At 32.1% G+C, this 72,089-nt stretch overlaps 2 protein-coding genes, 1 long non-coding RNA gene, 1 other non-coding gene and 1 pseudogene across 7 annotated transcripts; 3 read left to right on the forward strand and 2 right to left on the reverse strand.

The window, feature by feature from the left end:
* The window catches only part of LOC110659237 (thylakoid lumenal 16.5 kDa protein, chloroplastic-like), a 2,575-nt pseudogene extending 2,166 nt beyond the window's left edge, over window positions 1–409 (reverse strand).
* Window positions 410–7,667: 7,258 nt separating this feature from the next.
* Window positions 7,668–19,044, forward strand: LOC110669460 (uncharacterized). 3 transcript variants are annotated; one of them, XR_009145745.1, is made up of 6 exons: window positions 7,668–8,026; window positions 8,222–8,322; window positions 8,790–8,835; window positions 8,996–9,276; window positions 18,082–18,145; window positions 18,799–19,044. It is a non-coding gene; the product is annotated as an uncharacterized LOC110669460 (long non-coding RNA). The 3 variants fall into 3 exon arrangements; XR_002497707.2 differs by lacking the exon at window positions 18,082–18,145 and having other exon boundaries at window positions 7,669–8,026; window positions 8,725–8,835; window positions 18,799–19,041; XR_002497694.2 differs by lacking the exon at window positions 18,082–18,145 and having other exon boundaries at window positions 7,669–8,026; window positions 18,799–19,038.
* An 11,654-nt stretch (window positions 19,045–30,698) lies between these two features.
* LOC110669468 (glucan endo-1,3-beta-glucosidase 14) lies at window positions 30,699–35,874 on the forward strand. Of its 2 annotated transcripts, none has more exons than XM_021831153.2 (3): window positions 30,699–31,182; window positions 32,141–33,180; window positions 35,541–35,874. In XM_021831153.2, the coding sequence occupies exons 1-3, from the start codon at window positions 30,966–30,968 to the stop codon at window positions 35,625–35,627; spliced, it is 1,344 nt and encodes a 447-aa protein (XP_021686845.2). In that variant the 5' UTR covers window positions 30,699–30,965; the 3' UTR covers window positions 35,628–35,874. The 2 variants fall into 2 exon arrangements, with proteins under 2 accessions (XP_021686845.2, XP_057995430.1); XM_058139447.1 differs by lacking the exon at window positions 35,541–35,874 and adding an exon at window positions 33,646–34,821 and having other exon boundaries at window positions 30,707–31,182.
* Window positions 35,875–39,493: 3,619 nt separating this feature from the next.
* On the forward strand, window positions 39,494–40,584 carry LOC110669629 (umecyanin). The gene is made up of 2 exons (XM_021831355.2): window positions 39,494–39,768; window positions 40,094–40,584. The coding sequence occupies exons 1-2, from the start codon at window positions 39,594–39,596 to the stop codon at window positions 40,444–40,446; spliced, it is 528 nt and encodes a 175-aa protein (XP_021687047.2). The 5' UTR covers window positions 39,494–39,593; the 3' UTR covers window positions 40,447–40,584.
* Window positions 40,585–46,577: 5,993 nt separating this feature from the next.
* LOC131175776 (small nucleolar RNA R71) lies at window positions 46,578–46,684 on the reverse strand. Its single transcript, XR_009145966.1, has one exon. It is a non-coding gene; the product is annotated as a small nucleolar RNA R71 (small nucleolar RNA).
* Between the last annotated feature and the right edge of the window lie 25,405 nt (window positions 46,685–72,089).

Raw genomic sequence — 72,089 nt, forward strand, 5'->3', positions numbered from 1 at the left:
TCATCATCGTCAGCTTCCAAAATAGCTGCATTGGGACTGGAATTGCTCCTGCTAGCCAATGAGAAGACAAAGCTGGTGATGAATGAAATAGAGAGGCTTCGTTTGGTTAAAATTGGAGAAGGTGGCGATGGTGACTCACTAGAAGCTCTGCAAATAGACAACTGTCTCTTGGCATTGTTCTTTTGTGGACAAAATAGTACAGGTGTTTTTAGTGAAGATAGAGAAGATGATGAGGAGGAGAGAAAGGAGTTTGCAGTTGGGAGAAATGCTGTTGCCATTTCCTGATTTTTCTTTGTTTTTCTGGTATTTTTTGATGGGAAAATCAGAGGCATTAATATTATAGTTTGCATGTCTTTTAAGAGGATAAGGTTGCTGGATTCTGTAATCTGATCCAGTCATATTTGAAATGCCCAAGGGTATTCTAGTGATCTAATCTTTTTATTCCTTAGACAAGTCTAACTCTATATAACCATTTTTCAAATGTAAAACGTTTAATTTAGCCTTCCTATTTATTTAGAAAGTTTAATTTTACTTATTTTTAATTTTTTATTTAAATTAATTTAAAAGTTTTCATTAAGTTTAATTTAATTTAAAAATTAAAATTTATGAATTAAATTTCTTGATTTAAATCTAAAAATTAAGAAGCTTAATTTTTTTTTTTATTGATTTTTGAATTAAATTGAACTTAAATTAAAATTTATGGGTGAAATTGGACAAAAATTAAAAATTGACTAGATTAAATTTTCCCATAAATATTGAGTGTAATTGAGCTTTTAAGTCAATTTTTTAAAAATCTAATAAATTATAAGCATGTCAATTGTTTCCGAATTTGGCTTGACCACTTTGTATTTGATCAATTTTTTTTTTAATTTATTCCGATCTCAATATTATGTGATATAGGAATGGAGAATTTTTTTTTTAATAAATAAACTTAAATTTTATAACAATAAATTAAAATAAAAAAAATAAAAGAAAATCCACTAAGAAACCTATCTTATCCCGCTTTCTAATGAATAAATTCTCGACCTGACTCCTATCTCTTATAGGAGTGAGATGGAGAGAGTGATCCTGCCAATTGCCTATTTTGAGTGCTACATTTTCACTATTGCATGATAAGGTGCATTGAAGAGATGAGAAGTGTAAAGGATTTGCGAGTTGCTAGATGCCATGAACAGTTTCCTCAAAAAGGAGAACCTCATTAATAACTTTTTATGTACATTTAACAAAAGAGGAATGTAAAGATAGATTCCCTTGTAGGTGGAAGTTTGCAGTTGGTAAGGCAAAAGGCTGAAAAAAAAAAAGAGGGTCCACTATTGCAACTTTGCTATATCATCACAGTTACCTTAATAACCAAGCACAATTAAAAACACCAAGCCAGCTCTAAAGATACCCCTTTTAAGTCAGACGCATCAAACATGCATACACTAGTATAAGAGTTTCTATTTCAAGGTTTGAAATGCTCATCTCTTGCACCGCAAGGTAGTGTTATATATATATATAGAGAGAGAGAGAGGTGTATAAATAGACTAATCACATATCTAGTAAGAAATATTTTTTTACGTGCAGACACATCTAAAAGCATTCTCACTGCATTTATATTGAGACCTATTTTTAAGATACTTCCGTAATTTAGATTAATTAAATATAGATATGTCATCATACTAAAAGGTCAATGACGAGTTTCGAAGCTGAAATATCTCAGACTGAATGAATCTCTCTTACTGCCTAAAGCACGGCTTAAAGGTTAGGACTTGTTGTCACACTCATTGTCTTCTTCTCTTTTTAGAGCTTCAGCTACTCAAATCACTCTTCCATGCACTTTGCCCGTTTTCTTCATCTAATTTAACTAGTTAGTGCAAAGAGTTAAATCCAAGTAATTAAATTAAATCAGACAGTTTAATTTAGACTAACAATTTGATTTGAAAAATGGGATCCAAAAGCAATATAATAAGGCATTAATTCTTTTTGTTATCAATATATCTTCTCTTTTAGGGTCACTTTAAATCAGAATATCAACATTATAGCACCAAAATTAGTGCATATTCTTTTCAAATTGGCTATATCTATTGGCAGCCCCAATATCTCTGTCACATTTGTCTTCTCACACCTTTTGTGCCAAAGCTTATTTCACATTTATTTGTACATAATCTGTGATTTTTTAGTTATAAAATAAAAATAACTTCAGGCAGAGTATGTTTAACATGGTTTGAGAAATCAAACCATGAAAGTGGTGAAGAAAAAAATTTTTTTTTTGAAAAAAAGAGCTGAATTTTGGACTTTTGTAGCCTTGTTTGCTTCCCATTATTTTTCTGCTTAGCATACCATGGCTTGTCTCCAGCTTTCTTTTTTCTATTAAATAAAAATTAAAAAATTGTAACATGTACAGTATTGCATATTAGATTCAAGGTAATGATTTCTTTGTAACAATTATAAAATTATTAACTTTGTGATGAGCACTTGATGGTAGGATAAGATTGGACCAGTTGGAAAATGAAGTGAAAGAATATATAAAAAATTTACATAAAATTATAATAAGATTTCATAAAGTATTTGTACCTTTAAAATTTTGGTTAATTTTACCAATATTAAAAGATTAAATAAAATTTTCAAAATGCAATATGATTGTTTTTTTTCAATAGTCCAATTTTGTCTTGTGTATAATTTTTTTAAGGTAAAGTATAATTTAATATTATATAGTTATACGCTTTTTTAATTTTTAAAATTATGTTATGATAATTAAATATTTTCTCATTATCACTGTTAATAAAAATAAAAAAAATTAATAATGTCATTTAATTTTTGTTTGAGTTATTTTTTAATATTAAAATATTTCACATGTTAAATAATGAGTCCTGCAAATAATTAACAAAATAAAAAAGGCTTAAAAAAAAAAAACTCCTCGGTCTTGAAACGACAACAAACAAGGCAACATATCAGAGAAGGTGAAACAAATTTAAATTTTTTTATATAATTAAAATATAAAAAAAAAACATAATTATAAGATATTAATTTACCGTCTTACTCTTAATAACTGGACCTCAAGTTATCTGAGAATAATAAAATAAGTGAGGGTCGGTTGTTGGTAGATAACTATTCTAATGCTCAAGTCAGTAAAAAAAATTCATTAAAAAAATGAAGAAATATAATAAATTTTGCCTAGAGTTTATTAACATACCTTATCCTATAGTGCTTGATTTCAACCGTGATCTCCAACATGAATGATGATCAATTCGATCTATACAGATATTAATTTTGGGTGTTTGAACTTGAAAGAGAGACTCTGCCGGTTAGAGATTATCTTTGAGCTCAAATTTGAGGAGTATTTGGACTTGAGCTTGGTTGATTCGAATTCTGCGAGTTCAATTTTTTTTTTGACTCCGCTATATCACCTTCTTTAAAGAGGATTTATTTTATAATATTTTTATATTATAAAATAAACATTTCATTATTAAATTGTATTTGATAAATTTATCTAATTGAAATGGGTTTTTTATGTTCGGAAACTCACGCGTCTTCCCTTCCCCTCAATCTCAAAAGAACATATTTCATCATGTTTCTAAAGGAAACATAAAGCGATGCAGTGATATATCTGTTAAAAATTTAGTATTAATTAATTATAAATTAAAGCAATAAACACAAATTTAAGAGATAAATAATTATAAGTATTAAAATTATAATGATTAAATTGATAAAAAAAATAAAATGTAATAAATTAAACTGTTGCCCTGTAATAGTGATGAATTTTAATAAAATTGTTATTTTATTGAAAAAACATACTTTTTTTGAAAAAAATAGGGAAGTTAAGTTGCAGTTTTATCATATTTTTAAAATTAACTTATAAAATACTTAAAAATAAAAATATAAAAAATAATAAAAACATTTAATAAATATCAAGAAAATAAAACAAAAATCATTTTAAACAAATGAAGAAATTTATTAAATAATGACATACGACCTAATACTAGCAAATACATACTTTATAAAAAGAGAGTCACATTTAGTGACTTTCAAAAGTGGGCAACATAGAAGCCAAATCGACTTCCTTTTAACTAGGAAGACAAATAGAGCTCTATGCAAGGATTGCAAAGGTCATTCCAGGAGAGGCTTTAACAAGTCAACATCGGTTGGTAGTCTTGGATGTCAAGTTTAGGAACAATTCAAGTAAGATCAGAAGAAATAGTGTGGCTTGAACAAAGTGGTAGGAATTCAAAGGAGTAAAGCAAGTGAAGTTTAAAAATGAGCTTCTCGAGTCTGAAGTATGGAAGCTGGATATGGAGGCCAATGATATATGGATACAGATGGCATCAAAGATTAGAGAAGTAGCTAGAAAAGTACTTGGAGAGTCTAAAGGACATGGACCACCCTCAAAAGAGAGATGGTAGTGGAATGAGGAAGTACAAAAGGCAGTGAAGAGAAAAAGGGAATGGTATAAGAAATTACCTAAATGTGATAATAATAAGACATATGAACAGTACAAGATAGCAAAGAAAGAGGCAAAAAAGGCAGTTAGTCAAGCAAGAGCACAGGCCTTTGAAAAGTTATATGAGAAACTTGGAACTAAAGAAAGGGAAAAAGATATTTATAGATTAGCAAGGAGGAAAGAAAGGAAATGTTAAGATCTCAATTAAGTTAGGTGCATTAAGGATAAAGAAGAAAAAGTGTTGATGAAATATGAGGACATTAAAGAAAGATGGAGAAATTATTTTAATGATCTCTTTAATAATAGTCAAAATGGCAATAGCGTGAATATAGATTATAGAACAATAGAAAAGAATGTGAATTATACTAGAAGGATTAGATCTTTAGAAGTAAAGGAAGCACTTAAAAGAATGAAAGTTGGTAAAGTCTGTGAACCTGATGAAATACCAATTGAAGTGTAGAAGTGTTTGGAAGATATGGGAGTGGCATGGTTAACTAAATTATTTAATAAGATTCTAAACTCAAAGAAAATGCCTGATGAATAGAGGAAGAGTATTTTAGTACCTATTTTTAAAAATAAGGGAGATATACAGAGTTGCTCAAACTATAGGAGAATTAAACTCATAAGCCATACTCTGAAGTTGTGGGAGAGAGTTGTGGAGCATTGACTACGTCATGATACTTCTATCTCTCTCAATCAATTTGGTTTCATGCCCGGTCGTTCAACTATGGAAGCGATCTTTCTCATTAGAAGCTTGATAGAGAAATATAGAGATGTGAAGAAAGATCTACACATGGTTTTTATTGATTTAGAGAAGGCTTATGATAGTGTTCCAAGAGATGTCTTATGGTATGTGTTAGAACAAAAGAGAGTATCTATTAGGTACATACAAGCGTTGAAAGATATGTATGAAGGAGCAATTACTATTGTGCACACAGTGGGAGGGGACACAAGAGATTTTCCGATTTCAATTGGACTACACCAAGGATCAGCCATAAGCCCTTACCTTTTTACATTAGTTTTAGATGAATTGATGAAATATATACAAGAGAGTATTCCTTGGTGCATGATGTTTGCAGATGATATTGTTCTAATAGATGAGACACGAGAAGGAGTCAATAGAAAGCTAGAACTTTGGAGAAGTACTCTAGAGTCAAAGGGTTTTAAGTTAAGTAGAATGAAGACAGAATACATGCATTGTAAGTTCAGTGAAGGCCAAACTGGTGATAGGGAAGGAGTTAGTTTGAATGGAGTGGTACTGTCCCAAAATAATCACTTGAAATATCTAGGCTCAGTCCTTCAAGTAGATGGGGGATGTGAGGAGGATGTTAGTCATAGGATTAAAGCCGGATGGTTGAAGTGGAGACGTGCCATGGGCGTTTTATGTGATTGTAAGATCCCCAATAAGTTGAAAGGAAAATTTTACCATATAGCAATACGACCGGCTATGTTATGTGGTAGTGAGTGTTGGGCACTGAAAGAGTCGTATGCGTCTAAGATAAGAGTTGCAGAGATGAGAATGTTAAGGTGGATGAGTGGCCATACTAGACTATATAAAGTCCGTAATGAGAGTATTAAAGAAAAGGTAGGAGTGGTGCCAATTGAAGATAAGTTGAGAGAAGGGAGATTGAGGTGGTTTGGTCATGTGAAGCGTAGACATACGGAGGCTCCAATTAGACAAGTAGAGCACATTAGGTTAGAGGATAGAAAGAAAAAAAGGGATAGACCTAAATTGACTTTGAGGAGAGTAGTACAACATGACCTAGAAGCATTACACATTTCTGAGGATTTAACCCAAAATCATTTAGAGTGGAGAAAGTGAATCCATATAGCTGACCCTAAATTTTTGGGATAAAAGCTTAGTTGAGTTGAGTTGAGTAAGAAATTTATTAAATGCCACTATAAGAAATTAAAAAAATTGTTACGAATATTACCTACCAAAAAAATTTCGTTGGCAAACATTGATGCTTTTTCAACGAACAAGGGATGTCAAAAAAATAAAAATTGACTTTCATTTTTACCAATTAAAATGCCGATTGAGTACCGACTAAATATTTACCGACGACATCATTTTGTAGGTAAAAGTTGATTCAAATACTGACAGCAAATTTAGTGACAAATTATAAAATATACCGACGATATAATTGGTTGGTAATTACCGACAAAAACTAATTTAGTTGATAAAATTAAAGAGTACAAAAAAATAAAAGTTTAAAATGCAAATCAATTTCATCTACCAGATATGGTCAGTAGTTACCAGCCAACATGCATTTGGTCGGTAAAATAAAAGGACAAATAAAGATTTAAAATGCTAAATTATATTACCTACCAACCACTATGGTCGGTAATTACCAACCCCATTTTATTAGTCAGTAAAAGTAAAGAGAAAAAAAATTTTAAATTTAAAATGCTAAAAACATTTTACCTATCAAATGATATGGTTGGTAATTACCAACCAAAATTTTGTTGGTCGATAAAATTAAAGAGAAAATAAAAATTTGAAATGATAAACAAATTTTAGCTACCAACTAATTTAGTCGGTAATTACCGATAATATTCATTTGGTCGGTACAAGTAAATGGAAAATAAAAAAAATAAAAATTTAAAATGTTAAAAATTGTACCTATCAATGTTTGTGGTCGCTACTTACCAACCAACATTTATTTGGTCGGTAAAATTGAAGAGCAAATAAAGATTTAAAATGCTAAACAATTTTAGCTACTAAACCTTGTGGTTGGTTCTTACTGACAACATCCATTTGGTTGGTAAAAAGTAAAGAAAAAAAAAATAATAACTTAAAATGCTAAAATATTTTACCCACCAACTAAGGTGGTCGGTAAACCAACATTTATTTGATCGGTAAATTGAAGAGAATATAAAATTAAAAATGAGAGATAATTTTACCTACAAAACTATACGGTTGGTAATTACTGATTATAACCATTTAGTCGGTAAAAGTAAGGCAAAAATAAAAAATAAAATTTAAATGCTAAAATATTTTGCCTACCAATTATTGTGGTTGGTAATTAGCAACCAACATGTATTTGGTCGATAAAATTAAAAAGAAAAGAAAAATATAAAATGCTAAAAATTTTAATTATTCTCTATATTATATGCAACTCAACATTTAATTATAAATTTATTATGTTTTAATATTTTATTATTAATATTAATGAAAATAATTTATGTAAAAAATATTAATACAAATATTAATTAATTAAATAAAATTATCAATTTTTAAAAAGAAAATTCTAGCGCCAATTTTTTTAAGTGATTCCCTCTTTTTATTTTTCCCTCTTAGCCAAAACCATTCCTTTAGCTGTGCATCATTAAGTCCTCCATCTCCTGCTTACTATCGCACCTTCGCACCTCCATCTCCTCCCTTGCATCACCATCAAATCCTCTTTATCACCAAGCCATACCCATACACAGAAGACCCATCTCTTAATCAAACTCCCTCTTTCACAGAAACCAGTGGCAGATCTCCATTTTCTTCCACACACACACCTTTTTTAATCTGAAATTACATATGATAGATAGGTTATAAACTGGTATTGAGTGTTACTTCGTGCTTATCCAGGCCAGATTGTTTCAATTTTCAAGTTGGTAAGTTTTTTCTTAGACTTTGAAATTTTTTAGGATTTCATTTTATTTTTATGTTTAAGCATTTTAGGAATTTTTGAATGAAAACCTAAAATCTATATAAAAAATGAATTTTCTCAACTTGCATTTTTTTTTGGTGAAAATTTTCTCAACTCGCATTTTCTCAACTCGTTCATTCATCATTTGCTGTATTTGCAGATTCCTCGCTTGAAGCCTGCTGAATACAAGAAGTCTAGGTTACCTTGGAATAGAACTATGAACCATGCATATGTGTTGTTGGGAAGTGTTGTCTGGGAGAGGTTTATTCCAATCTATAAATTTTCAGTTTCATTTGTTTGTTTGCTTTTTTTCTTTTCAAAGTGAACTGTATTATTCATTTTGTTGTTGGATGCTTTTAGTTTGTGTATAATTGACTTCAAGTCCTTTTGTATTCTTATGTTTTTTTTACCAACAGTATGCTTTTTTGATGGAAGAGCAAAGATTGTGAATAAGGTTTTTAATCTTTAAAGAGTTTATACAAATCACTATTTTTATACTTTGGCAAGTAAAATTTTGACTTTAAAATATGATTTGTATGTATGGTCTACATTATTGTGAGGTCTGTTTTAAACCATTTGTCTTTTTTATTTTCTTCCCCATTTATATAAAAATGGACTTAATGTAGTACGAGGGATTTTATGTTTCTTCTTTTTGTTTGTTAGGAGCAATGAAAGCCATATTGTGAAAATAAATTTGTAAATGAAGTTTATGGAATATAATTTGCTAGATCAAGAAGATGCTCAAAGGAATAAGCTTATGATCCTCTTGCATGGGTAAGCAATCAAAGTCTCTTTTTCTGTGATAAAAGAATGAGTAAATTTGGGTGAGTTTTTTGAGCAAACAGTTTTAAGGTAATGCATATTCTAATTGCACAGACAATTATAACACAAAATGCGAAGGGCAAGTACAACTAATATTTTTTTTTTCACCCAGAAAATTCAACCAATAGCAGATGCTACCATTCACCTCGCTTATTTTTACAAAAGTGATTATAGAGGAATATAGTTGCCTAGACAAAAGCCGAACACTTCACTAAGTAGAAGATTTAAGAGACATTTTCCTAACAAAGTGAAGAAGTCCCACAAGCTTGTCATGAGCAAGTAGCAACTCTTTCACTATGGGCAGCTATTTCAAAGTGTTACTCAAACACTTCACAAGCAGCAGTGAATTGATTGAATTATCATAGCAACAACCAAAGTTGTCTTCAACCCTAGGTAGCTATAAATCTTCTTTCACTTTCATATGTTTTTCCCTTTGTGTTACTAAATCTTGATAGACTTGGTTGCATCGAATTACCTTTATTGTTATGTTGTGTACATTGATAACAGTTTCCTTTGATTTTGAGATAGATTGTCTATTTGAGTAGTTTAAAATCTCATATTTTCTTTTAATTCAACACTTGCTTGCAATGATGTTTTTTGGTATTACCCTTTATTTTATTTTGGTTTTTATTTTTTTTTAATTCATTTAGCTCTAATTATAACTTGAATTCAAAACCTTACATTTTTAAAAAAAACTCCAATACAATTGAGATAAATCTCATTAATTTCTCTTATTTTAAGTTATTAAAATATTTTATTATTAAGAATACCAACCCATCTAATATTCCATTCCGTCATGAGTTCACCACGCCCCATCAAGCATCAAACACCCTTTTTCTTTTAACTTTTCAAACACTTTATAATTTATATAATCATTCAATTATTTTATTTTATTTTTATATATATTTAATTATTTAAGTAAATTATTTAACTAATTAATTATTACATTTATTAATTACTAATATATATATATATATATATATATATATATATATATATATATATATATATATATATATATATATATATATATATATATCACATGGAATAAGCATTTAACAAATTTTTCTGAAAATATTGAAATAATTTTATAGAACATGGACACCTTTAGAAGTTGGATGTATGCTAGGAAGCTGGTAGATGAACTACTTAACCCAGAGTTTGTTCATGGTTTGGATGCATTTATCAAATTTGCCTGTAAAAAGCCGAAATTTATGGATGGAAGTAAAATCAGATGTCTGTGTACAAAGTAAATAAATGGAAAGTACTTATTTGTGGATGATGTCAAATTGCATCTTATGAGGTTTGGGTTTAGATCGAATTATCTAGAATGGCTTGCACATGGTGAATTCTCAATTTCTTCAACATTTATTGTTGGAATGACAGTTCCAAGTGCTGAACATAGACAGGGTGACAATAATCCACACCATAATATGGTCTTTGATGCTGCCTGTCCCCAATTTCAAAATATGGCTTGGGATCTTCCTTATCCAAATATTGAATTTGAGAATATGGAAGAACTGCCTAATCTAGAAGCATAAAAATTTTATGCCATGCTAACTGTAGTTGAAGAGGAATTATGACGTGGTTATGAAAGGCATTCACAATTGTCAGCCGTAGCTCAGATGTTGAATATTAAGTCAGAGCATCATTTGTCTGAGAAATGCTACTACACAATTGTGAGTTTCATTAGGGAAGTATTACTAAACGATAATAAGTTTATTGATAGTTTCTACACGACGAAGAAGCTTGTACATGGGTTGGGTTTACCTATTGAGAAATTGACTGTTGCAAGTTTGGTTGCATGATTTATTGGAGGGAAAATAGTAATTTAATAGAATGCAAATTTTGTGGGCCGTCAAGATACAAGCCTTAGAGAGGGTCAAATAAGGCAATTGTAGCATGCAAGAGGATGTATTGCTTTCCTTTGACACCCAGGCTTCAAAGACTTTATGCTTCTGAGGCAATAGCTGCACACATGCAGTGGCATGATGAGCATAACGTGGAAGACTATGTTATGTGCCATCCATTTGATTTTGAGGCATGGAAACATTTTAATCGTACCCATCCAATATTTGCAGCTGAAAGTCGAAATGTGAGGCTAGATTTCAACCATTTGGATAGTCAGGACAGTAATACTCATGTTGGCCGATAATAATTATGCCATATAACTTGCCTCCTAGTATATGGATGAAGGAGCCTTATTTATTTTTGTCAGTAATAATACCTGGACCACAAAATCTCAAGCAACAGATATATGCCTATTTGCAGCCACTAATTGATAAACTAACTTAGTTGTGGGAAGTGGGAGTGCCGATATATGATGTATCTAAGAAGCAAAATTTCCAAATGAAAGCTGCCCTGGTGTGGATAATTAGTGATTTCCTTGCTTATTCAATGTTGTCTAGGTGGAGCACCTCTGGGAGATTAGCTTGTCCCTTTTGTATGGATCATTTAAATGCATTTTCACTAAGACACTGAGGGAAAATTAGTTGGTTTGATAATCACTGTAAGTTTCTTCCATAAAACCATCCATTTGGATGGAACAGGGTAAATTTCCTTAAAGGAAAGTATGCACATCCGAGTCTCCTCCAATGCTAAGTAGCGAAGACACTTTTTTACAAATAGAGGATTTAGGGTTAAGGAGAGTAATAGATAGTGATGGTGAAGCAGTAAATGCTATCATAGCTAGAAACATTGATTGGCGGAAAAAGAGTATCTTTTGGGATTTACCATATTGGTCTTCAAACCTTATTCGACATAACTTAGATGTTATGCACAGTAAGAAAAATGTCTTTGAGAATATATTCAACACAGTGATGAATATAGAAGGTAACATGTAACGGTCGGGCTCCAACCACTAGAGAAATTGTCTGCTTTAGCTATAAGCCTCACAGTTTTGTCCCATAAGTGGAATGGAGAACTTTCCAGGAGGTCAACCATCCTAGGATTTCTCTCAAGCGAGCATGCTTAACCTTGGAGTTCTTCTAACTCTCCAGGCTATTCCACCAAAAGGTGCCTTTAGTGATTAGTTCTCCCATTTTATATATCATTACTTTCTACCCCAATTTTGATGTGGGAAGTGTTTCCCATTTTTCAGGGAGCTTTTTGCCGCGTCCAATGGAATCATTAGGGCACTGCCTTAGGGCCTCGTGGACCACTAGCTTTCGCTACAAGTGTCCTCACTTGTCGCACCATACTGAGAGAACTTTCGGTTTTGATATCAATTGTAATGGTCAGGCTCCAACCACTAAAGGAATTGTTCACTTTGGCCGTAAGCCTCACGGTTTTATCCCATAAGTAGAGTAGAGAACTTTTCAGGAGGTCACCCATCTTAGGATTTCTCTTAAGCGAGCACGCTTAACTCTGGAGTTCTTCCAACTCTCCAGGCCATTCCACCAAAAGGTGTCTCTAGTGATTAGTTCCTCCATTTTATATATCATTACTTTTCACTCCCATTCTGATGTAGGACGTGTTTCCCATTTTTTACGGAGCTTTTTATTGCGTCTAATGGAATCACTGGGGCACTGCCTTAGGGCCTTGTGGCCCACCAGCTTTCGCCACAAGTGTCCTCACTTGTTACACCGGACTGAGGGAGCTTTCAACTCTGATACCAATTGTAATGGTCAGGCTCCAACCACTAGAGGAATTGTCCACTTTTGCTGTAAGCCTCACGGTTTTGTCTAATAAGTGGAGTAGAGAACTTCCTAGGAGGTCACTCATCCTAGGATTTCTCTCAAGCAAGCACGCTTAACCCTAGAGTTCTTCCAACTCCCTAAGCCATTCCACCAAAAGGTGCCTCTAGTGATTAGTTCCCCAATTTTATATATCATTACTTTTCACTCCCATTCCGATGTGGGACGTTTTTCCCATCTTTCATGGAGCTTTTCGCCGCGTCCAACAGAATCACTGGGGCACTGCCTTAGGGACCAATTGTAATGGTCAGGCTCCAACCACTAGAGGAATTATTCGCTTTAACCGTAAGCCTCACGGTTTTGTCCCATAAGTGGAGTGGAGAACTTCCTAGGAGGTCACCCATCCTAGGATTTCTCTCAAGCGAGCACGCCTAACCCTAGAGTTCTTCCAACTCTCCAGGCTATTCCACCAGAAGGCACCTCTAGTGATTAGTTTCCCCATTTTATATATCATTACTTTCCACTCTCATTCTGATGTGGGACATGTTTTCCATCTTTCAGGGAGCTTTTCATCGCATCCAACGGAATCACTGGGGCACTGCCTTAAGGCCTTGTGATTGTAACGATCAGGCTTCAACCACTAGAGGAATTATCCGCTTTGGCCGTAAGCCTCACGGTTTTGTCCCATAAGTGGAGTAGAGAACTTCTCAGGAGGCCACCCATCCTAAGATTTCTCTCAAGCGAGCACGCTTAACTTTGGAGTTCTTCCAACTCTCCAGGCCATTCCACCAAAAGGCGCCTCTAATGATTAGTTCTCCCATTTTATATATCATTACTTTCTACTCCCATTCCAATGTGGGATGTGTTTCCCATCTTTCAAGGAGCTTTTCACAGCGTCCAATGGAAATCACTAGGGCATTACCTTAGGGCCTTGTGGCCCACCAGCTTCCGTCATAAGTGTCCTCACTTATTGCACCGTACTAAGGGAGCTTTCGGCTTTGATGCCAATTGTAATGGTCAGCTCCAACTACTAGAGGAATTGTCCACCTTGGCCATCAGCCTCACGGTTTTGTCCCATAGGTGGAATGGAAAACTTCTCAGGAGGTCACCCATCCTAGAATTTCTCTCAAGCGAGCACGCTTAACCCTAGAGTTCTTCCAACTCTCCAAGCCATTCCACCAAAAGGAGCCTCTAGTGATTAGTTCTCCCATTTTATATATCATTACTTTTTTAACCCAAGACCATCTCCGTGCTTTACCGATGTGGGATTTGCCTAAGGGATCTTTATTATAACGGTTAGGCTCCAACCACTAGAGGAATTGTCCGCTTTGACAATCAGCCTCACGGTTTTATCTCATAGGTAGAATGGAGAACTTCCCAGGAGGTCATCCATCCTAGGATTTCTCTTAAGCGAGCACGCTTAACCCTGGAGTTCTTCCAACTCTCCAAGCCGTTCTACTAAAAGGAGCCTCTAGTGATTAGTTCCCCCAATTTATATATCGTTACTTTTTGAACCCAAGACCATCTCTGTGCTTTGCCGATGTGGGATTTGCCTAAGAGACCTTTCTCCCCCCCCTTTCGAGACTCATCGTTCTTGCTGAGATTTACCCCACCATCACCCAAAAGGACACGCGAGTGGCTCTAACACCAATTGTAACAATCGGGCGCCAGCTACTAGAGGAATTGTCCGTTTTGGCCACAAGCCTCACGTTGTTGTCCCATAGGTGGAATGGAGAACTTCCTAGGAGGTCACCCATCCTAGGATTTCTCTCAAGCGAGTACGCTTAACCTTGGAGTTCTTCTAACTCTCCAGGCCATTCCACCAAAAGGTGCCTCTGGTGATTAGTTCTCCCATTTTATATATCATTACTTTTTGAACCCAAGACCATCTCCATGCTTTTCCGATGTGGGATTTGCCTAAGGGACCTTCCCACAAGGCCCTAAGGTAGTGCCTTAGTGATTTTGTTGGACGAGGTGAAAAGCTCCCTGAAAGATGGAAAACACGTCCCACATTGGAATGGGAGTAGAAAGTAATAATATATAAAATAAGGGAATTAATTACTAAAGACGCCTTTTAGTGGAATGGCCTAGAGAGTTAGAAAAACTCCAGGATTAAGCATGCTCGCTTGAGAGAAATCCTAGGATGGGTGACCTCCTGGGAAGTTCTCCAGTCCACCTATGGGAACCGTGAGGCTTACGACTAAAGTGGATAATTCCTTTAGTGTTTGGAGCCTGACCGTTACAATAGGCATCAGAGCCGAAAGCTCCCTCAGTACGGTGCGACAAGTGAGGACACTTGTGGCGGAAGCTAGTGGGCCATAAGGCACTAAGGCAGTGCCCCAGTGATTCCGTTAAACGCAGCGAAAAGCTCCCTGAAAGATGGGAAACACATCTCACATCATAATGAGAGTGAAAAGTAATGATATATAAAATGGAAAAACTAATCACTAGAGGCGCCTTTTGGTAGAATGGCCTAAAGATTTGGAAGAACTCCAGGGTTAAAACATGCTCACTTGAGCGAAATCCTAGGATAGGTGACCTCCTAAGAAGTTCTCTATTCCACCAATGGGATAAAAACGTGAGGCTTATGGCTAAAGCGGATAATTCCTCTAGTGGTTGGAGCCCAATCGTTACATAACATGAAGGATAATGCAAAAGCTAGGGAAGATATGACACATTTATGTCATAGAAGGGAACTAGAGAGAGATGTGCAAACAGGTAAATATCCCAAGGCTTGTTATTCTCTTGATAAGCAACATAAACTTGTTTTATGTGAGTGGGTGAAAAGCCATAAGTTTCCAGACAGGTGTGTGTCCAACATGGGAAGGTGTGTTGACATGCAGAGGTACAAACTTTTCGACATAAAGAGCCATGATTGCCATGTATTTATACAGAGGTTATTACTCATTGCATTTCATGAGCTCCTTCCAAATAGAGTTTGGCAAGCGTTGACCGAGTTGAGCTTATTTTTCAAACATCTTCTTCTACAAATATTAAGGTTCAAGATATGGAGTGTATGTAAGCTGAAATTCCTATTATCATTTGCAAGTTAAAGCACATATTTCCTCTTGTCTTCTTTAACTCGATGGAACATCTTCCCATCCATTTGCCATATGAAGCAAAAATTACAGGTCCGATACAATACTGATGGATGTATCCTTTTGAGAGGTAATAGATACTCTTTTTTTCTTTCAATGTTGTGAAATGCATCATAAACATTTGTAAGCCTGGTGAATATTGTGTTTTGAATTTCTAGATTTCTACACCATCAAAAGTGAAATGTAAAGAACAAGGCTAATGTGGAAGGCTCAATATGTAATGCATGCTTAGTCGAAGAAGCATCTAATTTTTGTGCGCATTATTTTGAACCTCATGCAATAATGCGGGATCGACAAGTTGTAACACCCATATGTTCACTAGTTCTATACATTTTACTGTTTCGATGACCAGTGTCGGTTTGAACAGTTAAGAGGGTTAGAACCATAATTAATTTATCTAGAAAAGTCATAAACAAAAATTAATAGCTATTATATGAAGGTTAAATGCAAATGAAGAAAACAAGGTATAATGGGTTAAATGAGCCACGGCCACAGTGATGAGTGCTCGAACTGGGAAGTGACTGCGAGCTCAGTCACTGCCCTATTTTCGAGTGGGACCCTAGGGCACCCCAGACTTAAGAATTATTGCGAAACTAATGCTAATGTAAAAACCTAAGAAAAGAATCAAAAACCAATTTGAAAAATTGAACCAGGGTTCCGGAAGCAATTAAATGTTACTGGAAAAACGGATGAGACCAGTAAAGGGCAATTTGGTCAATTCACCCTTAGAGGTAACTTTTGGGCTAATTGTCCATTAAAAACTAGAAAATTAAAATTATGAAAGGTAGATTTAAAGTGAAGAGGTGAGGGAAAGAAAAGGAAAAAGAAAAGAAAGAAATCAAAAATTAAAAGCTTTATGACATCACCCATTATGTAAGCATGACCTAATTAATATTATAATTTTAAATTATAACAAATTATGGGGATAATTATCATTAAAATGAGACAAAATTAAAAGAAAAAAAATTCACTTATCTTCCCCAAAATTTCAGTCAGCCACTCTCTCATCTCTCTCTCTCTTATTTTTTCTTCTTTCACTATGAAAGCTTATTTCAAGCTTTCACAACCCTAAAAATTTCCATCAATTTCATAACCCCTTTAAGAAAAACTTATTCTTGAGTCTTGATTGGAAGATTGAAAGTGAAAAAGAAAGGGAAACTTGAAGGAATTGAGAGGATAGAAAAGCTTCACTTAAGGTTAGTGGAAAAATTTTTCTATTTCTTTCTTTAAATGTGTAATTGGACATTTAAATTGAGTAGAAATTGTTGAAAATGAAACAAAATGGTAAGTTAGGGAACTCCATGAAATTTGGTAGCCATGAGTGTTGGGGGGGAAATGATGTGTTCTACTTCAATAAATCATGCATGCAAGTCAATTTGAGTGGGTAGGTTTTAGTGGTATACTTTAATTTCATGAAGTATGCTAATTGGTGAATTAGGGTTCTTGACCATAGGAAATTTGAGGGTTTGGTGAATTGATGCAAATTGACCTAATTGAGGCTTAGATTGGTCAATTGGTGTGATTTGGAGTGTGATTGAATGATTGAAATTGGAATTGAGTTGTGAATGGTAATGTCTAATTCTAGACAGCCTGACTATGGTCCACTCAAATAGCCATAATTAAAATTCTATTCCTCCAATTGGTGTGAGGCTAATTGGATATGAAAATTAAGACCCAAAGTTACAATTTTCATGTAGAAACCTTTTCCTAAAACTGACCATAAGTTAGTGTAAAATTTGGTTAAATCCGAATTTGGTACCCTACCCCTGTACATAATTAATTATATGAATAGTGTTTAAATAGTCATAACTTGGTGTAGAAATGTTCAAATGACTTAATTTTTATATCAATAGAAATATTAGACATAGTAGAACAACTTTCATAAAGAACACCAACTCAAATTCTGGCCATAACCTAATCAAATTGCCAACCAAAGTTGCCTCACTAAATCTGCTAGAACCTAAAATTTGCCCAGAATTCTGGAATTGACTAATCCGGCCAGCCTAGAAAAAGTAGCATAACTTGAGCTACAAAACTACAAATGAAGTGATTCAAAAAGAAAATTAAAGTTAAGACATTAAGGAACAACTTTGATGGAGGAAAGTTGGTCAACTTTCCACTGTAGAAGGTCCAATGGAATAGTAAAACCAAGTGACCCAAAATTGAAATTTTAGAATTTCACTTAGGGAGTTTGGAATTTCAATTGGCAATCAATGCCAACATAATTGTAACCCAAAATGTGGTATGTGGATGCAATTAAAATTAGTATAACTATTTAGTATGAAAAAGTCAACATTATGACTAATTGATCAAATGAATAGTAACCATAAATATACCACATACAAAGAATTCAACCCTTAGAGAAAACTTATAAAGAAAATTTAGCGTGCATAAATTTAATTGTTGAATCAATTATGAGAAATGAGTTGAATGATTATTAAAATGCTTTAAATTATGTATTTCAGTAGAAAAAGATACTGGAAAAGATAGGGAACAAGTGAGTCAAGGCAAAGAGGCGACTCATTAGAGGTTTGTGCACAATAATTTTTGATTTCTCATTTTTTACTTAAAAATTTTTTTGAACCTGTATTATGAGCAATTTATGTTTATTATAGCTTTGAGGAATGTAGTGTTGCCTATTTGGTAAATGAAAATTTGGAATAAAAATTTCTTAGCGCTTTGCATGAAATGTTTGAATACTATGATTTTGAATTTGGTTTTGGCTTCACACTTGGCATGACAGTATTACTATATTCCTCCTCCATTTATGGGGTTGAGATTGGTTATATTCCTCCCTCTCCGCCTTGCCAGTTTGAGGTTGAGATTGGATGAGTACTCATATAGCTAGCTAGCCACCTCCCTCATTGATTTCGATTAGTGGGGTTGAGATTGCTTTGTTGTGGTGTACAACATGGCATTGATTGGAAATTTTGTGTCATGACCTAAGATGTGTATTGATTGACAACACTGCCTAAGATGTGTATTGATTAGCAACACTATGATTTATAATTTATTTTGATAAAATAGTATTGTAAAAGATTGACATTTATTTCATAAAATGTGATTGTGAAAGGATTTAAAAATATACTTATCGATATATGCTTTTTATGTTCAGCTATTTTAAAATTTTATTGTGTACCACAGAGTGTTTACTCAGCGATGGCGTTTTATTGCTATCGCAGATAGGGAAAAAGACAAAGCAGTAGAGTGAGCTGCTACAGTGATAGGGGAGCACCGTTTGAGGATTTTTGTACATGTATATTTTTTATACCCTTTGTAATTTAGTTTGATGTAAATATTTTTGTTCATATGTATCTTTTATACTAGTTGAGCAGTTGTACAGTATAATTTATAATGATATTATTTTAGTTTTCTTTTCTGTAAAATTTAGACTTTTGTGTTTATATTGGATACATTAAATAAAATTGATGTTTATTTTAAAATGTGTTGAATTAAGGATTAATGAGTATTGAAAATGTATCGAGTTGTATTGATTGAAATGAATTTGTGTTGAGTTGAGACTTGTTGGAGTTGGGGTTGAGAAAAATACATTGGAAGTGCTTTCTTTTGAGGTTTTGAAGAACTATTTTCTCAAATTATAGTCGGCACTCTGCCAAAATTTTTATAAAATTTGCAGTAAAATCAAAATTACTGAAATATTATTTATGACATAAACTCTAACTAAAGGCTTTTTAATAATGCTTAGCATCACTTTACAAATTTAAAATGAAATGAATTTGTTTAAAATCCCCTGTAGTATATTTAATGAGTTATTGGTAGGTGAAGTTCGATAATTCATTAGGTATACTATGGAATCATGTTATGCCTTATAGAGGGGTAAGGTGTGACACAAGTGCCCCGTAATGATGATGGTGGGGATGATGCTGAAACCGAAGGAAATTTATCAACATTCAAGTATCCCGATCAACTATATGGGAAAGCAAAAATGATATAGTTGGGCGATGATGAATATAAGGTCGCCCAAATATATGTTTTACTAAATTACCCTAAAATTGACACGTACATCAAGTAAGTGTTTTGAATGCCCAAAATTTAAATTAAATCTCCTGAAATCATTGTGAATTTTCCTTTTCCTTTGATAATCACCAAATTTAATTATATGTGTAGTTTGCTCGTAACCAAATTGTGACAAACATCGCATAATATTAGTGATGAGGAAGTTGATAAAAGTACTAGAATAAAGATTTGCAGAGTGGTTCAAATCTTATGTGAGTATAAATTTATATAACTCATATCATTTTCTATGTTCAAATAATGTAATATGTAATAATAAGGATTTCAATTCTCTTTAACTTATCAGGCAAGGAGTTCAAACATTAGTAATAAATTCATTAAGGATCTAGCAGAGGGACCATTGAGAAGCGTGAAATCATATCCTATGTATTTCATAAATGGTTATAGATTTCACACAATCTGTCATGGTGCTAATCGATTCACGATGAAGAGCAGAATTTGCATTAGGGGCTCAACATATGGTGACAAATCTAATGACTAGTATGGTATCTTGAAAGTGGTAGTTCAACTAGAGTACCTTGCATTACCAATAAAAAGAGTTGTGCTTTTTAAGTGTGAATGGTTTAATCTAACTCCGAATATTGGTATTAAGGTTCACAAACATTATAACTTAGTGGACATCAATCATAGAAGAAGATTAAATAAATATGAACCATTCATACTTGCTTTGCAAGCAGAACAAGTGGTGTACATCCCTTATCCTAGCTTGAGAAGAGACAAGGCCAACTGGTATGCAACGTGTAAAGTGAAGCCTAGATCTATCGTCATCATGCCTCAGACAAATGTAACAAAGAAAACGTTTGACCAAGCATTCCAAGATGAGGCAGTAGAAGTGTTACAAATTGATGCAGAAGTACAAAATGAACAAATTGGTCCCTTAGACGATCCAACCGGTGAATCACTAGAGCTTGCGTTTATTGAAGAAGAGGAACCCCCGGATGAGGAAGTTCTAAGTTCATCAGCAAAAAGTGAAGAAGAAGATGAAGACGAGCTTCATGTATATGATGATGATAGTGATAATGATAGTGAATAAATTGTATTGCAATATATAGTAACTCTGTATTTTATATTTGTCATACTATTTGGCAATGCACTTTTATTTAGTAATTTTGATTTTGTACTATTCTTATTTATATTATTATTTTCTTATTTATAAACTGTGAGATTATAAAAAAGGAGATATGTTTGATATGTGTGCAGGCTAGGATGACAATGTTTTATTGCAGGTTGTGTTGTTAAAATTTTAGGAATGTCTAATTTTCAAAGGTGACTCTACCCATTTTTTTTTTTTGTACAAATGGGATAGTTTTTACTTACAAATTAACATTTCTTATCGTGTTTCTGCATTTTATAGATATGGTTAGGCACATACGTGTAGGTGGTTCGCATGGCGTTAATATGGGAACACCATCTACACATGAAGAAGGTGTGCCTTCAATGCCTCAGTCACAGCCATCTCTCCAATCAAACACGACTATGGTCATCTAAGTAGGTGCACCTACTGCTGGCCAAGAGCCTGCACCTATGACTGGCTAAGAGCTTGCACCTATGACTAGCCAAGAGTTGACCAAGAGTCTACAGGTGCTAGCTCACAAGGTTCTCGCCCTTCCTCAGTGGAGATTGATTTTGCAGGGCGACAACGCCTTACACTTCGTGATGGAAAGTGAGTTAAACAGTTAAATTTTAATTAGCTTATAAATGAAATGTAATACATGTATATTGTTAACTAATTATATTTTCATTCATTTATGTAGGTTATCTGTTTGATCCGCAGCCGCTTAAGTGATTTTACTAATTGCTTTAAGCAGTGAATAGACCCTGCAGGTGTTAACTGGAAGAGTGTCCTGCAAGTAACAAAAGATTTTTATTGGGAGGAATTTAAGGTAAAATCTATTTAAGTTTTATTATGTTTTACTATAGTATTTTGAAATAAAGTAATCACTACAAATATGTATGACTTTAAATGCAGAAAAAGTACCATTGGGAGGATTATGAGGAAGTAGGGATAAAGGTTATCTAGCAATCTAAGGCTGCAGAACGCTATAAGTACATGCTTGCAGATTTCAAGAGTAACAGAAAAAGGCCCTAGTATGTCAGTGAAGAAACCTGGAGTTAATTTGAGTAGCACTGGAATGACCCCGAGGTTATTCGGCGCTTTGAGCAAAATTCATGAAATCGCTATGGTGCTGTAAATGCTCTTGGGCCATCAACCCACACAGGTGGATACATATCATATCGGGAATGGTCAGATAAATTGGTGACTTTTTTCATAAATAGTTAAGGTATTTAATTTCATATATGATTATTGATGGAATTGTCATGGTATAATAATCACACATGAATGTTTATGGAAATGTGATAGAATTGCCATGAAAATTATTGTAGATTGTTATGTGAATAAATTGTGAGATTTTAATTACTTTTTGGTAGGGGGGAAATGTAAAAAATATAGGAAAAGCTCTGTCCAATTTATTTTTTATATCTGTATAAATTTCAATAATTTATTATAAATATATAATAAAATGTTTGTGATAACTGTTTATCATTTCTTTAGGGAAAAGAATTGGGTCGAAAGCCAAGTCCCTCTGAATTGTTCCTTCACACTCACACTCGAAAGCATGACAAAACCACTTTTGTGGATGAAAAATCTAGGCAAATACATTTATGGTACAATTTTATTAATTTCACAACAAGTTTTTTCTTTTTTGTATTATATCATGAATTAATTATAATTGATTTTCATTTTTCATATTGCATACAGGAAGCAATAGTCACTAGGAGGAAGGAGCTCACACAAACCGCACCCGACAACATCGATGAGTTCCAACTTTATTTGGATGTTGTTGAGGGGGGTGAGAATAAAAGGAAGGTATATGGCCTTGGATTTGAATCATCTGCCTATTACCCTTTAGTCAGAGCATCCTTTAGTTGGACATCTTCATTTTGTGATCCTCAAAATGCTGCTTTACAATAACAAGTACAAGAATTGCAGAAGCAGCTTAAGGATGAGAGGGATTCGAGACAAGTCATTACAAATCGTATGTAACAATTGGAGTTGGAAATGGAACTCATGAGAAACTCTATGACGGAGGAGGTGATGAGATTAGTCCAAGGCCTGCCAACGCCAATGCCTCCACCTCCACCTTCCTAAGATTGATGGTTTTGTATTATATCTTTGACTTATTTGAGTACTTTAGTATATCTTATTTTACTGATATGGATTTTATATTTAATTTGTAATACACAGTAAAAAAATTTAATATTATTGGATTATTATTATTATTATTATTATTATTATTATTATTGATGGTTAATTTTTTATTTTGAATCAAATATTAATTATTTCAAATTAAAAAAAATGCCGACCAAATTTTCTGGTTGGTATTATCTTGTCATATAATTATATAAAAAATAATTCTACAAAAATGAATGCTACCATTTAAGTGGTTGCTAATTTTTTTTTAAATTATAAAACAACACCAACCAAAAAATTTCATTGGTACTATTTTTACGCCATATATTTATATAAAAAAAAATTATTCTACAAAATTTTTAGCTACCAATTTTGTGGTAGGTAATATTTTCTTTAAATTATAAAAAAAATATCAACCAAAGTCTTTGGTCGATATTATTTTATGCCATATAATTATAGAAACAAAATTATTCTACAAAATTTTACCTACCATTCACATGGTCAATATTATTTCTTAAAATTATATAAAAAGTAGCAACTAAAGTGTTTAGTCAGTATTATTTTTTCCGTTATACAATTATTAAAAAAATAATTCCACAAAACTTTTACTACCATTAATGTGGTCGGTACCATTTTTTAAAATTATATACAAAATACCAACCAAAGTTTTTGGTTTGTATTTTTTTTAATCTTATACAATTATTAAAAAATAATTCTATAAAAAAGTCTTAGTTACTATCTATGTGGTCGGTAATCTTTTTAAATTATATAAAAATAATACTGACCAACTATTTTTGTCAGTAAGTTTTTTCTAAATTAAAAAATGCACCAAATTTTACCGATTAACTATTGGGGGTCGGTAAAGTTTCGTTGGCAATTGAAAGCTAATCTGGTCGTTCTTGCCACCTAGACTACAAAAATACCCACCAAAAGGTCCACTAATTACAACCAATAATGTGATCGGTAAATTTACCAACCAAAATAATTTGGTCGGTAATTTTTACCTACAGGTCAAACTCTAGACAACCTAAATGTGGTCGGTATTTCGTCGGTAATCTTAATTACCGACCAAATAATACTCAAAATGGTTGGTATTTGTGGTCAATATTTTTTTCATTTTTTGTAGTGTGCTTGAGATGTACTAAAAATCAGTATTTTGGGGTAAATTTTAATAGTTGTTTCTAAACTTTATAGATTGTAATAGAATTGTCTCTAAACTTAAAAATGTAATATAAAGCCTCTTAAATTGTACAAAATAAAATTCTTTTGACTCTCAATAGTCAGTTTATACAATTTAGAGTGGCAGTTACACAGACAATTCTCTTTTCTCTATATAATAGAAGCAAAACTAGTTATAATTTTTTTCATAGATTAATTATAAAAGAATCTCAGCCATACAAGATAGCGAGTGCTAGATTATAGTAACTAATTAGAAGGACTTTACCTTCGAAAAAAAAGCAATTGTCCACGTTATTGCCTCTATAGATTGTCCACATCAGCATATTATAAATTGGCTATTGAGAGTTAGAATGATTTACTATGTAAAATTTCAAAGTCTAAAGTTTTATATTATATTTTTAAGTTCAAAACATATTTATTATAGCCCTTAAAGTTCAGAAACAAATTTTGAGATTTATTCCTCTTTTTACGGTAAACTACAATTTAATTTTTAAGGTTTGGTTAAACTTACAACTTAGTCTCTATAAATTTAAAACCAAACGATTTAGTCATTAATATTTTAATAAACCTATAAGTTAATTTTTACTGTTAGAATCATAGTTAAGTTGCTATTAATTCTAGAAAAAATGACAAATACTTTTAATTATATTTTCAATTGGAAAATACTTTAGTCACTGAATTATTTTATTACCAATTTATTCCCTTAATTTGACAAATATAGGCCCCATGAAATTAAAAAAATTAAATTTAAATTATATATATATATATATATATGAATGATTGAAATAAGAATAAAATAAATAGAATTTTAAAAAATTTTAAGGGCTTATCTGTAAATAATTAAAATATTAAAGAATCAATTTGTAAAATATATGGATATTTTGTAATTAAACAAAAATTTTAAGGACCTTACGTAATTAATCTATATCTTTAGTCATTATAATTTAAATTTCAAAATTTTAATTTAATGAAATTAAATTTTAAAAATATAAGGACTAAATTATTAATAAAACAAAAGCACGTGAACTGAATTGTTTTCGGCTTAAAATAGAGTTAAAAATATTTTAATAATTTTTTCATTAATTTAATTACAATTAACAGATTGCAATTGCAGACCAACCTATAGAATTATTAAAATGTAAAAGATTAAATTGTTTTTTTTTTTAAACTATTGGCACTAAATTATAGATTTAACTATAACTTTAGAATTAATTGTAAATTACTTTTTTATTTATTGAAATATCATTCATTTCACTAGGAAGAAGGGCCGTACACGGTTTCTGTAGGGTTCAAAACGAACCAAAGAATTAAACTAGAATTGAAAAAAAAAAGGTTGCTACATATACCAAATCGAATTTATTTTACTATTTTGATTTGGTTATGATTTTTTATTAGAAATCGAAGTAGACCGAAACTAAACCAAACCAAAATCAAACTTAAAAATCGATTTTATACATGTATTTTTTTAATAATTTTTAGATATATTATATAGTTTTAATAAAATTATTTATATTACTTACAATTGAGATTGTTTTATGTATATAACTTATATATATATATATATATATATATATGTGTGTGTGTGTGTGTGTGTGTGTGTGTACGCAAATATTAATTGTTACTAATTTTAATTATAAGTTCATTAAATCACTTGATAATTGTTAATTATATGATTAAATCACCTTTTAATCATGCATTATACTTTCTAGTTAAAAATTATATAATTGAAAAATATATATAATAATGTACAATATATTTATTAAGATATATTGTAACACCCTCCCTGTAGCAACTTCGTACATTATACTGTTTCGGTGACCAGTGTCGATTCCGACAGTTAGAACGTCCGGAAAAATATTTAAACTAAAGTGAGGAACCATAATTAACTCAGATATTAATAAGAAAAATTTAGGAAAAATTTTAGAAATAAAATACAACCAAGTTAGATGAGCCGGTGCCCTAGCGATGGGTAATTCAGTGGAAAGTTGCGGTTCTCGCAACTACGAGCCATAGACCTGAGGAAAAATTTATAAAATAATTTTTGGGACTCCAGAGAATAGTCATTGAGGTTTCTATGGCATTAGAATGCCAAGAAAATACTTAAAAAAAATTTTCAATCGGTACAGACAATTTTAGTCTATTAAGCCAAACGGAGGGCATTTTGGTCATTTCGCCTTCAGAGGTGATTTTTGGCTGACTTGTCTAGTTAAGTAAATAATTATTACAGCACAAAATATGAATAAATATTGCTAAAAATTAAATTGAAAATGGGTAAAAAAGAAAAGAAAAAGAAAAGGATAAAAAAAAACTCAAATTTTGACATCATAATGATGTCATTAAAACTCCCATCCAATTAAAACTTGACAAACCCTTTTTTAAGACATGAAAGAGAATGAATGAAAGTAAAAATAAACCCATCTTCTTCCTTGCTAAAGACAGGCCGAACCAGCTCTATGGACCCTTCACCATAGTTCAAGCTTCAAAGCTTGAAACCCTTGCTCATCTCACCCCAAAACCCTAAACACCCTTCACAAATGTTAACCCCCACATCAAGAGCAAGGTTTTAATTATCATAAAGTGAAGAAATTCCAATGTTTATACAAGCCAATAAAGAAACCAAAGAGGTTAGTGCATGTCAATTACTTAATCTTGTTTATTTTTTAAAATTTAGTTTAAATATGAACAAATAATTAAGAATTTGAGATAAATCATGTGTGAAATTGAGAATGGAATTTTGGCCAGCTTTATGGAAGTGGTAGTTGATGGTTTTGATGGATTTAAAATGGCTTAGAAATGGTGTTGATGTGTAGACATAAATTTGAAATGGATTAGTATGCCTAATTGACATGTGTTGTGTAAACCTTGAATTGGAGCTAGGGTTTGGACACAAAAACTTGGATCTTGTTTATGTGTTAGTGAATGAAAGTTTAAATGGTCTATTAGTGACCATTTGGCTGTGTATGATGAAGAATTGAAGTGAGTTGAGGCTTGGCATTTAGGTATGGGTGAGCTGCCTTGGCTGACCTTCAGGACTGAGCATGAGTCCAGCAGGTTTAGGCAGTTATAAATGGAGTTTTAGAGGTTCAATTGGTGCAAGGCCAATTGGACATGAAACTAGACACATAATGGCACCACTTTGGTGAAGAAACCCTGCCCAGAGAACCAAACCAAATTAGCCTAAAAATTGCCCTAATCTGGGTGACTTGCATTCTGCCTTGGCAAAATGACCAAATGAATAGTATTTATTCATTTGTTTATAACTCAATATAGAAAGGTCCAATTGACCTGAAATTTTATCAGCACAAAGCTGAGATATAGACCTACAACTTTTATGAAGAATAAATCCAAATTCTGACCATAACCTAGTCAAAATTGCCAACCAAACTTAGGTTACCAAATCTGGCAGAACCAGTTTTGCCCAGAATTTTGGATTCTGTCCAATCCAGCCAGTTATAGTGTTTAGGCCATAACTTGAGCTACAAAACTCCAAATGGAGTGATCCAAAAGAGGAAATATAACTAGACAAAATAAGGAACAACTTTCATGAAGACAACTTTGCCGAATTCCTACTGTATAAATGACCAATGAAACAGTAAACATAAGGCTTGAAATCTAAAAATTATAAATAATTAACACTAAGCTTAGAAATGGTATTGGCAACCAATACTAACAACTTTAGAATGAAAAATGTGGTATGTTGAGAGTATTAGAACCAATGGACTTATTGTCTATGCAAAAGTCAATATTTTATTCGACTAAGAAAATAAATAGTAACACCTAAACCTAAATTTCAAGAATTATAAAGTTTAAAAGTATAACATGCCCTAGTACACATAGCAAGGTTGGTTTGGATAGGTTGGCATGCCAATATGGTTCAGTTAACAGTACTGCACATGGCATTATGCCATTCTGTGATTTTATAGCTTTTAGCCATTCTGACATTGTGATGATATTTGGCCTTGTGTCTAATATTTATTACAGTTTATTAATTGTTCTGTTGCACACCGGGAGATACATATGTGATCGATGGTGTGACGGCCCAAGGTACTTGATACCCAGTGTCAGTTTACCTATTTATTCAGTCCAGTCCTCCAGTATAGGTTACTTGGGCAATTAAAAATGGAAGTGGATAAATTTAATGAAATTATGAATACAACAAGTACAAAATAAATAAGATTACTAATAATGATAGAATAATGTTCTGCATAAGACATCAGAACATGCACTGCATATTTATTTTTTATTATTATTTTTTATTTTATTATTGGCACCACTAAGCATTATTGCTTAGCGCGTTACTTTTTGCCATGCGTAGGTCCCGGAGAGACCGACCGAGAGCCCAGTAGACCACAGACTAGGTAAGATCTTCTGCAGCTCTGCATAGTGTCCATGTCACCTCACCGACATCAGTGCATTGATAGGACACTAGGTTTCATTTTGGGTATTTTGTAATTAACTTTTATTTTATCATATGAAATTAAGACTCATGTAATGTATTTTGTTATCAATGTAAATAGTAAAAATTATGTTTATGAATGAAAAAGTGAATATTTATTTATGACTTGTACATGAATATCCTATTTAATGAATGAATGAGAAATGGGAGTATATTTGAGAAATATTGAGATTTTATTGATGAAATGGAGTTTGGGAGTGATTGAAAATTTTGAAAGTGTTTTTCACAGGTTTCGAAGAACTGTTTTATTCATTTTTAGTCGGCATTCTGTCGGATTTTCTATAAAATTTGCGAAACTTCAAATAAATTATAATTTCAATAATATTCACAAATTGTACTTCATAACTATGAAAAAAATAAATTAGGAAGAATAAAAATGATTGAATTAAAATAGGGTGTTCCGGTACACTGCGTGGCATATCTTGCTCGGCTACATGTAGACGGGTAAGGGGTGTCACATATATCTTATGGAGTGACTTAATTTATGAATATATTATTTCACGAGATTGAATTATGACCTACTCAAAATATCAACGGTAAAATTCGAATAAAATATTTTATGAGGTTTATAGTGATAATGGAGAAATTTCACTGAAATAATATTTAGGAGTGAATATTAATAATTGATTAAGTTTATAATTATATTAGCTAATTTATTTTTAATTTAAAAAAGTTTTAATTATAATTTGTAAATTTTTATAAACAACATTTATATATTTAAATTAAATTTATTTTTAATATTTATTATTGCGAATCAAAATTTAAACTAGTAAAACATTTATATTGTCCAACAAAGTTTTAAATTTAAAGAGATGAAATTATAATAAATAATTTCTCTAAAACCTAAAACTACATAGTTTTGTTACTTTTAGCTTAGGGTACATTAATCCTAACCCATATTTACTGTTATTTTATAATTTAGATGAAAATATTACATAATTTATTATAAATATTTGGTGTTATCATATAAAAATAGAATTGTTAATTTAATTTTAGTATTTCTTTTGAATTTCATATTTATGTTATTTTACTAATATTTTATCTTGATATTAGTATTATTATTTTAATATTAACAATATTATTTTTATTAGTATTTTGGTGTTAGAAATATATAATTATTTTTTCCCTTTTAAAAGGAATACAATTTTGAGTATAGGTATCGAATCAGAATCAAAATCAGAATTTAAAGTAAAATCAAATTGGAATCGAAAGTACTTAGAATCAAACTAAAACAAAAATCGAATTCAGTATCCATATATATATTAGAGTTAAAGCATAAAAATAGCCTCATCAAATTAAGTCAGTTAGCTTATTTATATTCTTAAAAACTTGCCATTTGTTATATTTTATAATCCATATAGCTTAATAATTTGATAAATAATATTCATTTGATATAAATATTGATTACATTAAGATTTAATTTATCCTCTTTAATTTTAAAATTTAAATCTTCATTTTCCCTTTTTTTATCCATTTTACTTTTTTTAAAGTTGTAATATTTTTGTTTTTATTTTTCTCTTTTTTTTTTTTAAATCTTTGATCGATATGCATAAATTAATTTAAAAATATAATATAAATTACTTATTAAAATTTAAAATTTAAAATTAAATAGTATTTATATCAATTACTATTAAATAATTTATTTATTAATATTAAAAATAAATTTATTTCTCATTTTTCTATAATATTGAGTATATAATTTATTAAAATCTCTTACTTTTTTATCTGTTTATGTCGATAATTTAATTATTTTTTATTTTTTAAAATTTATATAATTATTTTTTAATTATTTATTATGTTTTATTTTTTAAATCCATTATATTTATTTTTATAATAATAAACTAATTTTCAAATTTTTTCGTTGTGTATAATTACGGATTATATTTTAAAAAATAAATTTAATTTTTATAAGATATAATTATTCAAAATTTTAATAAAAAATTTAATTATATTTAATATAATCAATTAGGAATTTTTTCATTAATAAAAATTTATAATATTATTTTTAAATATAAATTTTATAAAAATAAATTAAATTATATATTAAAATAAAAATAAATAAATCACAAAATATAAAGATAAAATGATTAGTTTAATATGTATTTTAATTTAAAAAATAAAATAACCGAAATTTTATTTTATTTTATTTTTTTAACTGCAATTTTATTCTGATTTTGACTTTTGTATAAACAACTAAACCAAAATGAACCGCACACCCAAACAACTAATTTTATGCGAATAAAACCTCAAGAAACCAAAATTCCCAAAACCCCCTCTCCACTCCTCCTAACGCAGACCGCACTCTCAAAGTCCCACAGAATACGTCCGCCAAAAAGAGCTTCCTCTGCTCTCCTGTCCGCTCTTCTGCATATACCCTGAATTTTTTGACACAGATTTGTGTCCAAACTTAAGATTCTTATACAGACCGAAATATAGATAGAGCAATTGATGGGTAGAAGTAGAGTTGGAACTTATGAATGTAGGAAATGAAAAGTGGATATTTTTTAGGTTCTTTTTCAATGCGTTATGGCATGCCAGCAGTTGAAGAAGAAGAAGAAGCAGCATCATTACAGTTGCTGTTTAGGAAGTTTTTATTCACATCTAGATCTTTGCCTAAAAGATTTGATGATTCTTTCTTTACCAAGGCAATGAAAAGTATGCATCGGTTCTTGTTTATCTTCTTGCTCTTCTTTGCTCCAATTGGTACTTTCTCTCTCCTCTTAGCTTTACTTTTTTCTGCTTCTTGGAATCTTGGTTTTTGAATTGATTTGTAGTGGTTATGTTGTATGCTTCTTGTTTCTATCTTACTGCGGTTGATCCCTTTGTTTGCTGGATTAAAGGGTATTTGGATTAGTATTAATTTCTTCTAATTTTTTTGAGTGATTAGTTTCTTGCCATTGCAATCGGGCTTGTGTTTTTGTTGGGATGCTCTGAATTTTCAATATTTTAAAAGTCGGTTGACTGTAGTCAACTACAAGACTAGATAATATTTGTTTTCTTTTTTTCACCCTTTATGATTGCTCAAATTGTTTTGAGACTGTTAGTCTTGTTATTGTGTATGAAAATAAATTAATAAATACAAAAAAAAATGCGTGGGATTTTCTTGCTTTCGTTAGAGATTGTAATGCCTCAATTCTTTGGCGGATCAAACAGTTGGTTTCTAAGTAAATAGCTTAAAAGAATTTTACTAACCGTTACTCCATGTCTATGGATGATTAAACTGTTGCAGAATTTTGCTTTGTGTATTATGGTTTCGATGGATCTTTAGTTTCTGATCTTTTCCCATATTTAGAATTGCAGTGTATTATTCTTTAACTCATGTTTTTATTGATCTTCTTGCAACTCATCAATTTTGTATGTGAAAATTGATGCAGAAAGAAGAGGAATATGTTAGCTTGTTTAAAGCCCATGGAGTGCTTTTTAAGAATTGTTATGAATATTCTGAAATTCTGGCAAAAAAGCTACATTTTTTCCTCTCAAACACTCAAGGACAGTTATATTTAGTGAAGTTACTGAGTATGACTTACATTATATGGGATTGGCAAGAGAATATTATCGCAGTTGTATTTTTTTTTTGCCTGCTTGGCGTGGCTATAAAAAAATGACAACTTGTTTAATTAAATTATCCTTTTCTCTTTCTTTTTTTTTTATATTCCTGCAGAACCTATAACAGTTCAAGCATTCACTGGAACATATGGAATAAATTATGGAAGAATTGCTGATAACATCCCTTCACCTGATGAAGTTGTTACACTTCTTAGGGCAGCAAAGATAAGGAATGTTCGGATTTATGATGCTGATCATAGTGTTCTCAAAGCATTTAGTGGGAGTGGGCTTGAACTTGTGGTCGGGCTTCCAAATGACTATGTGAAAGAAATGAGCGCTAATGCAAGCCATGCCATGGCTTGGGTTAAAGAAAATGTGCAGGCATTTCTCCCGAAAACAAGTATTCAAGGTATTGCTGTAGGGAATGAAGTTCTAGGAGGAAATGATTATGAACTCTGGGGAGCTCTTTTGGGTGCGACTAAAAATGTTTACAATGCCTTGAAGAAGCTTCATTTAGCTGATGTAGTTCAGATTACTACTGCACATTCGCAAGCTGTATTTGCGAATTCCTATCCTCCCTCTTCGTGTGTATTTAGAGACAATGTTTCTCAATTCATGAAGCCACTTTTGGAGTTCTTCTCTCAGATTGGCTCCCCATTCTGCTTGAATGCTTATCCATTCCTGGCCTATATGAGTGATCCGGAGAATATTGATATTAATTATGCTCTTTTTCAGAAAACTCAGGGTATTTATGATCCAAAAACTGATCTGCACTATGATAACATGCTTGATGCTCAGATTGATGCAGCCTATGCTGCATTAGAAGATGCTGGATTTAAAAAGATGGAAGTCATAATTACTGAGACAGGCTGGGCTTCACATGGAGATGATAATGAAGCTGCAGCAACAGCTGATAATGCAAGAATGTATAATTATAACCTGCGCAAAAGGCTTGCAAAAAAGAAAGGTACTCCTCTCAGGCCAAAAATTGTCGTAAAGGCATATATTTTTGCGATATTTAATGAGGATTTGAAACCTGGGCCAACTTCTGAGAGGAATTATGGACTGTTCAAGCCTGATGGAAGCATTTCATATGATATTGGGTTTGATGGACTTAAATCTTCATCTGCAGATTCATCGCTTTTGTCTATGAAGGTACGAGACTTGGACCACCAATGATATGTCATTTTTAATGGTTACTGGTTGGAAATAGGATTAAGAAAAAAAAAAATTAAGGTTAAAAAAATTCAATAATTAAGGTTATCATATATGTCTTCATTTTTATAATGTCTATGCCAGGTTGTAGCTAGGTATTCCGTTTTGTTTGCTTTTAGTTCCTACTACATAATTTTTGTTGGGTTTTAACATAAGGTGTGAAAACACAGGGTATATGAAGGTAAATTCAAATGTGTTTCCTTGAGCATAGAGGCAGAGCATACCTAGAAACAAGGAAAGAATGTCTTAAATGCCTATATGAATAAATGTGAAAGGATGGGCAGGAATCAATTTTTATGTTTAGGTAGAGAGTTTGATATGAACCTGCCTAACTTCACCTTAAAAGCTAGCTCACAAGGGAAGGTTTACAAATCCATATATATAACACCAAAGACCTTCCTGCAGAACCGATGTGGGACGCATCACTCCCGACCTCTTTAGACTGAACGTCCTTGTGAAGCAACCGGGGTCATTACTCCTTCACGCCGACATCTCCTGAAGAGCGTCTGGGAACCTTTGTACATCAGGGAACCTTTGTAACCTTTGTACATTAGGGAACCTTTGTACATGGCCCACTGACTCATACAGAGTGAGGCTCTAATATCAAATGATATGAATCTGCTTAATTTTATTTTAAAAGCTAGCTTACAAGGGGAGATTTGCAAACCCATATATATAACACCCAAGACCTCCCTGCAGAACCGATGGGGGATGCATTAGAGTTGGCTGTGTGCATTTGAAAATTGAAACATACAAAAGTAAGTGTGTGTGTGTGTGTAATAGAAAAGCTCTGTAAAGAAACCTGCAACAATTCTTGCTTAAAATCCCTTTTCTTCTCACTTTTCAACAGAAAAATCCATGTCTGAATCAATCCAACTAACAACACTTGACCTCGTCTTGCCTGACTTCATAAGTGACTTGCTGTAAAAGGGATTATAATAGGAGAAAGCTAGAACGTTTGAGCATTGATTGATGCAGTCTTGTTTTGAGTTGACCATTGCTACATGTAAAATGATCTTCAACCTTACCAGTTAAAATCTGGATCAGTCTCTAAAATTCTGAGCTGCTACTCGCCACTGAACTTTTCATCTTACCACTAGTAGGGTGGTCCTTGGCCTAAAAAAAAATGAGGACAGGTGTTAATTCGTAGATTAGATTGCAAATAAGAATGATGAGCATATCTCTACCTTTTTCTCTAATTTTCAGAGCCCAACTTGTTCTGCATCTTTAGTATATTATTGTTTGTCATTTTGAAGGTCAAACTATAAATCAAGCCCTGCAGCTGATCTTATTCTTTAATGTGAACAAAATTGTTACATTTTGCTCTGCATACACTGCCTTTTTCTCTTTTTTCTTCGAACCTAATTCTCAGAATTACACAGTAACTAAATTACCCAAGCACTGGTTTGAGTTTATTTGAGCATCTTTAGTATCAGTTTATCTGATACATCATCAGCCAAAATGTAATATATTTACTAAATGCACCAAAAAAGTGATCTATGGTGTGATGATCTCTATATGGAAAATAAATTATTAATTTAAAATAGGCATTTTCATTGTTGAATATTATTTGGATAATAATAATAATAATAATAATAATAATAATAATAATAATAAATGTTACATACTTGAATAAAGATATTAGTATTAAAGCTGATTGATGAAGATAAAAGTTTAGTTGTTTTTCACTCTGGGATAATAATCCTATGGTATTGTTGTATTGAGGATGATACAATTGATAGTTTAATAATGTAAGATATTTGAGAGTTTTTGCAAATATTTTTTCATAAAGGTGATATATACATGGTTTTACTCTATCATTCTTACTCAAGTTAACGACTTTCTTTCATATTAGTGTCCCAACTTTAGTGGATTCTGGTCATTGTTCTAGAGATTGAAATCTGTGTGTTTGTGTATAATTTCCTTAATTCTTAAATCCATAATGAAAATCAGTATGGATTGGTTATGACATCCATTATTTATAATGATTTTTGTTATTTCCTGTCCATCTTACATGTATGAAGATGCTATTAACAAATGTTTTATGCTTATTAACAATCTTATTTGAGTTTGAATCTGAAGTGGTTATGAATATGATGGTTGTTAGTTGTTAGTTCATGATTAGCATTTCTCTAAATTCTATATATTTTAAGGGAGTATATGAGGGAAGGAAACTGAGAAAGGCATAGAAAAACAAAATATATGTATATTTTCCCTATAACCTGATATATCTGATTCTGAAGTGCAAAATACTTGCAAGGCTTTTTATGTTTTTTCCATTTGTTATGTGCATGTTTCAGGCTGTGCGAGATCAAGGTTTGTCCAGTTCTTATTTTTTGACACTGACAATCTCTGCTGTGGCAACACTTCTATTTTTAACACAATGACGTTGCACGGTCATCATTATATGTTAAGTGAAACCTGCATTCAGAATGGGAAGCCAGAAGTTCCTGGTTCGATACCATTCATGCCACTCCTTAGAAGTTGATGTATACAACATTTATGATTGTATTTGCATAAAATATCTCCCAGAAATAGCTGATTATTATCTATATCAGCAAGTGTAAATTTGGTTTTTACCAGAGAACATGAAGCTTCTTTTCAGGGTTTATAGATCTTTACAACTTTTTTTAAGGCATTTTTTTTTTAAATTATTACTGTGTTGTGTCAGCAGGTCACACCTTAAGCCTTCTTGGGATCTCTCAATCCTGGCTAGGCAACATTTGAACAGGCTTATTGCTTATTTCTTGATGATATAGAGAACCAAATACAGAGAAAACCTGGTGGAGGCTTGTTTACGTTCTTGCTGCTATTGACCACATCAGATTGATGAGATTTATATGCTTAAATATTTGGACTTCATGCATTACGCTTCTAAGAAAGCGTACTTGATGTTATTTTATATATATATATGGTGACAGCATTTTCTTCAATCATGTCATCCATGAAGTAGTCTTCATTTAAATTGGGTTTTATTAAGTAAAGAAAGGGATGTTATAAAAAAAAAATGCACATATGCAATTGACTAAATGGGTTGGTTTGATTCAATTTGGATAAATTGAAAAATTTTAAAAATTGTAAAATTGAGTAAATTAAAATTTTTAGTAGATCAAAACGTACAAAACAAAGAAAATTAAATTCAATGGAATCAGTTTGATTTCATTTGATACTGTTTGATTTATCAATTTAAATCTTATTCTGAGAACTTACTTTGAATTCACTTCAAATTTAAAAAAAAAAAATTGGTATTTTTTAAATTTTTTAAATTTTATTTTTATTATAAAAATTATCATTCAAATTTTAAATTTTTTAACTTTTAATACAATTATTATTTCAATAACGAAAATGCCACGTCACGCCACAGTAGGATATAATTAGCAAGAGTTAAAAAGTACATAATTTAGTTGGTAGTTTTTTTTTAAAGTATGAGATAAAAAATTTATAAGGTTTTTTTTTTTGACAATTTCCCCTATTCATTTTAAAATTCAAAGTTAATTAACAATTTGATTTTTATTAATTTGATTGACTTAAAAATGCTTTAACATGAAAATATAATAAAATAGTAGTGAAAGAAATGAAAATGAAAATCGATATACGTAAAATGACATGCAAGGAAGTAATATCAAAAAATTTATAATATTTGAATATTGATACGAACTTGGTTTCGAACATAAAATAGTAAAAAAATGATTTATATAGCCAACTCTAACTACTTTTGGATGTTTAAAGATGTTTGTCTTGATTTATAAATTAGCTAAACCGACTTAAAAACTCTAAAAATAGACTGACATATTTATTTATAATAATTTATAGATTTATAAGTTGAACTTATAAGTTAAAAGGAAAAATCAGTTGAAAAAAAAGTAAGCTGAGGACCCAACTTTTGATTATGGTGCTTATAAGATAATTTAATCAAATATTTTATTATATTATCTTTATTTAATTTTTAAATTTTCATTATTTAATATCTTTTTTATTATTTTTATAATAAATATATTTATAAACTATTTTTTTACTAAACACATCAACTATTTATTAATCACTTATAAGTATTTTAATAAAAAATATAATTATTTAAAATTTTAAATGCTTATAAGTTCAAATTAACTTAGTGCTTATAAGTTGATTTTTATAAATTAAGTTAAACACCCTTTTAATTGTTATTGTTATTATATATATTTTAATTGTATATAATTTTTATAGCTAATATTTAAGAAAATTTTATTTTTTATTCTTTAGATTTATTTTTTATTCTTTAGATTTTGCAAGGGATGACAAAATACTAATGAAATTATCTATTTTGAATCTAATTGGTATTTTAAATATTTAAATACTAATCAAAATCTGATTATATTATCTAAATAATATTCAAATCTATTTAAATTTATATATTTTAAATAATTATCTCCATAAAATATATTTATAAGTAATAATTTATATTTTAAAATTTAATAATTTTAAAAAAAATTGTCCAAATGATCTTGTATTTTCAATTTTTTTATAATTATATCCTATATTAATTAAATTATCAATTGAACTTTATATTTTTTTAACTTTTATCAATTATACTCTATAATTGAATTGACATGACATCTAACATATTAGCGTCTCCATTAAATGAAATAATAATTTTGTTAACAGTATAATAAAATTAATAAGAGTTAAAAATTTTATAATTTAATTAATAATTTTTATAGTAAGTAGAACTATAAAAATTATAAAAGTATAATTTTTCTTTTTTACAATTATCCCTTTCAATTTTAATTTGAGACCTATTTTGTTCAATTCTATTTCTTTTTAAAAATAAAAACATCGAATCAAATTATTACAAAAATTAAAATTTCAAATTAAATTAATTTGATCGATTTTTATTAGTATAATTAAAATCTATCAATTATTACCATGATGAATTAATATAACAGCCTTTGCAAAAGGAAAATGAAATTGCATAGTAAACCGACCACAGAATTTTTTTTTTTTTTTAAACCAGCATGAATTTTGGTGAGCATGATGTCATCCACCATTATTTATGTTTGGTGTTCATGCACCATTTCTCAACTAAATCTGTAGAAAAAACTAGGAGGCTTCTGCTTTACATGTCATAGTTCATGAGGCATTTCTTATTAACTTTGATTATTAATTATTGTTTTAATAGAGATTTTAAGGTGAATTAAGACTTTAAGCTTCGCAGTACAATATTATATTGGCCGGTTTGATTCAGTAGTTATAGTTATTGACAATCAATAATTATATGTGATGAAATTAAATAAAATATATTTTATTTAATTTTTTATGGAGTATTTTATTTAATTTTAAATATATATATATACAAGTACATTTTAAAGAGTTGTTAGGTTATTATAACTTTTTATAGTTATGACATTATTTGTATATATGAATTTAAATAACTATAAAATAGCTAAAGTAGGTGCAACATTAATCTATGTAAATCCTTATCACTTTCCCTCAAGTTGTATGGATTGATGAGGAAAGATCATCTTGTCCTTTAAGAAGCGAAATTTTGTCTTTGTGAGCACTATTAGAAGTGGATAAATTTCATCGATTATTTTTTAATTTAGATAATTATATGAGTGTCGTTTAACTTTAATTTATATTATAAAAATTTTAAATTTTAATTTTAATATTATTAAATTAAAGTCATTTTCAGAATTATAAAATTTTAAATGTTTCAACGCTTGCCCAGCTTCCATTGCCTGCCTCCAAATCTTTGATTAAGCTGCCTGTGTGTAGAACAAGCTGGTTCAAGTTCACCACAATAGCATGGAATCGCTTTGGTTTCAGTGAAATAATATGAGAACGTTCAGTCATGGTTAATTTAAAATTATAACTTATTAAATATTTAAATTTATAAAAATTATAATAATTAAATACAAATTAATCGTGACAAAATTTATGTGCAGTGAATAAAATAAATCATTCACTGCTAAATAAGAACTTCACAAACAAATTTTCCAATGAGGCATGGTTTTTCACAGACGAGGCATGCTGATACATGCTGATGCCATTCAACAACTGCCTCGGAGTATAAAATTACTGGTCAAACAAACAAATTGAATCTCTCCACATGGCCCAATTCCATTGATCAAAGAAATTAAATCTTAATTAACAAAAGAAAAAAAATTCGAAGCCTCGATCATGTTCTACTTCTTTATATATATATTTTTATTTTCATGGTAGGTCTCGAGCAAAAATCAACTATAAAAAAAAAAAAATTTCCTCACAGCCTCTATATATTCAATGGAATCAAAGAGCCCATAGAACGTCTCTCACAGCACACACAGAAAAATCAGAAAGTGGGGCGGCCTGACCATTGGGAACACAGGTGGGTACTGATGGCCAAAAGAATGAACATGGTAATTCTGCTTGCTGCTTTTGCAATGGCACTGCGTGGTGCGGAGGCAGCATTGTACGTGGTAGGAGATGCTCTCGGCTGGCAAAACCCTCCCAATTCCTCTTTCTACTCCTCTTGGGCCTCCTCTCACAATTTCGCTGTTGGTGACACTCTCCGTAAGTGTTGTTTTTTTTTTTTTGTTTTTTTTTTTTTAAATAGATCTAATCTTACTATTGAAAATTAATACCATACGCATTTAAATCGTAATCATAAATTAATAATAGCAATTTGAGAATCGCCGTATTTATCTCTCTTGCTATAGTATAAAATAACGTTTTAATTATGTTTTCATGGCCAATAAGTATTGTTGTCTTAAATTTAATATATGGTAGTGAGGCAACTCCAGTGCCACAAATCAAACTGATTAATACATTAAATTATACTCTTCTTAATGCACCATGATGAGTCCTTAACGCGGTATTGGTTTGGAGCTGCATGCAGTATTCAACTTCACCACCGGAGTACATGCCGTCGCCACCGTTTCACAGGATGCTTATAATAATTGTAACACTGGCAATACTCTGAGTGTTGCAAACACTGGTCCAGCAAATATTACTCTCAATGCCTCGGGTATGCACTATTATTTTTGTACCTTTCCTGGACACTGCTCTATAGGCCAAAAATTAGCTGTTAATGTTGGTCTCTCCCCCTCCTTTACCCCCTCACCGCCTGGCACCACTGCCAGTCCACCACCACCACCACCACCACCTCGCAGCTCATCAGCATCAAGTAATATTGTTTCTAATGTTGCTTTGATGTGGATGTCCATAGTCATGGGTTTCATGTACATCTAGGAGTTTTTATATATATTTAGTTCTGTGTATGATAGTGGCTTGTACTTCTTCTGTGGACAATTATTCACTTCATGGGTAATTGATTGGCTGATACTTTGTAATTTGTATTTGAATAAAACTGTCTGATTTCTAGATTAATTTCTATTTTATCCTAAATTTTGCTATTGTTGCAGTTAAAGCCTTCAGGTGATATTAATTATTTTGCTCCAAATTATCTAAAGTTTAGTTTTTTTTTTTTTTTTTTTAAATCATCGGCTGTGACAATACAATTTATTATTTTATGCATTTTTTCATAATATTAAAAAAAATATAGTCTAAATATTTTCATAGTATTTTAAATTAAAAAAAAATCATTATAAGCCAAATAATTTTCCTTTCTTTTTCAACATTATAATTAAACAACTGAAAATAAATTATTTTGTCAAAAATAATTTATTTTCTACAAAACAAACAAAACCTTATTATCATTTTTTTTTTTAAAGATAAACACTCAATTGCTAATTAGAATAATTAATCTAATAATATGCTTGAGCTTTCATAGCTTATGAGCAATAATAATATCGATTGATCAATGCTTGTTTCTATATATACCACCAAGTTTAAAAATGGTGCCTTTATATATAGCCTATAAGAGACATTCTGATAACAATGTTCTAAAAACTCAATGATGTGAAAAAAAAAAAAGTCTATGCTGCAATTTTATTTATAAATTAAGAGGGAAACCTACCTAATCATATATTTCATCACATATCAATATCAAAGCTTTAAATTAATTCTAACATCTTTCGTTAGGCCAATCTTGACTTAATTGTAAATTTTTACATAGAAAAAGGAAAAAAAAAATAGCATATTATAATATAAAGTTGCAAGTTTACAACAATAAAATGAATTTGTGGGACGAAATTGGGTATTGACCTGTAAAAGAGAGAGGCTGGCTAGGGAATAAGACATAAAACAAGTTGAATAGATGAGACAAGCCCTTCAAGATGATAGAGTGAGTTTAATATTAATGAATTTAATAATTGTTAAATTAAATATTTGTATGGCGATAAGTGTATAATTAATTAAAGTATTTATAATGAATGTATAATTTATATGCAAGCATTTGATTTAATAGTTGTTTAATTTATTTTCATATAAGCTCAAATTTATAATAGCCATACTCATTTTTTTTTTTTTTTTATCATCACTCATCATATGCAGAAGACTAAAAAAGCTCATTAGTGGTTGCCCAAATTCTCATATTATGTCTCTTCTCAATCCATTCCTTCTTATTAGGGATGATAATATGAAGGATACTCATAAAAATTACTCTACTCAAATTTACTCAAGTCTAATTAATATTTTCAATACTCGAACATATCTCAAACTTAATTAATATTATCTAAATAATACCTGAAGTCATTTAAATTTATATATTTTAATTAATAATTTATATTTAAAATTTTAATATCAAATACTAAATATGTATAAAATATTTATAAATATTATTAAATAAAATTATATTTTTATATTTTATTAATTATTATATAAATAATTTTAAGTAATAGATATTCAATATATATCCGAACTGAACTCGACACATATATAATTTTTTTTAACTCAAATCTATTTCAAATTTAATTATATACTGTCTAAATCTATTTTAATATATAGGATGCAATCAGATTAAGTATCCAAAAATACAAAGACGTGTTCCTACTTCTTATTAGTGTTATTTGTACACAACGATGCCTCTCTCATCTTCTTCACCTAAAAAGAACTCCTCATCTCTTCACCATTAATCAAAATTCAAATCGTTGAAATTATTTATCAAGTTGTCACCTAGCAATCGGACATGAGCTTCTCAGTTTTCCTCCCAAATACAATACCTAGACACATTCGTATGTATGGTCTCGGCAAATTTGCACTAATTAACTGATGATTTGGGTAGGTGACTGGTGTATGTGCTATGAGCCTGTGACCCCAGTTGGAATATAGGCTAGGGCTGGCATTAGTAGCATGTAATCACACGAGTTCGCCCAATTTTCTTGAGCCAGTTATTGTTGAAATCATATGTCCTAACTACATATCCAACAAACAGATAATGTTAAATAGGAATTAATGAGTTTAATAATATTGAAATTGATATAAAGATGATGAAGTTTGAACACAAATTAAAACTAATTAAATTAAAAATATTAATTAAGGTTGACTAATAATATTAAAAATATTTGTAAAAATTTGAGATTATAAGTTTAAATTTTAATCAGAATTAAGTTTGAAATATAATTAGTGAAAATAAGAGAAATTTTAATAGAAATTATAATTGTTAATTATTGCAATATTCCAGTTGTGAGCGATTCCGAAATTTTAATTATCAATTGCAATAGTCTCTTTGTGAAGTCAATTCCTTCTCTATTCAGTATCAACCTCTCCTGAAAAGTAAATTTTACATAATTATAAAAGATATAAAATATTTATGAGATATACTTAATAATTTCTCCAATATTAAGCCAATGAATCATTGTAGCTTGTCATGACTGAAGCTGATGTGTCAAAGCAAACATAATAGAAATTAATGCTCTAACTTATCCTAATTTTGAAAGCCAAGGGCGGCTACCTAATTCATTCAACAATAAAAATGAAAAATACATGGCCATTGACTTGGTAACAACCGCATAAATGAATTTTTCTTTTACATAAAATAAAATATAATACATCTAATATAAACTCCAACTTATATTAGAATGAGTTTAACAATTATTATATTAAATATTTATATTAAAAAAATATATAAAATTAATTAAAATATACATAAAGAGTACACAAATTTATATACAAATATTTAATCTAATAATTATGAAACTCATTCTCATACGAGCTCAAGCTTACAATAGCCACATCCTAAAAACACATATAAATAGATGCGGAATCAAAAAATTAAGTTAGTGAGGTAAAAAAAAATTATTTTACTCAATTTAAAGAAAAAAATATATTATATATAATAATAAACTATCTACTACAAAACAATATATGTAAAATTTTAATATATAATAAAAATTGAGTAAAAAAATTCGCTATAATTTAAATTTGCAATTATCTTCAACAAGTTTTCATTTTCAGGAAGCGTGAATGATTGCTTCATTATAAATGTTATCAAAAACATCTTTTTCATTATATGTAACAAAAAAAATTCAACATTTGATATCTCAATCGATTCCACAATCAAGTCTTCATAATATTTATTATAGAAAAAATGCCCTTTCACACTTATAGTTATAATGAATAATATCAACGCCAATTTCATAATCAAGTAAATTAATGAATACACTAGAATTTTTATATATTATAAGTCAATTATCAAAATAATAAATATCATATATAATTATTAATCTATTAAATATAAAATAAAATATTAAAACAATATAAACTTAGTTGAAATTGTTTTGTTTACTTTACCGGTGAGTCTCTAACTTGATTAATTGTTGTAGAAAAATCAACAAAACACTAATTAGCCGATTGATTGCAAAATTGACAAACTCATTTTATATAGGTATTTTAGGGTAGTTTTGCATCTATTTTGCCTTTTTAATTTAGTAATTTCATGCTTTTAATCTTTATTTTAGTGAATTTGTTAATTTTAATTGCTTTATATTTGATTTTTAGAATTTTAATAATTTTAACAGGTTTCAATATGATTTGAAGGCAAAAAGGTACATATGAGAGAAATTTAAGATGATTTCGAAGTTTAAAGTTATGAGAAAAGTAAAAAAAATGTGCTTAATGGAACACACTAGCTGAGATTTTCGATAGCCTTAACATGCCTCATGTTACAAGCCATGCATAGTTAAGAATCAGTGAATATATGTAACACCCTAGGTAAATCCCACATCGGCAAAACACGGGAGAGATGCTGGGTTTATAAGTTGGTAGTTCGTAACCCCTAATGACGCGTTTTAAAACCGTGAGGGCTTTAGCCCATAGCGGATAATATCACTAGTGGGCCGGGCCATTACATTTGTGGTATCAAAGCCGCTCCGCGTGCAACATTGAACGATGGTGGGGCAAACCTCAGTGAGGACGCTGAGTCCCAAAAGGGGGGTGGATTGTAACACCCTAGGCAAATCCCACATCGGTAAAACACGGGAGAGATGCTGGGTTTATAAGTTGGTGGTTCGTAACCCTTATGACTCATTTTAAAACCGTGAGGGCTTCGGCCCAAAGCGGACAATATCACTAGTGGGCCGGGCCATTACAATATAAGTCCACATGGAGCATGTTGAAAATCACTGAATTCAATGGCAGGCATGTTGAAAATTACTGAATTCAACAAGGGGCATGTTCTGACTCGAAAAATTTTTCATGCCTCACATCTTTATACCTTTTCTCTTTATCTCTTTTAGCCTATTCTAGGGTACACTTTTGGAGACATATAAATACATCTTTTTCTCATTTTAAGTTAAAGGAAGAGATAAAAAGAAAAGAGAGAACAAAAAAAAAAAAAAAAGAATAAGGAGAATAGAAGAAGAAGGAAAAGGAAAGGACGCCAACTTTGGATTTCCTCTACAAGAGTGATGTTGCAGTTGGGATTTTCAGAGATTTTGGGCTTTCTTCATCTGGGTTTTTCTATTCTTCATCTTATTTTATATTTCTTTCATTTATTTTATCATTTTCCATTGCAAATATTGTTATGAGTGAGTAGATTTTCTAAGATTTCAGAGTTGGTTTGCAATGTTTTGAATTAATTTGTAGATTTGGATAGATTTTATTTAGATTTATGATATTTATGAGTTTTAATTCATTTTAATTCATTTTCTTGTGTACTTTATTGACTTGCCTAGTAATGGATCCCATTGGGTATAGTTTTTACTCTTTGATTGAATGACCGAGAGATGAAAATCATTGATAGATAATCAATGTTTTGAACTTAATTACCTAGTGTCAGAGAAAAACTAGGGATTAAGAAGATTTATTGGTTGATTAAAAAGTTTAATGGGTTTTGAGTAAATCAAACATTGTATAAGAGTGGGGTTTAGTTTTCTTAAAACACTATTTAGTTTGCTTGAGAAAAAAAAAAATCAAAGGAGATTAGAATTAGCCACCTTTAAACCACATATTTTCTTAAAAATTGGATGAACATAGCCAAATTCCATTTAGTTTAAAGCATGAACCCCAGCTCTGGAATCACTTTTATCATTAATTGACTTTTGTTCTTACTTACCCATTGTTAATTTAGTTAAATTTTGCTTAGTTAAGAATTTATTTACATTAACCATTGCTTATTTTCTATTTAAATTACTTTATTTAGGCAATTTAGTTCTCTTATAATTCTTCATTAGTCTAAATAATCAAAACAATCATAGCTTAGTACTTAAAAACAATTCCTCATAGGTACGATACTCTACTTATCATTCTATTACTTAATACAACCCGTGCTCTTGCAGATCTATCACATCAAGTTTTTAGCACTGTTGCCGGGGATTTGATTTTGTTTGATATTAGACAATTGATTGTTTGGTTAATTTGGACATTTTATTTTTTATTTTAATTTTTCTTTACTATTTTACTTTGAGATTTTATTTGTTTGGTTTTTCAAGTATTTATTTTTTATATGAGAAGAACAAGAAGTGAGGAGATTGATTTAATTTTTGATCCTAAAATTGAAAAGACAGCTATGGCTTTGAGAGTAGAAGCTAAAAGAAGAAAGTTGAAATTAGAATTTAAAGACAACAAGAGCAACATTAAGAATAACAAGATATAGAAGCTATTGTAAACAACAACAACAACGGATCAGTTAAGGATCGTGCTTTTCCTAGTTTTGGTGATTCTTGACCAAGTATTACAAGACCTAGAGTAAAAGCAAATAATTTTGAGTTGAAGCCTTCACTTTGTCAAATGGTTCAACAAGCACAGTTTGGGGGAGGTCCTACTGAGAGTCCACATGTGCACCTTGCACATTTTCTTGAGATTAGTGACATCTGAAGATAAATAAAGTGTTAGATGATGCTATCCGACTGAGATTATTTCCTTTTTCTTTGAAGGATCGTGCTAGGGAGTGGTTAAATTTATTACCTCTAGGTTCTATAACTATGTGGGATGAGTTATGATGAGCCTTCTTGTCTTAATAATTTCCTCCTAGCAAGACTGCAAAATTAAGGAATGAATTAACTTCTTTCAGACCAATAGATGATGAGAGTCTTTATGAAGCATGGGAGAGATATAAGGATCTTCAAAGGAGATGACCACATTATGAAATTCCTAAATGGATGCTAGTTCAGCATTTCTACAATGTATTTCTCCAGCTATCAGAAGTATAATTGATGCATCCTCTAAAGGTGATCTTATGAAAAAATTAGAAGATAAAGTTTATTCAACATTGGGCAAAATTGCTAACAACAATTATCAATGGAGTTGTGAAAGGCATGAAGTAAGGAAGTCATTAGCTGGTGTATATGAGTTAGATGCAATGAGTATGTTTAATGCCAAATTTAATGCTTTGACAAGAAAAATGGATAAATTGAGTATGAAAGTTAATCCTTTAGTTGCTAGATCTAGTCATATGAAAGATGTTAGTGTAGGAAATGTGAACTGTGTTAGTGATTTTCCTTTTTATGAGCAAGAGTTTAGAAATGAGCAAGTTGATTTTGTTAGGAATTACAATAAGAGGCTAATTGGTAATCCATTTTCTGCTATATATAATCCAGCATGTAGGAACCACCATAACTTTTCTTTTAGGAGGCTGACAAGGGTAACAGCAACAGAATTATCAATGACCTCCTAATTTTCAACAACAACAGAATTTTTAGCAAAATAGAATACCACCTGGATTTCCACTATAATGGAATCAAAATGCACCTATTCCACAACTACCAGTTCAGTCTTTAGACGAAGATTCAGTTTTAAAGTCTATGATAGAGAATTTCTTATCTGCCCAACAGAAACAAGGTAAAATGATTCAATAATTAACTTCAAGGATAGATCAACTCACCACTCATAACAGGATGTTGGAGAATCAAATAGATTAATGAGCAAGTTCTTCTAGTAAAGCACAAGGGAAACTTCCAAACTAACTAAAGAATCCTAGAGAACATTACAAGGTAGTTATTCTAAAGAGTGGGAAAATTATGAGAGAAGAAAAGAAAGACGATGTGAAAGTGGAGGAGAAGAAAGAAGATGAAGACAAGAATAAGTCTACTTTAGTTCAAGGTGAAGTTAGTGAGGAAGTGAGTAAGAAGAAAGAAACTGAAAAAGAAGTTGAAGAGAAGTATGTACCTCTACCACTATACAAGCCACCATTACCTTATCCTTAGAAGTTTCCAAAAGAAAAGTTAGATAAGCAATTTGGAAATTTTTTGAATGTTTTGAAGAAGTTATACAGCAACATTCCATTTACAGATGTAATTTTTCAAATGCCTTCATATGCCAAGTTCCTAAAGGAAATTTTAGCAAAAAAGAGGAAGTTAGAAGATTATGAAACTGTGGCATTAATAGAAGAGTGTCGTGCTCTCTTACAAAATAAGCTCCCTTAAAAGTTGAAGGATCTAAGAAGTTTTTCTATTCCTTGCCACATTGGAGATACTAGCATTGACAAAACATTGTGTGATCTTGGAGCTGGTGTGAGTTTGATGCCACTATCCATTTGTGAGAAGTGGAAGGTTGGAGAATTGAAGCCAACAAACATTTCTTTGTAACTAGCTGATTGATCTATCAAATATCCAGTGGGAATTTTAGAGAATGTGACATTGAAAGTTGGAAAATTTTTTATTCTTATGCATTTTGTAGTTCTTGAGATGGAAAAGGATGTTCATATTCCTATCATTCTAGGAAGACCATTTTTAGCCACAACTAGTGATATCATTGATGTGAAGAATGGTGGATGGACATTAAGAGTTGGAGATCAAGAGGTGGAATTCAATTTGAATTAAGTTCTGAAGAAACATCATGAAGTTGATCCTTGTCTAAAGGTAAATGTCATTGTTGAAATTATGGGAGAAGAGTTTAGAAAAAGATATCCTGAAGACCCTTTGGAGAAATTTTTGGTGCATAGTAGGACAACAAAAGATGAAAATCCTGAAGTTGTGGCTTTTACTCAAATTTTGGAAGCTATTCAAGAAGTTACAAAGGATCAAGTGTTGCAAATTGAAGAATTGAAGCATAAAATTGTACAACCACCTTTGCTTGATGAGGAGAAAGCACCAAAGGTAGATCTCAAGCCACTTTCATCTACATTGAGGTATGCTTTTCTTGGACCTAATTCTACTTATCTTGTTATCATTAGTACAAGTTTAAATGATGTACAAGTTGAGAAGTTGTTAAGAGTGTTGAGAGCACATGGGAAAGTCATTGGTTATACCATTGATGATATCAAGGGTATAACCCTACATTGTGCAATCATAAAATCCTTTTAGCAGTGTATGATGGCCATTTTCTCTGATTTTATTGAGGAAATTATGCAAGTTTTTATGGATGACTTTTATGTATATGATTTTTCTTTTGATGATTGTCTATCTAACCTTTCTAAAGTGCTTAAAAGATGTAAAGAAATAGATTTGGTGCTAAATTAGGAAAAGTGACATTTCAGGTGCAAGAAGACATTGTTCTTGGACATTTGGTATCAAATAGAGGAATTAAAGTGGACAAAGCCAAGATAAAAGTAATTGAGAATATGCCTCCACCAACTTCAGTGAAGGGAATCAGAAGTTTTCTTGGGCATGCTAGTTTCTATAGGCGGTTTATAAAGGATTTTTCAAAAATTGCTAAACCTCTTACTAATTTGTTAAATCATGATGTTCCTTTTAATTTTGACCAGGCTTGTTTTGATTTTTTTAACAAGTTGAAGGAAGCTTTGACAACAACGCCCATCATGCAATCTCCAAATTGGTCACTTCTCTTTGAGGTTATATGCGATGCTATGTAGGAGCTGTTTGATGGGCGTATCCGCAAGTATACGGGTCGTCTCAAGTAATAGAGTGAGGAGTCAAGTATCGTTCCCACGAGAATTTAACGTTTGAGTACCAAACTATGAATGAAGCGATTATTTGGGCTAATAATTTATGAATAAATAGTAAATGTAAATGAACAAAGTAAATTGATTAATCTAATTGGAATGGGTAAAGAGCAAACAAATAAATTCTAAATCTAGTTTGCAAGTAAACTAAATTAATAACGAGTAATTTAAATCAAAGTCTAATTATGTTAAAAGTAATTCCAGAGTTGGGAATTTATGCATAAATTAATTGGTATTTGTCTTGGGTATTCCAATTTTTAGGGAAAAATAGAGTTTGAAGGTGATTGATTCTAAATTCCTTTGATATCTTTTTCAAGCAAACCAAAGTGTGTTCTAAAATAACCAAACCTACTTTTGTATGTTATTTGATTACTTAAAAATCCATTAAGTTTGTAACCAATCATTAATTCCTCTTAAAATCCTAGTTTATTTCTAAATCTAGGTAATTTAAGTTCTAATCCTTAATTATCTATCAATGACTTTCACCTTTCGGTCATTCAATTAAAGATTAACACAATACCCAATGGGTACCAACATTAGGTAAGTAAATCAAGCACACAAGGAAAAAATCAAAACTCATATTTATATAAAATATGGAAATACCTAGTCCAAATCCATAAATTAATCTAAAACATATTTCCCAACTCTGAAATCTAAAGAGTTTACTCACTCATAATGGTATTTACAAGAAAGATTGATGGAAAAGTAAAGAAAAATATGATAAGAGGACTAAAAATAGAAAAACCCAGGTAGAAGAGCTCAAAACTTTGATTTCTGGAGCTCCAAAAGACTGTTGCAACAACTCTTCCTTAGAAAAATGGCGTCCTCCTCCTATCTCTATTTATATTTTTTTTCTTTCCTTTTGTTTCTTCCCGTTTCCTCTTATGGCAAAAATTAGGAAATGATGAATTTATATGGTCCCAAAAAGTTGCCCTAAAAGTGAATAGGAGCTAAAGAGTGGATAGGAAATGAGGTGTAAAATTATCCAAGTCAGCAGCATTATTCACGTTCTAGGCAGTCTGCTTAGGGTACTGCTTAACCCTAAGCGGCTTTTTTAGCAAATTTCAGCCTCTGGTTGCATTGTCTGCTTACTCTCAGCAAATCTCGGCAGACTTAGAGTAAAATGGACTTTTCTGCTCATGCTTGACTTCCAGCTTGACTTGTGCTGCACCTTAAGCTCTACCGCTTTACCCTAAGCAGGATCTTAAGCAATTCTCGGTAGGTTGTGGAGTAAAAGCTTGAATATGTAGGATTTAAGCCGTGCTTGACTTTCAGCTTGAACAGACTTAAGGTTAAGCTTATATGACATACCCTAAGCAATATCATAAGCAAAGTCTCGAGCAAATTTCGGCTAACTTGCTCTTTCAAGGTTTGATTGCTTCAACTTTCCTCCATGCTTAAAGAACTCCAAATTTCTTCAAATCACTTCCTAATGCACTTGTCACACCTTACCCCTCTGTAAGGCATAACATGATCCCGTAGCATACCTAATAAACTATCGAACTTCACCTACCGATAACTCATTAAGTACCCTACAAAGGATTTTAAAGCAATTTTCTTACTTTTATAAGTGTTGAGCATTTTCTAATAGATATTAAAATCATTAATTTGAAGTTTTAAAACTAGTAAAAATTTTTAGCCCATTTTATTTTTTCACAAATTTTATAAAAACTTCGGCAGAGTGCCGTCTGTATTTTGAGAAAACAGTTCTTCAAATCCCTGTAAAAAGCACTTCCAATAATTTGTCTCAACAAATTCTTCAAATTCACAATCATCCCAATCAATTTCAACATCATTTCTCAATTTTCAAAAATTCAAATCCACAAGTTCTAATTCAAATATCATCCAAAATATTACTAATTACTTTCATTCAAATTAAAATAAAATACTTCCATTCATATGTAATTAAATGTAAAATAATTTATATACATCATACTAAAATTTACATTAGGAAAATCCAAACTAAAATTTATTACAAACTTTATACAAACAGCTCAAGACCAGTTTTACATGTCCATACCTTTACATACATTACATATATCAAATAAATTTTTACAGTGAGGGTATAAAATATACCCGATAGACTTCAGAGTAGGTAGCTCCTCTGTCCTCAGCAGCTCACTCTGTTGCTCTTCTAGTCTCTATATCTGAGACAGCAATAACAGCCATTACTGAGTACTAGGACTCAGTGGTGCACAACATACTAAAATAATCTTTATGCAGAATTTAAATCATATTTATTCAAAAATTAAACTGAATATGCGATATCAATACAAAACATGAGTTACAAGATTTTAGTTCAAACAAATTTATTTCAAAAGTCTCAAAACCATTTACATAAAAACACAGTTATATCATGCCATTCGAAACAAATATAATCTCAATAGCCAGAGGCTACGGAGAAGTCACATCACAAGGCTAGCTAGCTCAAATATATGGGAACCCATTCTTTTTCTTCTTCTACTAGCACACACCTCAACACTTTAGCCAGAGAAGGAATCAAAATTCGAAACTGATTACCCCCACTAGTCATGCTAGTGAGGTGTTCAAATATATGGTCATGACACTGTGGTTTCAAAACTTTTCTTAACAATTTACTAAACATTTATACCATTTCAAATATACACAAATAACTTTCAACAATTTAAATCAAAAGCATAATAAATATTTCATCACAATGATGTCACAATTCAATATTTCAATTTATTCAAAACAATATGCAGAAGAAAATTTACAAAAATTCTACGTTGTACACAAACTTTATATGAGACACCTTTTGGCCTTGACTCGACACCTCGGGTTCCTTCCCGGTACTCTTTTCCACTGAAACACACAGTTTCACAGTGTTTCAGTATCATAACTTAGCATAAATTCAAAAATAAATTTAAATTCACTTTTACCTAGCTCTAATGTGCTAAACTTGACGTTCTTGAAAATTTGTGTTTTGAGGTTACTATTCATGATACTATTCAAGTCAATTTGTAGACTTTCTAAGGCTTAATAGGTATAGGAATTTCAACTTCACCCAAATACCACATTTTGGTTACTAAATTTGTTGGTTTTGGTTGTTTACTCAAATTCTAAGTCTTTTAAGCAAATTTGCAAATTTTCAGTTTTGGGTGTCTTATGTTGCACTGTTTTATTAGTCATTTTACTGTTAGAATTTGGCAAAATTTTCTTCATAGAAAATGTTCCCTATTGTCTTAAATTTATTCTCCTTTTTGAATCACTCCAATTGGAGTTTGTAGCTCAAGTTATAGCCATTTGAATCATGGCTGCCGGATTGGACTTAACCCAGATTTCTGGGCACCAAACCGGTTCTGGCAGTTTTAGGTCACCAAATTTGGGTGGCCAAATGACTTAGTTAAGGGCATAATTTGAGTTTGTGTTCTCCATGAAAGTTTTAGGTCTATATCTCAGCTTTCCACTGGTAAAATTTCAGGTCATTTAGACCTGCCTAGCCCAAGTTATGGCCAAATGAACAAACACTGTTCATTTGGTCATTTTTATACAGGTCAGATTGCCAATTCCGGATTTGGTCAATTTGTTCACTAGGTTTTGGTCACTTTTTGGGCATGATTCCTAAATGAAAAATGTTCCATTTTGTGTTTATTTTCATTCCCAATTGACCTCACACCAATTGGACTTATAAATTTTCAGTTTTGGTCCCTGAAAGGGACCTTGGTCCTGCTGCCTGCAGCATGACCCTAAGCAATCTGAATTTGCATTTGGTTCCAAGACTTCTAACATACTCCAATTGGTCACAAATGACCATTTCTTACCTCAAACCAGGTCAAACACACCATTTAATACATTCTCACATTTTTGTCTTCCAAACCCTAATTCACCTATTTGTTGCATTTAACTAGTTAAACACATATACACATGCTTCCTTAACTCATTCAAACTTACCTACACTATTTATTCAATCAAATTCATATATTATAATCACAAACCCTAGCTGACTAAATTTTCCTCTAGTCCTCCAATAATTATTTTCTTTTAATTTTAGGTTAAAATCTAAGCTACTTGAACAAAAAACATGGAAATTAAACTAAGAAATGGAGGTTTGCTCACTAACCTCAACCTTTGATTTTCAATCTTCAATTCCCTTCTTATTTTCTTCTTTCTTTCTTGCTCAAACTTCTTTTCAAGTTGCCAAAACAAGTTTTAAGTAATAAAATTGGGGAAATCTATGGTTACTTTGAAGGTTTGAAAGCTTGAATTTAAGCTTTCATGGAGGATTTTGAAAGAGAGAGCTTGGGAGAGAGAGAGACGGCAAGGAATGGAAGATGAGTGTTTTCTATTTTTTTTTCTTTTGTTTTTCTTTTATTAGTTAATCCCTTGGGAAGACCAAAATTTAAATAAAATAAATTTTAGTTATAATAATTATTGCATCATGCATGAGGTCATGCATGATGTCATCACTTTCTACTTTTCCCTTTTTTTTATTTTTTTTATTTTTCTATTAGTTCTTTAATTTAATTTCTGATTCTAAAATTTTTTTTCTCCAATTTTATTTGACAGTTAGGTCAGGAGTCAGCTCTCGGGGTCAATTGACCAAATTGCCCATCGCCAGTTCGGCCCGGTTTGTAATTAATTCAATATTTCTTCCGGATCCATGACCTAATTATTTGACTGGCTTAACAGTTCTTTTTCGTGATTTTCTCTTTTTCACTGTGTTTGCAATAGTCCTAAGGACCGCAGCATCACATTTTACAATTTAAAATTTGAGTTTAAATCGACTTCGCAGTCCTTCCCGAGAAGGTCACCCATCGCTGTGACTCTCGGCTCATTTAACTTCTTATGTTCTGTTTTTCTTATTTATATTTAACTAATTGACAATTACTAATTATTTGTGTTTATGGCTTATCTAGTTGTCTTCAGTGTGGTTCTAATCCCCTTAATTGTCCGGACTGACACCGGTCACCGGAATAGTGAAATATACCAGGCGATGCAAATAGGGGTGTTACAATTCTCCCCCACTTAAAATAAATTTTATCTCAAAATTTTACCTGGTATCAATCTCTGAACAGCTGTGGGTGCTGTCTCCTTATGTCCTCCTCTTGTTCCCAAGTAGTTTTTTAGCCCGAATGATGGTTCCACAGCACTTTCACTAATGGTATCTGCTTATTCCGTAGCTGCTTCGCCTCATAAGCCAGAATCTCTATGAGTTCTTCCTCATATGTGAGGTCTTGATTCACTTCAATCTCTTCTACTGGTAGTACATGAGATGGGTCTGATCGATACCTCCTCAACATAGACACATGGAAGACATTATGTATCTTCTCTAACTCTGGAGGTAGTGCCAAACGATATGCCAAGGGACCCACTCTTTCCAGAACCTCATATGGCCCAATGAAACGAGGACTCAGTTTCCCCTTTCTGTCGAATCTCATAATTCTTTTCCAAGGGGAAACCTTGAGGAATACTTTCTCACCCACTGTATACTCAATATCTCTTCTCTTCAAATCAATATAGGACTTCTGACGGTCTGATGCAGCCTTAAGTCGATCTCTAATTAATTTGATTTTCTCTTCAGTTTGCTGAATAATTTTCGGCCCAATCATCTTTCTCTCACCTACCTCATCCCAACACAGGGGAGTTCTGCATTTTCTGCCATACAAAGCTTCATATGGAGGCATCCCAATGCTTGATTGGTAGCTGTTGTTGTAAGTAAACTCAATCAAAGGCAAGTGTGTATCCCAACTACCCTCAAATTCAATCACACAAGCCCGTAGCATGTCCTCCAAGATGTGAATTACCCTCTCAGACTGGCTATATGTGTGTGGGTGAAATGCTGTACTGAAGTTTAATCTAGTTCCTAGGGCTCTCTGAAGACTACCCCAGAATCTAGAAGTGAACCTAGGATCTCTGTCAGATACAATGGATACTAGCGCTCCATGTAGTCTTACAATTTCATCAATGTACAACTTAGCCAATCTTTCTAAACTGTAGTCCATCCGTACTGGCAGAAAATGAGTAGACTTGGTCAATCTGTCAACAATGACCCAAACTGTATCATGACTCTTCTGTGTCCTCAGAAATCCCATCACAAAATCCATTGTTATTCTCTCCCATTTCCATTCTGGTATTGGTAGTGGAAGTAACAAACCAGTGGGTACTTGATGCTCTGCCTTCACTTGCTGACAAGTTAGGCATTTGGAAACAAACTCTGCCACATCTCTTTTCATACCCATCCACCAGTAATGCTCCTTTAGCCCTCTATACATTTTTGTGCCACCAGGGTGCATGGCAAAAGGAGATTCATGTGCTTCCTTTAAAATGATATGCCTCAAATCAACATCATTAGGAACACACATTCTACAATAGACCATCATCTCTAATTGAGAATTTTGGTTTCTTGCCCTGCCGGACTTCTTCCAATAGCTTTTGATACTTCTGATCATTCTGAGCAGCCATTCTCATATGATCACTCAATACTGGCTGTACATGCCATGCAACTGCTGTCTACCCTCATCATTAATCTCTAAGCTAGCATGTAATGATCTCAACTCATGTACCATAGACAAAGGAGTAACTCGTAGACTTGCCATAGTCTTGCGACTTAAGGCGTCAGCCACAACATTAGCTTTCCTTGGCTGATAGTCTATCAGACAATCATAGTCTTTTATCAACTCTAACCATCTCCTCTGTCTCAAATTCAACTCCTTCTGAGTGCCCAAATACTTCAAACTCTTATGATCTGTGTAGATGTAACACTTTTCCCCATACAAATAGTGTCTCCAGATCTTAAGAGCAAACACTATAGCTACAAGCTCCAAGTCATGTGTCGGATAATTTCTCTCATGCGGTTTTAGCTAGCGTGATGCATAGGCAATGACATTTCGATCTTGCATCAAATACACAACCTAACCCATTGTGAGAAGCATCACTATAAACTGTGTATTCTTTACCTGGGGTAGGTAAAGTCAGGACTGGAGCTTCAGTCAAACATTTCTTCAATTCATCAAAACTTTTTTGGCATTTATCTGTCCACTGAAATTTCACATCTTTTCGAAGTAGCTTAGTCAATGGAGATGCCAACATAGAGAATCCCTTCACAAATCGACAGTAGTATCCAGCTAAACCCAGAAAACTGCGAATCTCCGTGATATTTCTGGGTGGCCTCCAATTAAGGACAGCTTCTATCTTACTTGGATCTACCTTGATACCCTCTACTGATACTACGAGCCCCAAGAAAGATATTTCTTTCAGCCAAAATTCACATTTCGACAATTTGGTGTATAGCTATTTCTCTCTCAAAGTCTGTAGTATAATCCGCAGATGTCTATCATGCTCTTCTGCACTCCTCCAATAGACTAATATATCATCTATGAATACCACAACAAACTGATCGAGGTATGGTCTGAAGATAGTGTTCATCAGATCCATAAAAGCAGCTAGAGCATTAGTTAACCCGAATGGCATGACCAAGAACTTATAATGGCCATAGCGGGTTCTGAAGGCAGTTTTAGAAATACTCTGCTTTTGTACTTTCAGCTGATAATAACCTGATCTTAGGTCAATTTTGGAGAACACAGCTGCACCCCTCAACTGATCAAACAAGTCATCAATGCGGGGCAATGGATATCTATTCTTTATTGTCACCTTATTCAACTGCCGATAGTCAATGCATAAGCAGGGAGTGCCATCTTTCTTCTTAACAAACAACACTGGCACTCCCCAAGGTGACATACTAGGGCGGATAAAGCCCTTGTCAAGTAGCTCTTGCAACTGCACTTTTAACTCTTTCAATTCTGCAAGTGCCATTCTATATGGTGTTATGGAGTTGGGTCCACACCAGGCATAACATCAATCTCAAATTGCACCTCTCTTTCTAGAGGTAATCCTGGCAATTCATCAGGAAACACATCCGGACAATCACATACTGTAGGGATATCCCTCAGTGCTGGGCTCCCCACTTGGGTGTCTATCACATGTGCTAAATATGCTTTACACCCCTTTCTGATCATCATTCTAGCTAATGCAGCCAAAATGATGTTTGATGGCAGTAAATGCCTCTCCCCATGTATTACTACATCACCATACAGAGGGAGACCAAAAGTGACTGTCTTCAGTCTATAGTCAATCATGGTATGATGCCTGGCTAACCAATCCATGCCCAAGATGATATCATAATCTCTGAAAGGCATTTTAATCAAATCTGACAGAAAAACATGTCCTTGGATCACCAAAGGACAGTCTCTATAGATTATGTTGACTCGAACCTCTTGTCCTAACGGACTAGTTACTAGCACTTCAAAACCCATTTGGACACACGGAACAGCAAGTGAACTGACTATGCTAGCACTAACATACGAGTGGGTTGAACCCGGATCAAACAACACAAATACTTCTTGATCAGAGATAGAGAATGCACCAGCTACAATATCAGAAGTCTCAGCCTCTTCTCGCTGTCTCATCGTGTAAACTCTGGCTGAAGCACTTCCTTGTCCGATCGACTAACAAGCACTGACTACCTGGGCGGTGCCTCTACCTCTGCCTCTTCCTCTGCCAACTGATTGTGAACCTCTGGGAGCAAGACTCTGAATAGATCCTTCTGCAGTCGTAGGAGCTGGACCGAATTTAGGAGCACTAGTGCAGTCTTTAGCTAAATGACCCTTGCCTCCACAGTTAAAGCAGGCTCTTGTTACCTAATAGCATTCTCCTCCATGAATCTTGCCACAAGTCTCACAGGGGTGGGCATGATATGAACCCCTGCTCCACTGCTGACCAGACCTAGGGAGTCTCTGTCCAGAGTATCTGCCCCTTCCAAACCTTCCACCTCGACCTCTGCTAGGTCCCCCAAATTTCTTCCTCTTCTCAGAAGTACTCCAGAACTTGGCTCTACTGACTTTTCCCCCTTATCTTTTTCTAATTTCTCAGCTTTCTCTAATTTTTCCTTTATTGGGGCCGTTTCTATTTCAATTCTCTCCAACTCAAGTGCTTGAGAAATGAGTTCTGAAAAATTGCTGTCTGAATCCCACTACTTGCATCCTAAAACTGGGCTTTAAACCCGTCTCAAATCTCTTGCACCTTGCCTTGTTGGTAGAAAGGAGACTCCCAGCATAGTGGCTTAAGCGGGAGAACTCCCTCTCATACTCTGCCACTTATCCGTTCCCTTATTTCAGACTCAGAAATTCTTGTAACTTTTGATCCACATATGCGTCTGGGACGTATTTTTGTCTGAATTCTCTGATGAAGTCATCCCAGATCAGTACTGGTGGTTCAGCTAAGCTGTGGGGGAAGGTCTTCTACCAATCATACGCATCCCCTTGCAATAGTGACACAGAATATTCAAACTTCAACTCATCTGGGCAGTGCAACTTCTTAAACACTCTATCCATCCTTTCAAGCCATTGCTCTGTCTCTAAAGGGTCCACTGTACCCTTAAACTCTATAGCCCCACACTTTAATAACTTGTCATACTGTCTAATTGGAGCTTGAGGTTGCACCACAGGTGTCTGGGGTGGAGCTTGAGCCGGCATACCCCCAGCCATTTATTGAAACATTGTCGCCATCTGCTGTGTAAACTGTGCCGGAAACTGTGGCATTGGTGGGGTTGGTGCCACTAACCCACTGATATTCTGTAGAGCTGGAGCTTCCCCTTGTGCCTCAGCTTCAACAGATTGCTCGACTGAGCGGTCCCCTTCTTCCATTTCAATCTAGAGTTAGGGTATCTCCTGAACAAATAACACAAGGACATTGAGCAGTTGTACTTAAGAAAGAAAAGACACAAATTCATAAGTTAAAACGTACTTCAAAAATTTTGCTCTGATACCACTAAAACATGTCACACCTTACCTCTTTGTAAGGCATAACATGATCCCGTAGAATACCTAATGAACTACCGAACTTTACCTACCGATAACTCATTAAGTACCCTACAAGGGATTTTAAAGCAATTTTCTTACTTTTATAAGTAATGAGCATTTTCTAATAGATATTAAAATCATTAATTTGAAGTTTTAAAACTAGTAAAAATTTTTAGCCCATTTTATTTTTTCGCAAATTTTATAAAAATTTCGGCAGAGTGCCGTCTGTATTTTGAGAAAACAGTTCTTCAAATCCCTGTAAAAAGCACTTCCAATAATTTGTCTGAACAACTTCTTCAAATTCACAATCATCCCAATCAATTTCAACATCATTTCTCAATTTTCAAAAATTCAAATCCACAAGTTCCAATTCAAATATCATCCAAAATATTACTAATTACTTTCATTCAAATTAAAATAAAATACTTCCATTCATATGTAATTAAATGTAAAACAATTTATATACATCATACTAAAAATTTACATTAGGAAAATCCAATTATTATAAACTTTATACAAACTGCTCAAGACTAGTTTTACATGTCCATACCTTTACATACATTACATACATCAAATAAATTTTTACAGTCAGGGTATAAAATATACCCGATAGACTTCAGAGTAGGTAGCTCCTCTGTCCCCAGCAGCTCACTCTGCTGCTCATCTAGTCTCTATATATGCGACAGCAATAACAACCATCGCTGAGTACTGGGACTCAGTGGTGCACAACATACTAAAATAATCTTTATGCAGGATTTAAATCATATTTATTCAAAAATTAAACTGAATATGCGATATCAATACAAAACATGATTTACAAGAATTTAGTTCAAACAAATTTATTTCAAAAGTCTCAAAACCATTTACATAAAAACACACAGTTATATCATGCCATTCGAAACAAATATAATCTCAATAGCCAGAGGCTACGAAGAAGTCACATCACAAGGCTAGCTAGCTCAAATATATGGAAACCCATTCTTTTTCTTCTTCTACTGGCACACACATCAACACTTCAGCTAGAGAAGGAATCAAAATTCGAAACTGATTACCCTCACTAGTCATGCTAGTGAGGTGTTCAAATATATGGTCATGACACTGTGGTTTCAAAACTTATCTTAATAATTTACTAAACATTTATGCCATCTCAAATATACACAAATAACTTTCAACAATTTAAATCAAAAGCATAATAAATATTTCATCACAATGATGTCACAATTCAATATTTCAATTTATTCAAAACAATATGCAGAAGAAAATTTACAAAAATTATACGTTGTGCACAAACCATATATGAGTCGCCTTTTGGCCTTGACTCGACACCTCGGATTCCTTTTCGGTATTCTTTTCCACTGAAATACACAGTTTCACAGTATTTCAATATCATAACTTAGCATAAATCCAAAAATAAATTTAAATTCACTTTTACCTAGCTCTAATGTGCTAAATTTGACGTTCTTGAAAATTTGTGTTTTGGGGTTACTATTCACGATACTATTTAAGTCAATTTGTTGACTTTCTAAGGCTTAATAGGTATGGAAATTCCAACTTCACCCACATACCACATTTTGATTACTAAATTTATTGGTTTTGGTTGTTTACTCAAATTCTAAGTCTTTTAGGCAAATGTGCAAATTTTCAGTTTTGGGTGTCTTATGTTTCACTGTTCCATTGGTCATTTTACTGTTAGAATTTGACAAAATTTTCTTCATAGAAAGTGTTCCCTATTGTCTTAAATTTATTCTCCTTTTTGAATCACTCCAATTGGAGTTTTGTAGCTCAAGTTATAGCCATTTGAATCATGGCTGCCGGATTGGACTTAACCCAGATTTCTGGGCACCAAACTGGTTCTGGCAGTTTTAGGTCACCAATTTTGCGTGGCCAAATGACTTAGTTAAGGGCATAATTTGGGTTTGTGTTCTTCATGAAAGTTTTAGGTCTATATCTCAGCTTTCCACTGGTAAAATTTCAGGTCATTTAGACCTTCCTATCCCAAGGTATAGCTAAATGAACAAACACTGTTCATTTGGTCATTTTTGTACAGGTCAGATTGCCAATTTCAGATTTGGTCAATTTGTTCACTAGGTTTTGGTCACTTTTTGGGCATGATTCCTAAATGAAAAATGTTCCATTTTGTGTCTATTTTAATTAATCTCACACCAATTGGACTTGTAAATTTTCAGTTTTGGTCCCTGAAAGGGACCTTGGTCCTACTGCCTGCAGCATTACCCTAAGCAATCTGAATTTGCATTTGGTTCCAAGACTTCTAACCTACTCCAATTGGTTACAAATGACCATTTCTTACCTCAAACCAAGTCCAACACACCATTTAAAACATTCTCATATTTTTGTCTTCCAAACCCTAGGTGCCAAACCCTAATTCACCTATTTGTTGCATTTAACTAGTTAAACACATATACACATGCTTCCTTAACTCATTCAAACTTACATACACTATTTATTCAATCAAATTCATATATTATCATCACAAACCCTAGCTGGCCAAATTTTCCTCTAGTCCTCCAACAATTATTTTCTTTTAATTTTAAGTTAAAATCTAAGCTACTTGAACCAAAAACATAGAAATTAAACTAAAAAATAGAGGTTTGCTCACTAACCTCAACCTTTGATTTTCAATCTTCAATTCCCTTCTTCTTTTCTTCTTTCTTTCTTGCTCAAACTTCTTTTCAAGTTGCCAAAACAAGTTTTAAGTAATAAAATTGGGGAAATCTATGGTTACTTTGAAGGTTTGAAAGCTTGAATTTAAGTTTTTATGGAGGATTTTGAAAGAGAGAGCTTAGGAGAGAGAGAGACGGTAAGGAATGAAAGATGAGTGTTTTCTATTTTTTTTTCTTTTCTTTTTCTTTTATTAGTTTATCCCTTAGGAAGACCAAAATTTAAATAAAATAAATTTTAGTTATAATAATTATTACATCATGCATGAGGTCATGCATGATGTCATCACATTTTACTTTTCCCTTTTTTTTTTTTTTCTATTAGTTCTTTAATTTAATTCCCGATTCTGAAATTTTCTTTTCTTCGATTTTATTTGACAGTTAGGTCAGGAGTCAGGTCTCGGGGTTAATTGACCAAATTGCCCATCGCCGGTTCGGCCCGGTTTGCAATTAATTTGATATTTCTTCCGGATCTCTGACCTAATTATTTGACTGGCTTAACAGTTCTTTTTTATGATTTTCTCTTTTCCACTGTGTTCGCAATAGTCCTAAGGACCGCAGCGTTACATTTTACGGTTTAAAATTTGAGTTTAAATGGACTTCGCAGTCCTTCCCGAGAAGGTCACCCATCGCTATGACTCTCGGCTCATTTAACTTCTTATGTTCTGTTTTTCTTATTTATACTTAACTAATTAATAATTACTAATTATTTGTGTTTATGGCTTATCTAGTTGTCTTAAGTGTGGTTCTAATCTCCTTAATTATCCAGACCTACACCGATCATCAGAATAATGAAATATACTAGGCTATGCAAATAGGGGTGTTACAGCACTCATTGATCTTTGATTTGCCACAAAAATCCTATCAAAAACAACAAAATTACAAAAATCAAATATAAAGTATCTAAAATTAACAAATAAGCTAAAATAAAGCTAAAAACATAAAATATACTAAAATATAAGGGCAAAATGGATGCAAAACTACCCTAAAATGCCTATATGAAATGAGTACAACAAATTCCCCCAAACTCAAACCTTTGCTTGTCCTCAAGCAAATTAAAAACAATTAATGTAATTTGAGGTACCTTACCTTAAATTTATGAAAATTACTTATCCAAACTCTCAAGCTTACTTTTAGCCACCAACAAACCATATACCCACTTTTAAGGTACAAATAATTTAATCCTTACCAAAGTTATCGCCGCTTAGCCTTGGGTCAATTATCCATATCATCAAGCCCAAACCAATCAATCACAAAGAATAATCATGCTTAAATAGACTATAGAGTAATCCATAAACTAAAGTGTCTCAAATAATGATGAAAGTAAATGAATGGATTAATGATATTCCAATTCTATAGAAAATTCTCCTATTCCAATCCCATAGAAAATTCTCTTATTCCAATCTCCACTAATGTAGGAAAACACCATCAAAAGATCAAAAGGACTTTCAAGGGTTGTAATGGGGCTAAGGGGGTCTTAATGTGGCTAACAAGGAAAGGATAAAGGTAACAAAATATGAGAATAATCAAAATTATTAAAAGATCAAGACACACATTTTTTTTTTTTTAATCAATCAAATGGGAGAAGGAACTTTACACTATTCACCAATGCTAGCATATAATTTTGAAGCTTTTGGAGGGACTATATAAATAACATTGACTTTGAATTGCAATTTTCCCTTTCAATTCACCACCAAACTCATTTCTTTGTGTACTTTGGTGGTGAATTACTTTACATACCATAATTGAATTTGTTAGCCTTTTTATTTTAGTCACTTCTCCCAACTAATTATTATTTTTTTTTCTTTTTCTTTTTATTTTTATATTTTTTTATTTTATTTTATTTTATTTTTTATATTATTATTATTTTTTTTTTTAAGTGTATCTATCACTCAAAGAATTATTCTCATGGAGGGTAGGTAAGTGTTTGGGTTTATGGCTAGGCATTAATGTGGGTTTCAAAGAAATAAGAAGGATAAATGTAGGCTCAAATTGGTTCCAAAAGGAAATTTTAAAGTGAGGTTGGCTAAGGCTAAAATATGGGTTTAAAATTCAAAGAATGCCTAGATCATTTCTTTTTTTCAAGTGCATGTTATGATTTCTCCTTGAAAGGTTTAGAAGGATTGTTCTAGGATTGGTGAGACATTAATTAGCTACTTATTACCCTAGAGTTTTCTCTAAGCACTCAAACTCAGCGCAATTGATTGGGTGGCCCTTGGCTAAGAAGATATAAACTAAGGCAAGAATCTAATAACTTTGCACCTATCCAGAACTTTCAATCCATCAAACCCTTCTAAAAGTAAGCTCAATTGCTCTTCAAAGCAATTCTCAATCCTCTAAGGACAAGGTAAAAAAAAAAAAATTTATGATATGCATGATCCTAAAATGAATGCATAAATCAAATTAAAACTAAGTGTAATCTATATGAAAACTATATGCAAATGTATGTGTATGAGTATAGACATGTGTGTGGTATATGTATAAGTGTATGGATTATCTATATATGAATGAATGAAATGCAATAAATGAATGAATGAAAATTTTAAAGAACATTTTAAAAATTTTGCAAAAATTTTGCCCTCACCCCCAAACTCAAATGAAACATTGTCCTTAACGTCTAAAATAAATGTAAAGATGGGCAAAATTGTGTGAACTAATCAATTAATGAAATATATACAATTGGGGATTAAATCAATATAAGCTCAAGAATTCTAAAATTAGCTCAAAATAATATTAACAATGAAGCTTTAGAGAGAAAAATATGAAAAAGTATCCCAAATGTATGAATTTACAATGCTTAAAAAGTTGCGTAAGATGTTGCTTAAGGCTAAGCGAGGTTTGCATAAGGTTAAGCAAGATCTTAAGCACTGGGAACATGTTAAAAAAAATAGAAAGAACTGCAAGTGATTCTGTACCTTATGATGAAATTAAACAGATTTGGCTGAAGATAAACTGTACCACTCATTAATATCCATAAAATTAGAACTGAATAAAGGAGAAAATGCAAAGATAATGTGTACCAAGGTGTAAAATAGGAGTATTCAGAAAATAACTAGATTCACTACTGCAAAAACACATAGGATAATAAAACAGGAGAGAATAAGCTAAAGAAAATGTGTGAGTGTGAGCACAACCATAAAATAAGATAAATCACAACTGTTACCAAAGTTTGAAGTTTAACAAACAAAGATAAAATGAAACCAAAGTCTGGAACAAACACAGAAACAAATACAGAAATAGAAACTTGTTAAACTAAAAAAGAACTGCTGCTATTGCTATTGCTGTCAAGGCTTTATTGCTGCATCAGGGTTTGCTTCAGGTTCTGCAATAGTTTCATTGTGATCTGAAGCTTCAGAGGTAGTCTCCAAGTTTTCTGTGAGGTCCTTCATTTGCTAGAGCATGTCTTGGTCCCAATGATATAAATTACTGAAAGATTGGGCTAATTTGTTGTAGAGCTCCAACATTTGAAATTGCTGCTGCTTTTGCTTCTTTTTAAGAGATGAAAATCTCTTTTTAAGCTTCTTTTCTAGCTTCTTCTTCTGGTTGACCTGCTGCTGACCCAGATCATCAATTTTAACTTCTAAGCCCTTCAGGGTTGCAAGAATATCTGTGGTGTCAAGTGAGGGAGTAGATGGTTGGGCAGTGAAGCTGGCTACTTTAGATTCTAAGGATCTTAGAAGGGACAGAATATCTGCTGAAAACTATTGGGCAGTGGTTGCTTGAGGTTTTGCCATAGGTTTTGTTGGTGCAAAAGCACTTGGTTCTGCAGACCCACTAGCATCAGCATGCTGCTGTAACAACACATAAGTATGTCCTACCTTCTCACAAAGATCCATGTGAAGTAACATTGTGCTGTCTAAAAAGGACTCGCCAGACACTAACAGCAGCTTATGTAAACTAGCATCAAAGCCAAATGAATTGGCTATGGCAGTTATATAACCTCCAAAAACCATGCTACCTGTGGTATGCCTTGTGACAGTTTAGTGCCAATGAGTAGCTAGGAAATGGCCTGTGCTAACTGGTTTTCTCTCCTTGATACACCACAAGAAAAATAAATCTCTAGCACCCACAATACTATTACTGTGTCCCCTGCCTAAGATAGTGTAAGAGATAAATCTATGGAGGTATTTTAACACAGGATCCACTATCCTAGTGGCCTTTGTGTTAGTAGTATGCCCTAAAGCATATCATTTAATATGTATCTTGTACATGTTTTTATTAATAAAAGGCATTTCCACTTTTCCGCTTACATAATATATTTATGTGTAATAGAAAAGGTCCATTGATATTTTGTTAGAAATTCTATTCTTAAGTTGTTAAGAATATAAGTGACAGTATTTCTAGTACAAAGTATCATAAATAGGTTCACAATCGAGGATACTTCACAATAAGGACATGACTTATCCAGAAAGATTGTATTCATGTTTGTTCCCAAGTTATTTATATGAGATATAAATAAGATGGAATGGTGAGTCTCATACCATAAGACAAACATGATAGGCACTTATACATAATAAGTAGGTCGAACCAGTGACACGTATGACAAGCACATAGAGTTTACTCTTGTCAATGTATTGTCATAAATCATATCAGTGCATATAATCTTTAGACCTGAGATAGCACAGTTATCTTATATATAGGTGGTTTGAGTTTGATACTGCTTTCATACTTGTACTGTGTATGGGTATATAGGCATGTGTTGGCTCCTACTAGTTATATATGGAGGTAGGTGTTGATCAAGATGGAATCTGTTCCTCTAAGTAAATAGAAATAAAATCCTATGTTCATTTAATTGTTTTTTATGTTTCAAGTTCCTGGCCAAGACAGATAGATTTAATCAGAAAAGAATTTCTGATGAGAAAATATTTTAATCAAGAACTGGAATTAAAAGAGAACATAATATTCATAGCAAATGGGGTTTGACATAAATCATGACTCTAGCTTGAGTTGGTATTTTGTAACAGAGAGATTCTAGTGCATGGTAACATATGATTATAGGTTCATTTAAGGTAAACCTTATTACTGATTGGGTGGCCATGACATGCTATGCTAGGTATTAACCATGGTCTATGAGGTGCATAAAATGGTTTAGAGAAATCATTTATGTTAAGAAAGAGTTCTGATGATATTAAGAGTTGATATCATATCTCATTGCCAATTAGTGATGAGCCTAATAAGTCACACACATACACAAGTAATTACCAAATTAAATATGATTTAATTAATTAATTAAAGAGTTTAATTGATTAATTAAATAGGTTTGGTTTGCAATTAGATTGCGAAGTCCCTAGCATGACTTGAAACCAAATCTAGGTTATTTGATGTATAATATAAGTTAAATTTATATTTAAATTGTTTAAATATGAATTTAATTAATGAGAAATTAATTAATAGAGATTAATCAATTAATTTATATTTGATATAAATTGATTAGAAGAAGAGAAATAATTATTTTGGGTTGAGAACTCAAAATTAAGACACAGGGGCATTTTGGTCATTTCACAGGTTGACATGTGGCACCATGAGATGGTGACACATGGCATTACACATAAGCTTGCCAAATGTCTTTTAATCATGTAAGATGATTAAAATGAAGATTAAATATAGGTTTGACACTTGGCACAATGTGATTGGATCAATTAAACCTAGAGCCAATCAGAAGGTGACATGTGGCAAGGGTTTTAAGTAGTGACCTAGCTATATAAGTGTTGTTATGAAAAGATAAATCATAAGCAGCTGCTGCCTTCCTTTGTGCCGCCACCCTTGAGGCTCCCATTCTCTCTTCTTCTTCATCTCTCATCAATTCTAAGAGATTAGCAAACAATCTCTTGAATTAAAAATACTAAAAATTGTCTCTTGTGTCCTGTTTACATCTTTAATCTCTTAAAAGGCAAAACTTGATTTTCTAATTAATAGAAAAAGCTTTAGAAGCTGTTCAAGGGCTGCCCTAGGTGATCTTGGTGTGGACAAGCTAGAGGGACAACATCTGTTGTCCTAAAGACGCATCCCAAAGGTGCCAAACACACTGCAGTGCATCAAGAGGTTAGTGCACTTATTCTTGATCTAATCTAGGGTTCTAAAATTAATCTGATTAATTCTAAAATCTTGAATGGAAAATACAGATCCAAAAACATATTAAAAGAGTTTTAATATGTTGTTCATCATTGAAATCAAATAGATAAAAATAAATCTTACATGATGCATGTGATCCTAGGTCAAAATTTTTGAATTCAATGATATAAACTTGTGTTTTTCATGCTTCCGCTCCTTCAATTGGTGTCAGAGTCACTATATTTGCCATTTAGATTGTTGATTATATAATTTAATTGTGCGGTATGATCATGAGATGATAGATCCATTGCTGGTTGCAATGAAAGGTGGCGGCATGGTGGAGTGCACCATGGGTGCACATGGTTTGGCTCCTCCCATGGTGTGCACAAGGTTTGGCTTTTTAATTTGCAATTGTTGTATGATCTAAAAGCTCATCCTGTGTCTAATTAAATTGTTTAATTAGAGTTTTAATCATACAATTAAATTTTGATTTAAATCAGAATTTTAAAATTTGTTTGAATGTGATTCAAATCTGAATTTTAAAAGTCGTTTAAATGTGATTCAAATATGAATTTTTAAAGTTATTTGAATCATATTCAAATCTGAATTTTTAAAGTTGTTTGAATGATATTCAAATCTGAATTTATAAAAATTGTTTGAATGTAATTCAAATCTGATTTTTAAAAATTGTTTGAATGTGATTCAAATATGAATTTTTAAGATTGTTCGAATGTGATTCAAATCTGAATTTTTAAATTTGTTTGGATGTGATTCAAATCTGAATTTTTAAATTTATTTGAATCATATTCAAATCTGGATTTTTAAGTTGAATATGAGATATTCAATTTAATTTAAGTATGTATGTTTTATTTAATTGTTAAATAGTGATATGCATGATGGATGATCATGGACTATAAAAGACCAATGTGATTGGATTTATTTCTTTTATGTTTCTTTGGGATTGTAAATTAATTAATTTATTTTAATTTATTTTGGGCATGTATTATTAAGCTTGTAATAATTTTGGGTTGTAATTTCATTTATTTAAGTTCTTGTAAATTCGCCTTGGTATGCTAAGGATTACTATGTAATTGGATTGCAAGAATATCAAGAAGGTCAAGAGCATTGGTGAGACCAGTGGGAGGAATTCAAGATCAAGTGTTGATTATGTACTCCTTCAGCAACTCTTGTAAAATGAACGAATGAAATGCACCTAGAAATGCCCTGATTCACTTATTGGTGGCTCAGAATTGAATCCCTTAAAAAGTCCATGATCATACCATATTTACTGTTTATCCATGAATGCATGAGATGTATGGGAATGTATGCAAGTATATGATATATGCATGCTAAATGGATAATGTGCAAAGTGAGACCTTAATAGTAATTAGGATGACCATAAAATCTTCCAAACAAATGATTAAGTTGGAAATGCTATAATTAAAGTAATTATAACATGGGCCCTCCATTGGGGCAATTATTTTAAGAAATTTTAAATAGTTGCATATGATGTAATTAATTTAAGAGATATTCTTAAGAATAATTGTTAAGCATGAGATGTTGTGAATATATAAATGATTTGGTGGCCAATATTGGATGTACCTGTGGACATTAAAATTATTTGCATAATTACTGGCTCAATGGGATCAACTTAACTAATGCAAGATAAGTCAATAATGGATGTACCTAAGATTTTGAGCATTAGGGGCTAGGTAAAAGATTGAACCTCACATAAGATGTGATGGGCAATGAGTTGCTCACTTATAGTTTATTTTAATTACAATAATGGATGTACATGAGGATGATCAATAGAATTATAAGAATTCAATCACCCACTAGAAATTCATCCAACTAGGATTTCCGTTTTCTACTTTGAAAGTGTAGGATTCGCTAAGTTAGTGGGAGGACCAATTTGATTAAAAGACCATAATCATTTTGGTTAATTACATGATATATTTAATAATTATTCTGGTTATTTTCTGCAGTTAATTTTCTGATAATAATGAGCACAGAACAACCACCACCATCCAATATCCTTGCAAGCATACTTGATCGCAATAGGTTGACAGGACCTAATCTGTCTGATTGGCTAAGAAATTTGAAACTTATCCTGAACCTTGAACATATAGGATATGTTTTAGACTTAAATGTTCCAAGTCCCTTACCTCCAGAGGCTACCCAAGAGGAACATGAAACTTTGGACAAGTGGAAGGAGCATGATATGAGAGCTAAGTGTTACATACTTGCTTCCATGGGTAATGAGTTACAGAAGCAGCATGAGAACATGCAGAGTGCGAGTGAGATCCTCCTTCACCTACAAGAGTTGTATAGTAAGCACAGCAAGAATGCTAGGTATGAGATATCTAGGTAGCTATTCCACATAAGGATGTCTGAGGGATAGAATATTGGGGATCATGTCCACAAGATGATTTGGCTAATTGAGCAGCTGGAACATCTTGACTTCAACATGGATTTCCAACTACAAACGGATTTGATCCTTCAGTCCCTTCCTGAGTCTTTTGTGAATTTTGTGACAAATTTCTATATGACTAAACAGGAATGCACCTTGGCTGGTTTACTCAACATGCTGGTTATTGCCCAAAAGAATATGCTGGGCAATAAAGGAAAAGAGGTAGCCTTGATTACATCTTCTTCTACTGGAAAGTCCAACAAGAAGAAGGGCAATAAGAAAAAGAAATCTCAGATTCCTGGTCCTTTCAAGAAAATAGCTAAACAAAAAGGGAAGACTAAAGCTGATGGAGGCAAAAGAAAGTGTTTGCAATGCCAGAAGGATGGGCACTGGAAAAGGAACTGCCCAGAGTATCTTGCTTCTCTGAAGGACAAGAAGGATAGACCTTTGGAAGGTATGTCCATATCTTGTTATTTAGATTCTGATGATACTCATAGTTCATCTACAACTTGGGTTTTAGATACTAGTGCCAGTTCTCATATTTCTTATGATATGCAGGAACTAGCAAATAGTAGCACCTTGCGTTCTCAAGATGTTAGAGTCCGGATGGGCAATGGCTTAACTGTTAAAGCTTTAGCCATAGGATCTAAATCTTTTTACACGTTTGGATATGTTTTGTGTTTGGATAATATTTGATATGTACCTAATGCTTTTAAGAACATCATTTCTATATCTAGTTTGACTAGAAATAGTTATGAATTTCAGTTCACAGATGATATTTACAATATTTATTTTGGAAATAAATATGTTGGTTCGGGTTATATGAATGATGGCCTTTATTATTTGGATAATAATGACAAACACAAAATGAATGCAAGTGATCTAAATGAATGCAATGCCATGGTGAAAATCAACTCAAGTTCAAAACATATTTTGCACTTAAGGTTATGTCATGTTGCAGAAGATAGGATTGCAAAACTGGAGAAAATGGGGATTCTTTTCTCATTGGGCTTTGAGCCTACTCTAACTTGTGAATCTTGCCTTCAGGGCAAAATGACTAGATCACCCTTTGTTGGATAAGGGCTAAGGGCTGAAAATATTTTGGAGCTAATACATAGTGATGTATGTGGTCCATTTAAGGAAATGGCTAGAGGTGGTTTTCATTACTTTATTACCTTTACTGATGATAAATCAAGGTTTGGGTATTTGTATTTGATGAAATACAAACATGAATCCTTTGAAAAGTTCAAAGAATTTAAATCTAAAGTAGAAAATCAAACAGGAAAGAGTATTAAAGCTCTTCGATCAGATCGTGGAGGTGAATATTTGAGTCCTGAATCTGATGAATACTTGAGAGAGCACGGTATTGTTTCTCAACTGACTCCTACAGGAACACCACAGCTGAATGGTGTATCTGAAGGGAGAAATCATACCCTATTGGATATGGTACATAGTATGATGAGCTATACTGATATGCCAATCTCCTTTTGGGGATTTGCATTAGAATCAGCTTTGTATATTCTGAATAGGATTCCATCAAAATCAGTTTCTTCCACACCTTATGAGATATGGCATGGAAGAAAACCAAATCTTAAGCATGTTAAGATTTGTGGTTGTCCAGCTTATATCAAAAAGCTGAACACTAGTAAATTGGAAACCAGATCAGAAAAGGGTCAATTTATTGGATATCCAAAAGA

Source organism: Hevea brasiliensis, chromosome 17 (assembly GCF_030052815.1).
Source record: "Hevea brasiliensis isolate MT/VB/25A 57/8 chromosome 17, ASM3005281v1, whole genome shotgun sequence".
NCBI classification, from domain to species: domain Eukaryota; kingdom Viridiplantae; phylum Streptophyta; class Magnoliopsida; order Malpighiales; family Euphorbiaceae; genus Hevea; species Hevea brasiliensis.

Excerpts from the sequence above, each read along its gene's own strand:
- LOC110669468 (XM_021831153.2), top strand. The coding sequence starts at position 30,966 with ATGAAAAGTGGATATTTTTTAGGTTCTTTTTCAATGCGTTATGGCATG. Across the intron at positions 31,183-32,140 it reads GCTCTTCTTTGCTCCAATTG|AACCTATAACAGTTCAAGCA; the intron begins GTACTTTCTCTC and ends ATATTCCTGCAG. Across the intron at positions 33,181-35,540 it reads CATCGCTTTTGTCTATGAAG|GCTGTGCGAGATCAAGGTTT; the intron begins GTACGAGACTTG and ends TGCATGTTTCAG.
- LOC110669629 (XM_021831355.2), top strand. The coding sequence starts at position 39,594 with ATGGCCAAAAGAATGAACATGGTAATTCTGCTTGCTGCTTTTGCAATG. Across the intron at positions 39,769-40,093 it reads CGCTGTTGGTGACACTCTCC|TATTCAACTTCACCACCGGA; the intron begins GTAAGTGTTGTT and ends AGCTGCATGCAG.